Source organism: Ascaphus truei, unplaced genomic scaffold (assembly GCF_040206685.1).
Source record: "Ascaphus truei isolate aAscTru1 unplaced genomic scaffold, aAscTru1.hap1 HAP1_SCAFFOLD_1561, whole genome shotgun sequence".
Classification (NCBI taxonomy): domain Eukaryota; kingdom Metazoa; phylum Chordata; class Amphibia; order Anura; family Ascaphidae; genus Ascaphus; species Ascaphus truei.
In genome coordinates, this window is record NW_027454451.1 from 1 (window position 1) to 72089 (window position 72089).

General features: G+C 51.9%; 1 long non-coding RNA gene across 5 annotated transcripts; it reads left to right on the forward strand.

The window, feature by feature from the left end:
- Positions 1 to 425: 425 nt before the first annotated feature.
- LOC142476306 (uncharacterized) lies at positions 426 to 27966 on the forward strand. 5 transcript variants are annotated; one of them, XR_012791523.1, is made up of 6 exons: positions 426 to 1719; positions 2676 to 2964; positions 12977 to 13161; positions 13267 to 13314; positions 15892 to 16857; positions 24475 to 27966. It is a non-coding gene; the product is annotated as an uncharacterized LOC142476306 (long non-coding RNA). The 5 variants fall into 5 exon arrangements; XR_012791524.1 differs by having other exon boundaries at positions 430 to 1719; positions 16152 to 16857; XR_012791525.1 differs by lacking the exon at positions 12977 to 13161 and having other exon boundaries at positions 428 to 1719.
- The last annotated feature ends 44123 nt before the right edge of the window (positions 27967 to 72089 follow it).

The following is a 72089-nucleotide window of genomic DNA, read 5'->3' on the forward strand; positions in this document are numbered from 1 at the left end:
ACACAGAATGAGAGGGAGAGAGGGAGGGGAGAGGAGAGGAGAGAGAAAGGAGAGGGGGGAGAGAGCGAGAGAATGTGGGGGGAAGAGAGAGAGAGGGGTGAGAGAGAGGGGAGGAGAGAGAATGGGGGGAGAGAGAGAGAATGGGGGGGAGAGAGAGAGAATGAGGTGAGGGAGAGAGAATGGGGGGAGAGAGAGCGAATGAGGGGCGGGAGAGAGAGAGAGAGAGAATGGGGGTAGAGAGAGAGTGGGGGAGGGGGGCGAGAGACAGGGAAGTGTGGAATGAGAATGTAGGGGTGGGGAGAACGAGAATAGAGGAATATGGGGGGAGGGAGAGAGAAAGGGGTGTGTGTGAGAGAAGGGGGGACAGAGCGGGGTAGAGACAAAGGAGAAAGGGCGCAGTTGGTGATATCATTTGTTTTATAAAAAAAATTTATAATGTGTCCCGGTTTTTACTTTTGTAAATCTGGTCACCCTATCCTTCTACTACTGGAGTAAGCCCTGGTAAGGGCAGGCGCCAGTAGTGACCATGGGTTTTTCCCCCTCACCAAGCCCCGCCTCTGTGATAGAGGCAGGCCCCTGGCTCTGTGCAGGCCTAGACAGAGAGGAGGTCCTGCTGACATCATAGGGGGCGGGGCTGTGTCTATTTAGTGGGCTGTCCTGTGGGTGTGTGGGAGAGAGGTCTGAGTGCAGCTCGGGAAGAATACTATTTAATAAGAATAGATATGACACGGCCTTCTCCTGCCGGCTCCTCTTAGTTTTATTTCCCCTTCTGTTATCCATATTCTGTATGTCCGGCTACAGGAAGGGTCAGGAGACAGGGAGGACAGAGGCAGGAGAAACCCACCTGGCTCCGGCCTTGCTTGTCCCTACTAATACAAACATACAACCCTTCACTCAATAACATAGCCCTAATCCCATGTGACAAGGAGGGGTAGGACAGGCACTGCTATCCTTCCTCTGCCATATAGGATGGGATCCCCCCCCCCCCATGCTGTGACTCCTGTATGGGATGATACACTGGGCGAGATGCTGCAGGAGAGGAGGAAGCAATCAGAGGTCTCTCCCCCTCCCCCTGGGTATCACTGCAGCTTTCTGCCTGTCTGGGAGTCACAGCTCGCAACTATCGTCTGTGCAAGTCTGTATAGTAAAGATGGAGAGATGACCACGTGTCTGGATAATAGTTATTTTGCCCATTACTGCACTGTATGTGTTTGGTGGGGTGGGGGGAGCTGTATTGATGTAAATGTAGGCCATGTTTTTGTTTTTTTAAATACAGGATTGGTACAGCAGGCCAGCGGGGACCCACGGGGACAACCCAAGGACCCCCAGACTCCCACAGGGACCACCTGAGGACCCACGAAGGACACCTGCGGGGAAGAACTGGTGGCCCCACAGCTGTGGGGGCCCCAGGCACCCACAGGGCCACCCGAGGGCCCCCCAGACACCCGTGGGAACCACCCGAGGGCCCCTAGACACCTGTGGGAACCACCCGAGGGCCCCTAGACACCTGTGGGAACCACCTGAAAGCTCCCAGACAACCGCGTGGATGCCATTGGTGCCCACGGACACCCGCGGGGACCACCTGGAGGCCCACGGAGCCTAGCGGGGACAACCCGAAGTCCCCCAGACACCGGTGGGCACCCCCCAGAGTGAACTGTGGAACCTGCGGACACCCATCTGGACCACCGGGGACCCCTGCTGGACTGCGGTATTAATCCTGTGTGTAAAAAAAATAATGGTTTTATGAATATTGTAATGGTTTATTAGGGACCTAGGAGTGGATAGTGAGGCTGTTATGTGTATTTTTTGTTTATTGTGGGTAGTGGGGGGTGGGTGAATGGGGTATTGGCCCCAAGGAAGTGTGTTTAGGCCTACCGGGTGGGGGGGGTAGCGGGAGGGATTAACCCCTTCATTACCTTAGCGGTATTATCTGCTAAGGTAAAGAAGAGGTTAAGTCATCCCGCAACCCCCTGGCAAGGCCTAAATACCCACCCAGGGCCAAATACCACCTTCACCCACCCCCGCTACCCGCAATAAGCCTGGCACGGGTATATAACCCCCTTCATTGCCTTGGCGGTAATGAAGTTGCCTGTAAATGCATTTTTTATGCATGGGATTCATGCCGGGGGTCTCTGGTGCTGATATTAATGGATATCAGCTCTGGGACACATGCATTTTATTTTCATCGCAGCTTCACCCCACCTTCTTGCCAACTTTTGTGGTGGGACAATTTGGAGAAGAAACAGCAATTTTAAAGTGGCGATCAGCCGCAATAAGCTGATCAGGGCTTATAGAATTGAGCGTGTTTGAAAAACTGGCGATCAGTGCCGAAAAGTGGCTTATCACCGCGCGTCTGCCGATTTGTAATTTTTATTTATTTATTTCTTTTTTGGCAAAAAAACCTGTAATTTTTGCTCTTATCGCCAGCTTCTCTGGGCTTACTGAATCGCTGTAGGCTTTTTTGGCGATAAGCTGGTGATAAGTGTCTTATCGCTGCTTACTGCATGAGGGCAAAATTGAAGCGTTTCATTCCGTTAGGAACTTTATCAAAGTAAAGATAAAGTTCCTAACGGAATGAAACGCGTCAGAGAAGGTGAATCTCTGTGATGTCCAGCACCAAGATTTGAATAAATATTGATTTTAATTCATCTATGGCTGAGTTCCTTCGTTTGCAGTGACCGCCGAAGTTTTCTTCAATTTTGCTGATTCTACCCTCACGGCTGGGGCGCGCTAAGGATCCCCTGCACTACGGAGCAGACGCCACGATACCCCCTCCCCTTGCAGTCACGGGGTTAGCCGGCATTCGTGATGCGTCCTGTGTAATCTTCCCGGACTCACCAGGCTGGCGACGGCGATGACGTCATTCGGAGGCGCCGCACACGTGGAGTAATGCCGGGAGTTCAACGGAGCAAGCAGTGAAGACACCAGGCGGGTTAAGGGCAGCAGGCATCGGTTGGCTTATACGTGAGTACAGGAGAGGAGTTTCTAAACAAAGCTTCTCATCCTGTCTCCTTACGAACCCCTGCACAACGGCCCCCCCCCCCTAAGGTTTATAAGTCTGCATAATTGTTGCTTCAATTATATATTCAACGCTTCATATATTGATTGCAGTGGGATCACTTTCTTTCTTTTTTCCACCAAGTTTCAAAGTATACCAAGGTGCAGCATTTGACCCATATCTACATATACACTTTTTAGAGCACCGAACATCATGGGGTTTACTCCCCTTATTCTATATACTGCATGAGGGCCTTAGGGAGTATTTGTTCCTATAAAGCAGGGGTGGGGAACGTCCGGCCCGCGAAAATCATTTGGTCCGGCCCCCGGGAAGCAAGCCTGCAAGAATGGTTTAAACAAAAAAAACTCCCCCTCTCCTGATTGGCTGCCCGTGCTGTCACTCTGCCAAGATTTGTTTTTTGGCCCACCTATTCATACATGGAGCAAGTGTAGGGTGCAAGCCGGGCCTCCCCTTCCCTCAGCACTGCCCCCCTCCCTTCTCTCCTCCAGTAATGCCGGGCCTCCCCTTCCCTCAGCACTGCCCCCCTCCCTTCTCTCCTCCAGTAATGCCGGGCCTCCCCTTCCCTCAGCACTGCCCCCCTCCCTTCTCTCCTCCAGTATTGCCGGGCCTCCTCTTCCCTCAGCACCGCCCCCCTCCCTTCTCTCCTCCAGTAATGCCGGGCCTCCCCTTCCCTCAGCACTGCCCCCCTCCCTTATCTCCTCCAGTAATGCCGGGCCTCCCCTTCCCTCAGCACCGCCCCCCTCCCTTCTCTCCTCCAGTAATGCCGGGCCTCCCCTTCCCTCAGCACTGCACCTCTCCCTTCTCTCCTCCAGTAATGCCGGGCCTCCCCTTCCCTCAGCACTGCCCCCCTCCCTTCTCTCCTCCAGTAATGCCGGGCCTCCCCTTCCCTCAGCACTGCCCCCCTCCCTTCTCTCCTCCAGTAATGCCGGGCCTCCCCTTCCCTCAGCACTGCCCCCCTCCCTTCTCTCCTCCAGTAATGCCGGGCCCTCCCCTTCCCTCAGCACTGCCCCCTCCCTTCTCTCCTCCAGTAATGCCGGGCCTCCCCTTCCCTCGGCACTGCCCCCCTCCCTTCTCTCCCCCAGTAATGCCGGGCCTCCCCTTCCCTCAGCACTGCCCCCCTCCCTTCTCTCCTCCAGTAATGCCGGGCCCTCCCCTTCCCTCAGCACTGCCCCCTCCCTTCTCTCCTCCAGTAATGCCGGGCCTCCCCTTCCCTCGGCACTGCCCCCCCTCCCTTCTCTCCTCCAGTAATGCTGGGCCCTCCACTTCCCTCAGCACTGCCCCCCTTCCTTCTCTCCTCCAGTAATGCCGGGCCTCCCCTTCCCTCAGCACTGCCCCCCTCCCTTCTCTCCTCCAGTAATGCCGGGCCTCCCCTTCCCTCAGCACTGCCCCCCTCCCTTCTCTCCTCCAGTAATGCCGGGCCTCCCCTTCCCTCAGCACTGCCCCCCTCCCTTCTCTCCTCCAGTAATGCCGGGCCTCCCCTTCCCTCAGCACTGCCCCCCTCCCTTCTCTCCTCCAGTAATGCCGGGCCTCCCCTTCCCTCAGCACCGCCCCCCTCCCTTCTCTCCTCCAGTAATGCCGGGCCTCCCCTTCCCTCAGCACTGCCCCCCTCCCTTCTCTCCTCCAGTAATGCCGGGCCTCCCCTTCCCTCAGCACTGCCCCCCTCCCTTCTCTCCTCCAGTAATGCTGGGCCCTCCACTTCCCTCAGCACTGCCCCCCTCCCTTCTCTCCTCCAGTAATGCCGGGCCTCCCCTTCCCTCAGCACTGCCCCCCTCCCTTCTCTCCTCCAGTAATGCCGGGCCTCCCCTTCCCGCAGCACTGCCCCCCTCCCTTCTCTCCTCCAGTAATGCCGGGCCTCCCCTTCCCTCAGCACTGCCCCCCTCCCTTCTCTCCTCCAGTAATGCCGGGCTCCTTAGGCTCCGCCCCTGTGTCCCTCCCTTTAGGCTCCGCCCCTGCCAGTCTCATCTGCACTGGCTACCTATGCAGCTCCAGCAGCCCATCCACGGGCCCCAGGTAACCCACATGCCCCCTTATAGCCCCTCCCAGACACCTTACCCACCCCAAGGGGGGAAAGGCCTTATTTTTTAGTGTGTTTGCAGAGGTGGGCTTATTGTGTGTGTGTCACTGTGTGTCACTGTGTGTGTGTCACTGCGTGTGTGTGTGTGTGTCACTGTCTGTGTGTGTGTGTCTCACTGTCTCTGTGTGTCTCACTGTCTCTGTGTGTGTGTGTGTGTGTCACTGTCACTGTGTGTGTCACTGTGTGTGTGTGTCACTATCTGTGTGTGGCAGCAGCCGCCTGAGGTGATGAAGGACCTGAGTATCACCAGAGCGGCTCAGGTAAGCAGCGCTCCGGGGGGGACAGGGTATAAGAGGAGTGGGGCTTGGGGGATGGGGGGGAGGGGGTATAAGAGGCTTGGGGGATAGAAGAACGAGTCTGCGGAGGGAGAAACACCTCACTACCGTCTCTCCTCCTCCCCACACCGGGCAGCAGCTGCGGAGGAGAGCACCTGCTCCGCAGTGCCGCAGTGTAAGAGGAGAGGGAGCTATGCAGGGCCCTGACAGGGGAAGGGCAGGAGGGCCATGGGACACCACAAGGCCTGATGCCTAATCCCAGCATCATTGGTCTCCTTGACTTCAATACATGTTGTATGATTAACTTTTGCAGACACCACCCCCCCCAATGATCTGTGCCCCATAAAATGACTCAGTGTGATCTAAGCTGTCAGACCGTCCCTCATGCATCTCAAATTGCCACTTCTTGCAGCTGATTGTCATTCTTGTTTAGAGAGTGTCTGAAAGTGAGTGAGAGAGTGTGTATGAGTGAGAGGGTCTGAGAGTGTGTGATTTCCCACCCCCCCTGCTCCGATTTGTGTGTGTGAGAGAATACAGACACCAACCCACAATCAGTCATACAGTAGTCACCCACCACCCAAGTGTCAGTCAGTCACCCAAGTGTCAATCAGTCAGTCACCCAAGTGTCAGTCAGTCAGTCAGTCACCCAAGTGTCAGTCAGTCACCCAAGTGTCAGTCAATCAGTCACACAAGTGTCAGTCAGTCAGTCAGTCACACAAGTGTCAGTCAGTCAGTCACCCAAGTGTCAGTCAGTCAGTCAGTCACACAAGTGTCAGTCAGTCACCCAAGTGGCAGTCAGTCACCCAAGTGTCAGTCAGTCAGTCACACAAGTGTCAGTCAGTCAGTCAGTCACCCAAGTGTCAGTCAGTCAGTCACACAAGTGTCAGTCAGTCACACAAGTGCCAGTCAATCAGTCACCCAAGTGTCAGTCAGTCAGTCACACAAGTGTCAGTCAGTCAGTCACACAAGTGTCAGTCAGTCAGTCACTCGTGTCAGTCAGTCAGTCACCCAAGTGTCAGTCAGTCAGTCACCCAAGTGTCAGTCAGTCTGTCAGTCAGTCACACAAGTGCCAGTCAGTCACACAAGTGTCAGTCAGTCAGTCAGTCACACAAGTGTCAGTCAGTCAGTCATCCAAACCTGGAAAACCAGTTGCGAGTTGCAACATCATCAATACCAGCTAACATCACACGCCTCACCAAAGAGAAGCAGTTCCAGTTAATTGAATGTTTGACCAAATATAGCAGGCTAATTTTTAAGTTGATCATTTTGTATGGCCCGCGAATGATGTTATAAATATCCAAATGGCCCTTGGCAGAAAAAAGGTTCCCCACCCCTGCTATAAAGTACACCAAGTTTGGCATAGGATTTGGATGTCAGGGTATCAATGTGCAACCCAAATGTTAAATGGGAGTTGAACTATATGCCCAGATATTTCAAACCAGTAACAGGGGCTAGGATGGTATTAGAGTTGGTTTTTATCTGAAGCTCTGTCATTGGAAGCGTTAGCAATTTAGCTCTGGTCCCAAATACCATTGTTACAGTCTTGTCAGTGTTTAAAATCAGTTTGTTTTAGGAAATCCAGTTTCAAGTCTCAAAAAATCAGATTGAAGTATGTGTTCAAGGTCAGAGAGGCGAGGGCTGCGTGCATATAGGATAAGATCTAAGGCCTCTCACAATAACCCGTTAGGAATATTAATTCCTCATCTATCCGACATAAGTATAAAATATAGTCTACCAAGACCCCTAATACAGAGTTACCCACCTTATACGGGATCAGCTGCCAGACGAGTACAGTAAATGTATCTTATTTCTTTTGCCACTGGAGGGCAGCGTGGAGTTACACGGAGTGGCGCCCGTAAGGACGACGTGCCAGTTAGGCGGAAGGAGAAGCGCACACACTTTTATGTGAAACGGATATATTTGGGGAGGGATTTAGTAGTCTGAGTAAGAAAATTAACCATTTAAATATGCACAGATTTAATCCCACTTTTGGAAATTAGGGATGTTGCCTAAAAGTTTGAGAATGCATAGAGTGCCACCCATGGGCTTTAATGAAGCAGCATTTGTGGGCTAAAGGGAACAGCATTCTGTATAAAGGTATTTTGGACTCGATATAAATAATTGATGCCAAAAACTAATATTAAGTAAATTGAGAATGGAAAAATCTTCAACACAAACGTACAGAATGTGATATTCTGAGAGATCTGACAGATGTTATCAAATCCCACAATGAATATATAAAAAATGTCTGTATAGAACGAGTCAAACAAGAATATGCCAATAAAACGTTTAATTGGGAGATACAGGGGCCACAATTCAGGTCATTTAGCTGAAAGAAGAGAAGCCGGTCAGCCAGTAGAGCAGGTCAGCCGGTCAGCCAGAAGAGCAGGTCAGCCGTTCAGCAAGTAGAGCAGGTCAGGCGGTAGAGCAGGTCAGCCGGTCAGCTCTGAGATCAGCATTACTTATATCCCCTAAACGTTGTCCCCTGCATGTAATGCTGCAACACAGCCTACACTGCATATACTGTACCTGAGATACTTAACCCTTTCTTTTCGCTCGACTCTAATCTGAATGATTTGCTAATTGGTTTGTAATTAGAGAGATATTTGTAGCAGAATCCCATGTATGTTCTTTTTACCTTTTTAGATACCGTTTTGTGTAATAAAAGATATGAGATCAGAGGGGCTTCCTGTTTGCACTCGTGTTTTGGCAGAAGTGTATATGTGACCCTATAAATCTCCCTCACACCCGGGCTTGGCAGCGTGACACTAGTGCAGCGTCCTGGGGAAGAATCACTGAGCTGTTAGCAATAGATACAACGGATAGAAAAGACACTACACATAGGTTTGATTAAAGAGAGTATTTTATTTAAATAATTAATCTCTTTGCTGGGAGGGGCCTGCAGCACATTGCGGAGCGATATAGTAACACGCAGAGCAATGCACTGCAGGCCCCTCCGGCAGCGAAGGGGTGAAGACCAATGCAGGGTGTATAAAGATCTCACTGATAATTCATGCACAAAGGGCAGTTTGTTGCTGTGATCCAGAGGAAGGCGAAACATAACCCCTGCTGTGCAATGGGGGAAAAAAATTCCTTCCTGACCCCATTAAATGGCGATCGGATGGTCCCTGGATCACTGCGCAGTGAGATCAGATGGAGCAGCACAGATCAGCGTTGTTATACACAGGGGCACACTCAGTATATAGAGATGCGGGTGATGGGGCCCTTGTGCCCCTGTGTATAACTCACCTGCTCCCCCATCCCCCTGCATATCTATCCCATTCGCCCCTTTTCCTCCCGCATACCTCGCAGGGCCGGCCGTCCATTAGGCGGTCGCCTAGCGCGCAGAGGTCCTAGGGGCGCATTAATAATCATTATTATTTTTTCCTCTTATTATTTCTAATTTATTTATCTTTTTTTTTAAATTATTCTTTTTTTTATCCAGTATTTTGGCGCCCTTTTATTTTTATTTTGTGTCGCGCTGGGGTGCGGTCGCACCCCCTGCAGCCCCGATAGCTACGCCACTGTTTATTTTATTATTTTATTTATCTTATTATTTTTTATACAACTGGGGCACAAATTTTAAGTTTCGCCTCGGGCGCATGAAACCCGTGCTCCGGCCCTGCTCCTTGTTCTCTCTCACCCTCTCACGCCCAACATCCCTATCTCCCTCTAGTACCTGCCCCTCCCGCAGCCTTCCTGATCTTATCTGCCTCTCCTGCGGTCAAACCAACTTCTCAGGGCCCCTAGAATACCCCTGTATCTACGCCCTGGCTCCTCTGCTACCTGCTCCTGGCTTCTTCTCCGCCTAAAAAAGGTGAAGCAGCAGATCTGTCCGCACCTCTCGTATTCTCCTACCTGCTCCCGGGGTCTTCTCCGCCTAAAAAAGGTGAAGCAGCAGATCCGGCCACACCTGTCGTATGCTCCATGGTCATCGTACACCACGTCTGCGTCATCGGCCGCCTTGTAGCCCACCTCATTGTTCCACTTGACGCCCGCTTTGTCGTATGCCTCGTCGTCCGCCTCGTAGCCCGCCTCGTCGTCTGGTGGCACAAAGGGCACCACCTTCGTGCGTGTCCTGATCTGCAGGAGACATGACGTGTTTGTAACCAGGGACAGTGATACTCTGTATCGCAAGAGCTCCTGTGCCACTTATACCCCATCCCCAATACCACGTTATACCGCCCTCCACAGGGCAAATACCCGTTATACCCACCTCCCCAGGCCCAGTACCCAGTTATACAACCCTCCCAAGGCCCAGTACCCGTTATACCCACCTCACCAGGCCCAGTAGCCATTATATACCCCTCCCCAGAAGGTCATGTTTCTATTTATCAAAAATACATTGAGTTACCTCTGGTTTTCAGGCATGTCCTGGGGGAGTTATCACAGAGACACAGAAACGTCGCTGAGTTTGGTGAGTAACTCCCTTAACCTCTCAGCAGTTGAATTCCCCATTAGGCGCTTAGCACGTTAAAAACAAGCGTTGCTATTTCTCTGCATGAAGTTGCAAGTAATTGGAAGAGTTACACAGTGACGGCTATTTCATCACTCACCTTCTTCCCCCGAAACGGTCTTTTCTGTCTTATTTCCGGCTTCACATCGGATATCCATATCCATTCTTGGCCTCTGATCTGTATGCAGGACAATGCTTTAAGACAGGGTTGCACAACCTTTTCCCCCTGCTCCCCCCTCCACCTTCCCCACCTTGTCTCCGACATTCTGATGTAACGACGTCATGTGATATCACGTTGCTATGGCAATGCCATATCATGTGACGCCACGTTGCTGTCGCCAGAAGCCGCCGGAGACAAGGAAAGGGAACTTACAGAGGCCTTGCGCGCGATCTCCGGCATTTAATTTAAATGCTGTGGGGAAGAGCGAGGGGCCTCTGTAAGCGCCGAGCCCCTCCTCCCAAGAAAATGTCGTGCCCCTCGATTTGCGCACCCCTGCTTTAAGAGATATTCTGGGACCCTCCAACTCCTCCATCGGACCCTTCCTCATATTGACTGACCTTGCAGTGCTCTGCACTGACTTGCACTGACCTGCTATGGTGCCTCTCAAAATACCATGCTAACTCATTCTGAACATACATGTGTCCTTTCTACATGTTACTCAGCTTGTATGGGCCACAGACAGCTTTCCCGGGGTCCAGGACTAGTTTCCACCGGAGACACTCACCCATGGGTCGGCGACTTTGCGAGAACCCACCCCCCCCCCCCAACCTGTTTTCTCTTGCACTGCCATAGACAACAACATTTCGGCCTGCTGGTCTTTCTCAGGTAAAGTGGCTAAACCCACTAAATCCAGCAAAGAAAGGCCAGCAGCCGAAACATTGTAGTCTGTGGCACAATAAATTATCTTTTTTTATTCAAATCCGTGTGCCCTTTCCCATCAATCATATTGTATCCATTGGACGAAATGCCGGTCTTCCCTGAGACTAAGGGGCACCGGTAAAAGTATCACTACTTATTGTTTTTTTTTTGGTTTGCAGCAACTCCCCATCATTTTTGCGTTCTCTTGCTCTGCCCCAATCTGACACACCACCTTGCTCTCTCACCCCCCTCTTAGACTCCCCCGTCACCCTTTCCTTCCTCAAAGGTTGTCCTTTAATCAGATCTTACCCAAATTGTCTCCATCTCCCTTGGAAATGTTCTGTCTTTAAGCTGTGCGGCTCCTCTTGATCCGAACTTTCTTAGCTTTAGGTTTCGGCTCCGAGGGTCTAAAAAATAAGCGACTCCGAAAAGATGTGAAATATGCGCACGGGTCCTAATGGGGCACTGAGGGGGAGACTTAAATACTAGTAAATATAATCTACTGTGCTAACAAATATAATCTATTAACTAACAAATATAACTTATTAAACTAAGAAATATAATTTATTAAACTAACAAATATAACTTATTCAACTAAGAAATATAATTTATTAAACTTAGAAATATAATCTATTAAACTAAATAAATATCTATTCAACTAAATAAATATCTATTCAACTAAATAAATATAATCTATTTAAAAACAATACAATAAAAAGCTGGAGAAAAGATACGTCAACCAAGCCACAGATGTGATGCCAATGAGCGTTGAACTCCTTGCAGATCCACCGTCAGCTGGTTGTGGCAGAAAGTGGTGACACACAGTAGAACTGAGTGGTTGAGCTGTAACCACGGCAGTCAGGTCAGAAATCAACACAATATTTTTTGAAATTTAGAATGAGAATGTTCAGTATGTCACATTCTGGGCTCAGACTCTGAGCCCTGTCACATGTTAGCAGCTTGTGATAATAGAAGGTATCCATATACTGGGATGTGATAAGCTACATGAAGGTCATTTTATACTGGGTCCCATAACCTGCTTTATATGAAGTATCATTTTACACTAATTAGTAGAGATGTTACATTTTGAAAAATAGCACTTCTGGCGGCATTGTTCATTTTCTCTACAAATGATAAATGAAAAAGTTGGATAAAACGTTATATGTGTGTGTGAGTGCGCAATATATATAGAGGTATCAGTACCGTGTTAGCCGAGCTTCAATAATCAAAAAATAAATAGATGATACCGTTCTGTGGCTAACGAAATGCTTTTATTTGAGCGAGCTTTCGAGATACACTGATCTCTTCTTCCGGCGATGTTACAATGAATGAAGCAAGCAAAAGGTATACTTAAAAACAGTGTCTCTTGGAATGTTATCTGTGCTGGTCCTTCCCCCAGTGTGGATGTGTTTTATGCCTAGAGGTGTCAAAAGGTTCCTGAAAGCAAGTGATGAAAGAGTGTGTATGTGTATCAGTGTGAATGAAAATGAATGGAGAGCCCACAGTATATACAGTGCTTTACAAAAGGTGTGTGTGGAGTGGGAGTGGATATAAATGGTGTGGGTGGGTGTGGAAATGTGAGAGTTTGTAGCACAACTAAAAGTGTGTGTGGATACTTTGTGGTCCCTATTGGTGTATAGGGATGGAAAAACAGTATTTGTATGTGTAAAAGACAGCTGTGTGTGCATACATATAGCACAGTATGTTAAATTATGCCGCGGGGTCATGTGACGTCACCCTCGTCAAATGCCGCTGCAGGTCACGTGACGCCGCATCAAGGTAAGGGGGGGCGCGAGCACCAGCAGAGGGAAGGCAGGGGGGCGAGCTGCAAAATTTTGTGCTCCCCTGGTATAACCAATAAATAATATAGCTGATATAGCAATTTGGTTGTGGCTAGAGAGAGATTATAATGGCAGTGAGAATTAGTGGTCAGAATTAATAACAGTGCAATTACTAAAAAGTAGCTGTAATAAAATAATAATAAACACTATGCCTAAACACAATAAAAATCCAGAAACCTAGCTCTAATAGCTATGTTATAACTCAATCATAAAAGGATCCAATTCGGGCATCCTCTGGAGCCCTGGCAGCTCTCTTCAGGGAAACAACCACCTCCTCGATAGATATCTAAACAAAAAAAAAGAAGAGAAAGCGCCCGCTCCATGTGTAAATTCGGTTTAACAATTTCATTTCCTGGACAAGATAAAAATAGCAAACTCACAAACATCCGTTTGGTAAAAGCATTGTGTGAGACAGGCTCGTGCTCCGTGGTAATCCGGTGGTCAATCCGCAGCTCCAGAGTTTGGACGATGACCGGGAAACTCGATAGGCTGCGCCCCTCGCAGTGTGGTCCTCCGGCAATCTGTGGTATGTTGTGGTTCCACTGTAAATCCGGTGTCTCGTCTTGGTCGCGTACCAACTTCCCTTCCGGCGTCAGGACGTATAGTGTGGCAATAGCAACGAGAAGAAAGTACTGAGGTGGGTTTGGATCCCCCTCGGTTATTTCTTGTTTTATTAATAAATAATTTACTATATTTTAATCTCTGGTGCGCATTGTGTGCATTTTTCTTCTTGTCTGCACAGTGCTTCAGATGCTGCATCTGAAAAAATGCCGGTGGATCGGGATGTGAGGTAGGGAAGTGACGTCCGCGCCGGAATGTCATTGCCACGCCTCCATATATTTATTGCCACGCCCCCAATCGCACCCGCTGCATACCCTGCAAAGCCATAAAAAGCTCAGGCTTCAGCAAGTGTATTGCAGCGTGTGTGCCTTCCCTCCGTCTGAAATACTATAGACGCAGCCTTATCGACGCTTACTAAATAGGCCCGTGTCTCTCTCTCTCTCTCTCTGTGTCTCTGTCTCTCTCTGTGTCTCTGTCTCTCTCTGTGTGTCTCTGTCTCTCTCTGTGTGTCTCTGTCTCTCACTGTGTGTCTCTCTGTGTCTCTGTCTCTCTCTGTGTGTCTCTGTCTCTCTCTGTGTGTCTCTGTCTCTCTCTGTGTGTCTCTGTGTGTCTCTGTCTCTCTGTGTGTCTCTCTGTGTCTCTCTCTCTCTCTCTGTGTCTCTGTCTCTCTCTGTGTGTCTCTGTCTCTCTCTGTGTGTCTCTGTCTCTCTCTGTGTGTCTCTCTGTGTCTCTGCCTCTCTGTGTCTCTGTCTCTCTGTGTGTCTCTGTTTCTCTCTGTGTGTCTCTGTTTCTCTCTGTGTGTCTCTGTCTCTCTCTGTGTGTCTCTGTTTCTCTCTGTGTGTCTCTGTGTGTGTCTCTGTATCTCTGTCTCTCTCTGTGTCTCTGTGTGTGTCTCTGTGTCTCTCAAATCAAATCAGCTTGATTGGCATGTCAAAAGAACATTTCAGTATTGCCAAAGCGTGAGTAATAGGGGGTGTGGGACAATGATTACACGAATACTAGGGGGTACGGTATAATGGTTATACAGTATATTACTTTTGTCTCTCTCTCTCTCTCTCTCTCTCTGTGTGTCTGTCTCTCTCTCTCTGTGTCTCTCTCTCCCTATGTCCCTCTCTCTGTCTCTCTCTCATTCTCTGTCTCTCTCTCTGTGTCTCTCTCTCATTCTCTGTCTCTCTCTCTCATTCTCTGTCTCTCTCTCATTCTCTGTCTCTCTCTCATTCTCTGTCTCTCTCTCATTCTCTGTCTCTCTCTCTCATCCCTGTATGATAGGTATGTTCCAACTCAATTTTTTGCTCTTCTTTTCCGTTTGAGAGGAGGGAGTCCCTCACCTCTTCAGCCACACACCAGGAACGCTGGATTGCTTTCAGACGCTCGGAGAGGCGGATACAGTCGTGGATTGCACGATTTCTCGCCCCCTCCCTGCCTTTCACGCCCCCTCCCTGCCTTTCACGCCCCCTCCCTGCCTTTCATGCCCCCCTCCCTGCCTTTCACGCCCCCACCCCCCTCCCTGCCTTCCACGCCCCCAACCCCTTCCCTGCCTTTCACGCCCCACCTCCCTGCTTTCACGCCCCCCCCTCCCTGCCTTTCACGCCCCCCCTCCCTGCCTTTCACACCCCCCTCCCTGCCTTTCACACCCCCACCCCCCTCCCTGCCTTTCACGCCCCCACCCCCCTCCCTGCCTTTCACGCCCCTACCCCCCTCCCTGCCTTTCCACCCCCCTCCCTGCCTTTCACGCCCCTACCCCCATCCCTGCCTTTCACGCCCCTACCCCCCTCCCTGCCTTTCCACCCCCCTCCCTGCCTTTCCACCCCCACCCCCCTCCTGCCTTTCACGCCCCCTCCCTGCCTTTCCATCCCCCTCCCTGCCTTTCACGCCCCCACCCCCTCCCTGCTTTTCCACCCCCCACCCTGCCTTTCACGCCCCCCCTGCCTTTCACGCCCCCACCCCCCCTCCCTTCTTTTCACGCCCCCCGTCCCCTCCCTGCCTTTCACGCCCCCCTCCCTGCCTTTCACGCCCCCTCCCCGCCTTTCACGCCCCCCTCCCTGCCTTTCACGCCCCCGTCCCCTCCCTGCCTTTCACGCCCCCGTCCCCTCCCTGCCTTTCACGCCCCCATCCCCTCCCTGCCTTTTACGCCCCCGTCCCCTGCCTGCCTTTATCGCCCCCGTCCCCTCCCTGCCTTTAACGCCCCCCCCTCCCTGCCTTTCACGCCCCCGTCCCCTCCCTGCCTTTCACGCCCCGTCCCCTCCCTGCCTTTAACGCACCCGTCCCCCCCCCTCCCTGCCTTTCACGCCCCCACCCCCCTCCCTTTCACGCCCCCACCCCCTCCCTGCCTTTCACGCCCCCACCCCCTCCCTGGCTTTCACGCCCCCACCCCCCTCCCTGCCTTTCACGCCCCCACCCCCCTCCCTGCCTTTCACGCCCCCACCCCCCTCCTTGCCTTTCACGCCCCCCCTCCCTGCCTTTCACGCCCCCCCTCCATGCCTTTCACGCCCCGTCCCCTCCCTGCCTTTAACGCACCCGTCGTCCCCCCCCTCCCTGCCTTTCACGCCCCCACCCCCCTCCCTGCCTTTCACGCCCCCACCCCCTCCCTGCCTTTCACGCCCCCACCCCCCTCCTTGCCTTTCACGCCCCCCCTCCCTGCCTTTCACGCCCCCCCTCCATGCCTTTCACGCCCCCCCTCCCTGACTTTCACATGGAAATGTATTTTATTACACATCATTTTGCCATGGCACTGCTCCCTCGGCATTGAAGTAATCTTTGAACGAATCTCGGATACATTTTGCCATTTTCCCTGTTACATTATTAGCTTTATTTCGACGGAGAGAACAAGTAATTACATCTTCAGAATCGATAACAGAAGAATCAACAGACCCTTCTAAATCGATGACCACATTGTGAAGTACAGTGACACATTTCCCAATATGTTTGGCATTTGGCACAGATGTTTCTATAGATTTTAAGAGTATTCTCCATTTTCCTGACATGATACCGAATGCACATTCAACACAACGTTGAGCCCTAGTCTGTAGTTGTAAATTTCGGCCTCTTTTGATAACGATTTTCTAGGATACGGCTTCATGAGGTACTTCAGCAACGGGTAGGCCTCATCTGCTACGAGTACATGAGGCATCTTGTCCCGGTTACTTGATGGCAATGTTTTGTCAGCTGGAAACACAAGTTTTTTTTGTTCGATTAACTTGAGCGGTGAGGATGCTCTGAACACACCACCATCGCTTTGCTTCCCATATGCTCCGACGTCAATCGCAATAAAACGACATTTGGCATCAGCAACAGCTTGCAAAACTATCGAAAGAAAATGTTTGTACAGTAATTGTAGAACATTGACCCTGACTTTGCTGGGAGTTTTATTCGAATATGCTTGCCATCGATAAATTAGTCTGAACAGGAGTAATTTTTCCCTCTATTTTTTTAACAATATAATCAAATGTTGTTATAGACATTCACATATACTGTATTCAAAGAATTTACGTGCATGCAAGCGAAGCATGGGATATAAGGTTGCAAATTCTCCAAGTGTCTCACGCTGGACATTTATATCATGGACATTTGTTGTCCTGCCACCCAAAAGTTAACTTCTGAGATACACATTATCCAATAAAAAAAACATGCAGAGCTCTTTAGACAATGCCATTATACACTACAAGTGGACAATCTGGAATTGATGGCTTTGGACGTCACGTTGATGTAGAAGGTGGTTAAGGTCCCTCTGAGTTCGAAGATCTTCTTGGAGGGCCTGGATGGTCAACTGCAGGTACTATAACAAAGGGGGAAAATAACATATGAATGTTGTAATGAAGCTAACAATTTACAGAGTTCTGTACAAAGATGACAAAAGTTAAATGAAAGAGGAGACACCGACAAAAAGACCCAGAATGGAGGCCACCGAGGAGGCCCGATTCAGCAGCAGCGACCCACCGGCAATGAGTTCTTACCAGCCTCACCCCCCTGTCTGCCTTCCCTTTTACCTAATACCACCCTCTGCCTCTGCCTACTTCCCCATGCTGGAAAAGTGCTGGTATCCAGGAACCTTGCCCATGCTGTACCCTGGGCTGTCTCACTCTGCCTCTGCCCACTCAGGGTATTTGAGTCCAGACACACTCAGGTCTCAGCAGTTCCCCTCACCAGACGTGTCCCCCATGGACTCCTCTGCCCTGCTACAGGCCCTTAAACAGGTGCCCATGCTGGGTCCTGAGCTCAAGGACTGACTCCAGAAAGGAGAATAACAGCAGCACTTCCAACAAAGAGGGACAAGTGCCTATCTGGGTGCCCCCTACACATCCCCCCCCCTGCACCTCACATCACCCCCCCCTTGCACATCAACCCCCTGTTCCCTTGCACATCACCCCCCCTTGAACATCAACCCCCCCTTGCACATCAACCACCCCCTTCCCTTGCATATCACCCCCCTTGCACATCAACCCCCCCTTGCACATCAACCACCCCCCTTCCCTTGCATATCACCCCCCTTGCACATCAACCCCCCTTCCCTTGCACATCAACCCCCCTTCCCTTGCACATCAACCCCCCTTCCCTTGCACATCAACCCCCCTTCCCTTGCACATCATCCCCCCTTGCACATCAACCACCCCCCTTCCCTTGCACATCAACCCCTCCTTCCACATCAACCCCCCTTGCACATCAACCACCCCCCTTCCCTTGCACATCAACCCCCCCTTCCACATGAACCCCCCTTCCCTTGCACATCAACCCCCTCTTCCCTTGCACATCAACCACCCCCCTTGCACATCAACCCCCCCTTCCCTTGCACATCAACCCCCCTTGCACATCAACCCCCCCTTGCACATCAACCCCCCCCCCCCTTGCACATCACCCCCCCCCTTGCACATCACCCCCCCCCTTGCACATCAACCCCCCCTTCCCTTTCACATCAACCCCCCCTTCCCTTTCACATCAACCCCCCCTTGAACATCAACCCCCCCTTGCACATCAACCACCCCCCTTCCCTTGCATATCACCCCCCTTGCACATCAACCCCCCCTTGCACATCACCCCCCCCTTGCACATCAACCCCCCCCCTTGCACATCACCCCCCCTTGCACATCAACCCCCCTTGAACATCAACCCCCCCTTGCACATCAACCACCCCCCTTCCCTTGCATATCACCCCCCTTGCACATCACCCCCTCCTTCCACATCAACCACCCCCCTTCCCTTGCACATCAACCCCTCCTTCCACATCAACCACCCCCCTTCCCTTGCACATCAACTCCTCCTTCCACATCAACCCCCCCTTGCACATCAACCACCCCCCTTCCCTTGCACATCAACCCCCCTTCCCTTCCACATCAACCCCCCTTCCCTTGCACATCAACCCCCTCTTCCCTTGCACATCAACCGCCCCTTCCCTTGCACATCAACCCCCCCTTGCACATCACCCCCCCTTGCACATCAACCCCTCCTTCCACATCAACCCCCCCTTGCACATCAACCACCCCCCTTCCCTTGCACATCAACCCCCCCTTCCACATCAACCCCCCTTCCTTGCACATCAACCCCCTCTTCCCTTGCACATCAACCACCCCCCCCTTGCACATCAACCGCCCCTTCCATTGCACATCAACCCCCCCTTGCACATCAACCCCCCTTCCCTTGCACATCAACTACCCCCCCCCTTGCACATCAACCCCCCCTTGCACATCAACCACCCCCCTTCCCTTGCATATCACCCCCCTTGCACATCAACCCCCCTTCCCTTGCACATCAACCCCCCTTCCCTTGCACATCAACCCCCCCCCTTGCACATCAACCCCCCTTCCCTTGCACATCATCCCCCCTTGCACATCAACCACCCCCCTTCCCTTGCACATCAACCCCTCCTTCCACATCAACCCCCCTTGCACATCAACCACCCCCCTTCCCTTGCACATCAACCCCCCCTTCCACATGAACCCCCCTTCCCTTGCACATCAACCCCCTCTTCCCTTGCACATCAACCACCCCCCCTTGCACATCAACCCCCCCTTCCCTTGCACATCAACCCCCCTTGCACATCAACCCCCCCTTGCACATCAACCCCCCCCCCCTTGCACATCACCCCCCCCTTGCACATCAACCCCCCCTTCCCTTTCACATCAACCCCCCCTTCCCTTTCACATCACCCCCCCTTGCACATCAACCACCCCCCTTGCACATCACCCCCCCTTGCACATCAACCCCCCTTGAACATCAACCCCCCCTTGCACATCAACCACCCCCCTTCCCTTGCATATCACCCCCCTTGCACATCACACCCCCTTGCACATCAACCACCCCCCTTCCCTTGCACATCAACCCCTCCTTCCACATCAACCCCCCTTGCACATCAACCACCCCCCTTCCTTGCACATCAACTCCTCCTTCCACATCAACCCCCCCTTGCACATCAACCACCCCCCTTCCCTTGCACATCAACCCCCCCTTCCACATCAACCCCCCTTCCCTTGCACATCAACCCCCTCTTCCCCTTGCACATCAACCACCCCCCTTGCACATCAACCGCCCCTTCCCTTGCACATCAACCCCCCTTGCACATCAACCCCCCCCTTCCCTTGCACATCAACCCTCCTTCCACATCAACCCCCCTTGCACATCAACCACCCCCCTTCCCTTGCACATCAACCCCCCCTTCCACATCAACCCCCCTTCCCTTGCACATCAACCCCCTCTTCCCTTGCACATCAACCACCCCCCCCTTGCACATCAACCGCCCCTTCCCTTGCACATCAACCACCCCCCCCTTGCACATCAACCCCCCTTCCCTTGCACATCACCCCCCCTTGCACATCAACCACCCCCCTTCCCTTGCACATCAACCCCCCTTGCACATCAACCACCCCCTTCCCTTGCACATCAACCCCCCCTTCACATCAACCCCCCTTCCCTTGCACATCAACCCCCTCTTCCCTTGCACATCAACCACCCCCCCTTGCACATCAACCCCCCCTTTCCTTGCACATCAACCCCCCATGCACATCAACCCCCCCCTTCCTTGCACATCAACCCCCCCCCTTGCACATCAAACCCCCCCGCCGACAGTCCCAGCCCTTAGATGGGAGGCAAGTCTGAAAGTCCCGGTGGCGCAGATAGCCGTAGACCGCTCCGCCTATAGCCGCTAGCTCTTATCTTCTTTATTGGTGCCCAGCGGCCATTTTGTAGGATCGGCCGCGTGTGTTAGAGGTACTGGGAGCTCGGTGGTCCCGCAATGTCACTGCCTTTTTCGACACTCACTTTTATTCTGCTCCCGTGGTGTTTGCCTCTCTCGTCCCCCGACCCAACCCAAGGGTGTCCGGCAGGGGGGCACGAATAGCCCGCGATCGCAAGTGTAGCCAGGTCCCCTGTCAGGGCTCAGAGCCCCTTCGGGTACTCACAGGGCAGTCAGCCCCCAGGGTGCACAGGGACAGAGTCACAGGACCCAAAGGAGCCAATAGGGCGGCAGCATGTCCCTGCAGGGAGATTGATACATTTCGCGGGCTGGCAGTTGGTGACAGTTGGTGACCGGAGCAGCTAAGGGAAGGAGGACTAGGCCAGCATCCCCCCAGGCCCCAGATAGCCCTGAGTCACCAGTAGCTGAGTGCTATAGGGACAGGCCCTAGGTTAGGGACCCTGCCCCATTAGCTGTTTGATAGTTGGGGACACAGCGGACGCTGCGTTTCCTGCGGAGAGACTTGGGTTCAAGTCTCCGCCATTAAAGAGAGCTGGACTATCTTCAGGTGGGATCGCCCCTGACGGATCACCACGCGGGTGGATCCTGGATGTCATGTGGGAGCTTCGTCTGATCCTTTGTGAAGCCATTGCAGGCCCGAGCACTGAGCGCTCGGCAGGTAACCAGTAACAACAAGTGCACCAACAGAGTACTCACACGGGACTAGTGGCTGCGCAGTCACACACATCCATATCATTTAAAGGACATATTGTGTGGGGTCCACTGGACACGGGGTGGGATCACCGGTGGGAGAGCCCGAGCAAATAATTATTTTTATTTTGTCCGAATTTGGGCTGGTATTACTCAGTCAAATGTATATCTTAGGGAGCTTCAGACAAACCCGATATCCCTGTCAGGCTCCAAACCGCGCCCCTGCACTCTTTCTTAAATCTGTCTCAGCGTCTCCCCTCCTGAAACCCCTCTCCTGGCTTCCTGTCACATCCCGCATCTCACACTCAATTCCCCTCCTCACTTTTAAAGCTTTACACTCCTCTGCCCCTCCTCACATCTCAGCCTATTTTCTTCCTATGCACCATCCCGACTCTTGCGTTGTACCCCCTTTGTATGTAAAGCCCTCTCCCGCCTTAACCCTTTCTCACTGACTGCCCCACACTCTGGGATGACCTTTAAGAGCCACCTTAAGGCGCACCGGCTTAAAGAAGCATATGAGTAGCCCCGTGGCTAATACTATACACACGATACATGAAGCTTGGCCCCCTGCAGACGCACTTACCAGAACGCCCTCTACTGTCTCTGTACATTCTTCCTAACAATTAGATTGTAAGCTCTTCGGAGCAGGGACTCTTCCGAAATGTAACTTTTTGTCTGAAGCACTTATTCCCATGATCTGTTATTTGTATGTAGCCCCCTGTAAGCAGAACGGGCTACTTATCCTTCTATAGGGTGACCAGGTGTCCCGGTTTAGCTGGGACAGTCCCGTTTTTTTAACCCCTGTCCCGGTTTTTTAACCTCTGTCCCGGTTTTTTAGTCTCTGCCCGGCTGCCCTGCATGCTGTAAAATGTTCCAGTTTTTGTGGTTGTTCCGCTGTTGACCATCAGAGCAGGGGGGGCAGCAGAGAGCAGACAACGCATGGAGGAGAGCAGGGGCCGGGACTAAACTGCGGAGCCTAGCAGTGAGACCCGAAGTGTCAGTGAGAACTTCCGGTGTCTGCTGCCAGGGGCTCAATATGCTTCCCCCACCCATGCAGGTATGGTCCAGAATGGGGGACACAAACACACTCACACAATGGGGGGGGGGGAGAGAGACAGAGAGGCACAGCATGTGGAGAGAGACAGAGAGAGAGAGACACAGGCACAGCATGGAGAGAGACAGAGAGAGGCACAGCATGGGGAGAGGCAGAGAGAGAGAGAGACACACAGGCACAGCATGGAGAGAGACAGAGAGAGTGCACAAGCACAGCATGGAGAGAGACAGAGAGAGGCACAGGCACAGGATGGGGAGAGACAGTGTGGGGAGAGAAGCACAGCATCGGGAGAGGGGCACAGCATGGGAAGAGGGGCACAGAGTGGGGGGTGGAGAGAGAGACACAAAGAATGGGGGGAGAGAGACAGAGAAAGGAGGGGAGAGAGAGAGACAGAGAATAGGGAGAGAGAGACAAAGAATGGGGGAGAGAGAGACAGACAGAGAATGGAGGGGAGAGAGAGACAAGAATAGGAGGTGGAGGGAGAGAGACAGAATGGGGGGGGGAGAGCATGGAGGGTAGAAAGAGAATGGGGGAGGAGAGAGAGAGAATGGGGGGACAGAGAGCCGAGAATGGGGGGGGGAGAGAGAGACGAGAATGGGGGGGGGAGAGCTCGAGAATGGGGGGAGAGGGGGGGGAAGAGAGAGAGAGAGAATGGGGGGGGAGAGAGAATGGGAGAGAGATGGAATGGGGGGAAGGGAGGGGGACAGAATGGGAAGAGAGCATGGGGGGAGGAGAGAGAGAATGGGGGAGGGGAGAGAGACAGAGAATGGGGGGGAGAGAGGGAGACAGAGAATGGGGGGGAGAGAGAGAGAGACAGACAGAGAATGGGGGGAGAGAGAGAGACAGACAGAGAATGGGGGGAGGAGAGGGAGGGGAGAGGGGAGGGGAGAGGAATGGGGGAGAGGGAGAGAAAGCGAGAGAATGGGGGGAGACACAGAGAATGGGGGAAGACACAGAGAATGGAGGGGAGAGAGAGACAGACAGAGAATGGGAGGGGAGAGAGAGACAGAGAATGGGGGGGGGAAAGGCACAGAGAATGGGGTAGAGAGAGAGACACAGAGAATGGGGGGGAGAGAGACAGAAAATGGGGGGGGTGGAGAGAGAGAGACAGAAAATGGATGAGAGGGAGGGGAGAGGGGAGGAGAGAGAAAGGAGAGGGGGGAGAGAGCGAGAGAATGTGGGGGGAAGAGAGAGAGGGGTGAGAGAGAATGGGGGGAGAGAGAGAGAATGGGGGGAGAGAGAGAGAGAATGGGGGGGGAGAGAGAGAGAATGAGGGGAGGGGAGAGAATGGGGGAGAGAGAGAGAGTGGGGGGGAGAGAGAGAGAATGGGGGGAGAGAGAGAGTGGGGGGGGGAGAAGAGAGAGAATGGGGGGGAGGAGAGAGAGAATGAGGGGCAGGGAGAGAGAGAGAATTGGGGGGTAGAGAGAGAGTGGGGGGAGGGGGGGAGAGAGACAGGGAAGGGTGGAATGAGAATGTAGGGGTGGGGAGAACGAGAATAGAGGAATATGGGGGGAGGGAGAGAGAAAGGGGTGTGTGTGTGAGAGAAGGGGGGACAGAGCGGGGTAGAGACCAAGGAGAAGGGGCGCAGTTGGTGACATCATTTGTTTTATAATTTTTTTTTTTAATGTGTCCCGGTTTTTACTTTTGTAAATCTGGTCACCCTATCCTTCTACTACTGGAGTAAGCCCTGGTAAGGGCAGGCGCCAGTAGTGACCATGGGTTTTTCCCCCTCACCAAGCCCCGCCTCTGTGATAGAGGCAGGCCCCTGGCTCTGTGCAGGCCTAGACAGAGAGGAGGTCCTGCTGACATCATAGGGGGCGGGGCTGTGTCTATTTAGTGGGCTGTCCTGTGGGTGTGTGGGAGAGAGGTCTGAGTGCAGCTCGGGAAGAATACTATTTAATAAGAATAGATATGACACGGCCTTCTCCTGCCGGCTCCTCTTAGTTTTATTTCCCCTTCTGTTATCCATATTCTGTATGTCCGGCTACAGGAAGGGTCAGGAGACAGGGAGGACAGAGGCAGGAGAAACCCACCTGGCTCCGGCCTTGCTTGTCCCTACTAATACAAACATACAACCCCTCACTCAATAACATAGCCCTAATCCCATGTGACAAGGAGGGGTAGGACAGGCACTGCTATCCTTCCTCTGCCATATAGGATGGGATCCCCCCCCCATGCTGTGACTCCTGTATGGGATGATACACTGGGCGAGATGCTGCAGGAGAGGAGGAAGCAATCAGAGGTCTCTCCCCCTCCCCCTGGGTATCACTGCAGCTTTCTGCCTGTCTGGGAGTCACAGCTCGCAACTATCGTCTGTGCAAGTCTGTATAGTAAAGATGGAGAGATGACCACGTGTCTGGATAATAGTTATTTTGCCCATTACTGCACTGTATGTGTTTGGTGGGGTGGGGGGAGCTGTATTGATGTAAATGTAGGCCATGTTTTTGTTTTTTTAAATACAGGATTGGTACAGCAGGCCAGCGGGGACCCACGGGGACAACCCAAGGACCCCCAGACTCCCACAGGGACCACCTGAGGACCCACGAAGGACACCTGCGGGGAAGAACTGGTGGCCCCACAGCTGTGGGGGCCCCAGGCACCCACAGGGCCACCCGAGGGCCCCCCAGACACCCGTGGGAACCACCCGAGGGCCCCTAGACACCTGTGGGAACCACCCGAGGGCCCCTAGACACCTGTGGGAACCACCTGAAAGCTCCCAGACAACCGCGTGGACGCCATTGGTGCCCACGGATACCCGCGGGGACTACCTGGAGGCCCACGGAGCCTAGCGGGGACAACCCAAAGTCCCCCAGACACCGGTGGGCACCCCCCAGAGTGAACTGTGGAAACTGCGGACACCCATCTGGACCACCGGGGACCCCTGCTGGACTGCGGTATTAATCCTGTGTGTAAAAAAAATAATGGTTTTATGAATATTGTAATGGTTTATTAGGGACCTAGGAGTGGATAGTGAGGCTGTTATGTGTATTTTTGTTTATTGTGGGTAGTGGGGGTGGGTGAATGGGGTATTGGCCCCAAGGAAGTGTGTTTAGGCCTACCGGGTGGGGGGGTAGCGGGAGGGATTAACCCCTTCATTACCTTAGCGGTATTATCTGCTAAGGTAAAGAAGAGGTCAAGTCATCCCGCAACCCCCTGGCAAGGCCTAAATACCCACCCAGGGCCAAATACCACCTTCACCCACCCCCGCTACCCGCAATAAGCCTGGCACGGGTATATAACCCCTTCATTGCCTTGGCGGTAATGAAGTTGCCTGTAAATGCATTTTTTATGCATGGGATTCATGCCGGGGGTCTCTGGTGCTGATATTAATGGATATCAGCTCTGGGACACATGCATTTTATTTTCATCGCAGCTTCACCCCACCTTCTTGCCAACTTTTGTGGTGGGACAATTTGGAGAAGAAACAGCAATTTTAAAGTGGCGATCAGCCGCAATAAGCTGATCAGGGCTTATAGAATTGAGCGTGTTTGAAAAACTGGCGATCAGTGCCGAAAAGTGGCTTATCACCGCGCGTCTGCCGATTTGTAATTTTTATTTATTTATTTCTTTTTTGGCAAAAAAACCTGTAATTTTTGCTCTTATCGCCAGCTTCTCTGGGCTTACTGAATCGCTGTAGGCTTTTTTGGCGATAAGCTGGTGATAAGTGTCTTATCGCTGCTTACTGCATGAGGGCAAAATTGAAGCGTTTCATTCCGTTAGGAACTTTATCAAAGTAAAGATAAAGTTCCTAACGGAATGAAACGCGTCAGAGAAGGTGAATCTCTGTGATGTCCAGCACCAAGATTTGAATAAATATTGATTTTAATTCATCTATGGCTGAGTTCCTTCGTTTGCAGTGACCGCCGAAGTTTTCTTCAATTTTGCTGATTCTACCCTCACGGCTGGGGCGCGCTAAGGATCCCCTGCACTACGGAGCAGACGCCACGATACCCCCTCCCCTTGCAGTCACGGGGTTAGCCGGCATTCGTGATGCGTCCTGTGTAATCTTCCCGGACTCACCAGGCTGGCGACGGCGATGACGTCATTCGGAGGCGCCGCACACGTGGAGTAATGCCGGGAGTTCAACGGAGCAAGCAGTGAAGACACCAGGCGGGATAAGGGCAGCAGGCATCGGTTGGCTTATACGTGAGTACAGGAGAGGAGTTTCTAAACAAAGCTTCTCATCCTGTCTCCTTACGAACCCCTGCACAACGGCCCCCCCCCCTAAGGTTTATAAGTCTGCATAATTGTTGCTTCAATTATATATTCAACGCTTCATATATTGATTGCAGTGGGATCACTTTCTTTCTTTTTTCCACCAAGTTTCAAAGTATACCAAGGTGCAGCATTTGACCCATATCTACATATACACTTTTTAGAGCACCGAACATCATGGGGTTTACTCCCCTTATTCTATATACTGCATGAGGGCCTTAGGGAGTATTTGTTCCTATAAAGCAGGGGTGGGGAACGTCCGGCCCGCGAAAATCATTTGGTCCGGCCCCCGGGAAGCAAGCCTGCAAGAATGGTTTAAACAAAAAAAACTCCCCCTCTCCTGATTGGCTGCCCGTGCTGTCACTCTGCCAAGATTTGTTTTTTGGCCCACCTATTCATACATGGAGCAAGTGTAGGGTGCAAGCCGGGCCTCCCCTTCCCTCAGCACTGCCCCCCTCCCTTCTCTCCTCCAGTAATGCCGGGCCTCCCCTTCCCTCAGCACTGCCCCCCTCCCTTCTCTCCTCCAGTATTGCCGGGCCTCCTCTTCCCTCAGCACCGCCCCCCTCCCTTCTCTCCTCCAGTAATGCCGGGCCTCCCCTTCCCTCAGCACTGCCCCCCTCCCTTCTCTCCTCCAGTATTGCCGGGCCTCCTCTTCCCTCAGCACCGCCCCCCTCCCTTCTCTCCTCCAGTAATGCCGGGCCTCCCCTTCCCTCAGCACTGCCCCCCTCCCTTCTCTCCTCCAGTAATGCCGGGCCTCCCCTTCCCTCAGCACTGCCCCCCTCCCTTCTCTCCTCCAGACTGCGGTATTAATCCTGTGTGTAAAAAAAATAATGGTTTTATGAATATTGTAATGGTTTATTAGGGACCTAGGAGTGGATAGTGAGGCTGTTATGTGTATTTTTGTTTATTGTGGGTAGTGGGGGTGGGTGAATGGGGTATTGGCCCCAAGGAAGTGTGTTTAGGCCTACCGGGTGGGGGGGTAGCGGGAGGGATTAACCCCTTCATTACCTTAGCGGTATTATCTGCTAAGGTAAAGAAGAGGTCAAGTCATCCCGCAACCCCCTGGCAAGGCCTAAATACCCACCCAGGGCCAAATACCACCTTCACCCACCCCCGCTACCCGCAATAAGCCTGGCACGGGTATATAACCCCTTCATTGCCTTGGCGGTAATGAAGTTGCCTGTAAATGCATTTTTTATGCATGGGATTCATGCCGGGGGTCTCTGGTGCTGATATTAATGGATATCAGCTCTGGGACACATGCATTTTATTTTCATCGCAGCTTCACCCCACCTTCTTGCCAACTTTTGTGGTGGGACAATTTGGAGAAGAAACAGCAATTTTAAAGTGGCGATCAGCCGCAATAAGCTGATCAGGGCTTATAGAATTGAGCGTGTTTGAAAAACTGGCGATCAGTGCCGAAAAGTGGCTTATCACCGCGCGTCTGCCGATTTGTAATTTTTATTTATTTATTTCTTTTTTGGCAAAAAAACCTGTAATTTTTGCTCTTATCGCCAGCTTCTCTGGGCTTACTGAATCGCTGTAGGCTTTTTTGGCGATAAGCTGGTGATAAGTGTCTTATCGCTGCTTACTGCATGAGGGCAAAATTGAAGCGTTTCATTCCGTTAGGAACTTTATCAAAGTAAAGATAAAGTTCCTAACGGAATGAAACGCGTCAGAGAAGGTGAATCTCTGTGATGTCCAGCACCAAGATTTGAATAAATATTGATTTTAATTCATCTATGGCTGAGTTCCTTCGTTTGCAGTGACCGCCGAAGTTTTCTTCAATTTTGCTGATTCTACCCTCACGGCTGGGGCGCGCTAAGGATCCCCTGCACTACGGAGCAGACGCCACGATACCCCCTCCCCTTGCAGTCACGGGGTTAGCCGGCATTCGTGATGCGTCCTGTGTAATCTTCCCGGACTCACCAGGCTGGCGACGGCGATGACGTCATTCGGAGGCGCCGCACACGTGGAGTAATGCCGGGAGTTCAACGGAGCAAGCAGTGAAGACACCAGGCGGGATAAGGGCAGCAGGCATCGGTTGGCTTATACGTGAGTACAGGAGAGGAGTTTCTAAACAAAGCTTCTCATCCTGTCTCCTTACGAACCCCTGCACAACGGCCCCCCCCCCCTAAGGTTTATAAGTCTGCATAATTGTTGCTTCAATTATATATTCAACGCTTCATATATTGATTGCAGTGGGATCACTTTCTTTCTTTTTTCCACCAAGTTTCAAAGTATACCAAGGTGCAGCATTTGACCCATATCTACATATACACTTTTTAGAGCACCGAACATCATGGGGTTTACTCCCCTTATTCTATATACTGCATGAGGGCCTTAGGGAGTATTTGTTCCTATAAAGCAGGGGTGGGGAACGTCCGGCCCGCGAAAATCATTTGGTCCGGCCCCCGGGAAGCAAGCCTGCAAGAATGGTTTAAACAAAAAAAACTCCCCCTCTCCTGATTGGCTGCCCGTGCTGTCACTCTGCCAAGATTTGTTTTTTGGCCCACCTATTCATACATGGAGCAAGTGTAGGGTGCAAGCCGGGCCTCCCCTTCCCTCAGCACTGCCCCCCTCCCTTCTCTCCTCCAGTAATGCCGGGCCTCCCCTTCCCTCAGCACTGCCCCCCTCCCTTCTCTCCTCCAGTAATGCCGGGCCTCCCCTTCCCTCAGCACTGCCCCCCTCCCTTCTCTCCTCCAGTAATGCCGGGCCTCCCCTTCCCTCAGCACTGCCCCCCTCCCTTCTCTCCTCCAGTAATGCCGGGCCTCCCCTTCCCTCAGCACTGCCCCCCTCCCTTCTCTCCTCCAGTATTGCCGGGCCTCCTCTTCCCTCAGCACCGCCCCCCTCCCTTCTCTCCTCCAGTAATGCCGGGCCTCCCCTTCCCTCAGCACTGCCCCCCTCCCTTCTCTCCTCCAGTAATGCCGGGCCTCCCCTTCCCTCAGCACTGCCCCCCTCCCTTCTCTCCTCCAGTAATGCCGGGCCTCCCCTTCCCTCAGCACTGCACCTCTCCCTTCTCTCCTCCAGTAATGCCGGGCCTCCCCTTCCCTCAGCACTGCCCCCCTCCAGTAATGCCGGGCCTCCCCTTCCCTCAGCACTGCCCCCCTCCCTTCTCTCCCCCAGTAATGCCGGGCCTCCCCTTCCCTCAGCACTGCCCCCCTCCCTTCTCTCCTCCAGTAATGCCGGGCCCTCCCCTTCCCTCAGCACTGCCCCCTCCCTTCTCTCCTCCAGTAATGCTGGGCCTCCCCTTCCCTCGGCACTGCCCCCCTCCCTTCTCTCCTCCAGTAATGCTGGGCCCTCCACTTCCCTCAGCACTGCCCCCCTCCCTTCTCTCCTCCAGTAATGCCGGGCCTCCCCTTCCCTCAGCACTGCCCCCCTCCCTTCTCTCCTCCAGTCATGCCGGGCCTCCCCTTCCCTCAGCACTGCCCCCCTCCCTTCTCTCCTCCAGTAATGCCGGGCCTCCCCTTCCCTCAGCACTGCCCCCCTCCCTTCTCTCCTCCAGTAATGCCGGGCTCCTTAGGCTCCGCCCCTGTGTCCCTCCCTTTAGGCTCCGCCCCTGCCAGTCTCATCTGCACTGGCTACCTATGCAGCTCCAGCAGCCCATCCACGGGCCCCAGGTAACCCACATGCCCCCTTATAGCCCCTCCCAGACACCTTACCCACCCCAAGGGGGGAAAGGCCTTATTTTTGAGTGTGTTTGCAGAGGTGGGCTTATTGTGTGTGTGTCACTGTGTGTCACTGTGTGTGTGTCACTGCGTGTGTGTGTGTGTGTCACTGTCTGTGTGTGTGTGTCTCACTGTCTCTGTGTGTCTCACTGTCTCTGTGTGTGTGTGTGTGTCACTGTCACTGTGTGTGTTACTGTGTGTGTGTGTCACTATCTGTGTGTGGCAGCAGCCGCCTGAGGTGATGAAGGACCTGAGTATCACCAGAGCGGCTCAGGTAAGCAGCGCTCCGGGGGGGACAGGGTATAAGAGGAGTGGGGCTTGGGGGATGGGGGGGAGGGGGTATAAGAGGCTTGGGGGATAGAAGAACGAGTCTGCGGAGGGAGAAACACCTCACTACCGTCTCTCCTCCTCCCCACACCGGGCAGCAGCTACGGAGGAGAGCACCTGCTCCGCAGTGCCGCAGTGTAAGAGGAGAGGGAGCTATGCAGGGCCCTGACAGGGGAAGGGCAGGAGGGCCATGGGACACCACCAGGCCTGATGCCTAATCCCAGCATCATTGGTCTCCTTGACTTCAATACATGTTGTATGATTAACTTTTGCAGACACCACCCCCCCCCAATGATCTGTGCCCCATAAAATGACTCAGTGTGATCTAAGCTGTCAGACCGTCCCTCATGCATCTCAAATTGCCACTTCTTGCAGCTGATTGTCATTCTTGTTTAGAGAGTGTCTGAAAGTGAGTGAGAGAGTGTGTATGAGTGAGAGGGTCTGAGAGTGTGTGATTTCCCACCCCCCCTGCTCCGATTTGTGTGTGTGAGAGAATACAGACACCAACCCACAATCAGTCATACAGTAGTCACCCACCACCCAAGTGTCAGTCAGTCACCCAAGTGTCAATCAGTCAGTCACCCAAGTGTCAGTCAGTCAGTCAGTCACACAAGGGTCAGTCAGTCACCCAAGTGTCAGTCAGTCACCCAAGTGTCAGTCAATCAGTCACACAAGTGTCAGTCAGTCAGTCAGTCAGTCACACAAGTGTCAGTCAGTCAGTCACCCAAGTGTCAGTCAGTCAGTCAGTCACACAAGTGTCAGTCAGTCACCCAAGTGGCAGTCAGTCACCCAAGTGTCAGTCAGTCAGTCACACAAGTGTCAGTCAGTCAGTCACCCAAGTGTCAGTCAGTCAGTCACACAAGTGTCAGTCAGTCACACAAGTGCCAGTCAATCAGTCACTCAAGTGTCAGTCAGTCAGTCACACAAGTGTCAGTCAGTCAGTCACACAAGTGTCAGTCAGTCAGTCACTCGTGTCAGTCAGTCAGTCACCCAAGTGTCAGTCAGTCAGTCACCCAAGTGTCAGTCAGTCTGTCAGTCAGTCAGTCACACAAGTGCCAGTCAGTCACACAAGTGTCAGTCAGTCAGTCAGTCACACAAGTGTCAGTCAGTCAGTCATCCAAACCTGGAAAACCAGTTGCGAGTTGCAACATCATCAATACCAGCTAACATCACACGCCTCACCAAAGAGAAGCAGTTCCAGTTAATTGAATGTTTGACCAAATATAGCAGGCTAATTTTTAAGTTGATCATTTTGTATGGCCCGCGAATGATGTTATAAATATCCAAATGGCCCTTGGCAGAAAAAAGGTTCCCCACCCCTGCTATAAAGTACACCAAGTTTGGCATAGGATTTGGATGTCAGGGTATCAATGTGCAACCCAAATGTTAAATGGGAGTTGAACTATATGCCCAGATATTTCAAACCAGTAACAGGGGCTAGGATGGTATTAGAGTTGGTTTTTATCTGAAGCTCTGTCATTGGAAGCGTTAGCAATTTAGCTCTGGTCCCAAATACCATTGTTACAGTCTTGTCAGTGTTTAAAATCAGTTTGTTTTAGGAAATCCAGTTTCAAGTCTCAAAAAATCAGATTGAAGTATGTGTTCAAGGTCAGAGAGGCGAGGGCTGCGTGCATATAGGATAAGATCTAAGGCCTCTCACAATAACCCGTTAGGAATATTAATTCCTCATCTATCCGACATAAGTATAAAATATAGTCTACCAAGACCCCTAATACAGAGTTACCCACCTTATATGGGATCAGCTGCCAGACGAGTACAGTAAATGTATCTTATTTCTTTTGCCACTGGAGGGCAGCGTGGAGTTACACGGAGTGGCGCCCGTAAGGACGACGTGCCAGTTAGGCGGAAGGAGAAGCGCACACACTTTTATGTGAAACGGATATATTTGGGGAGGGATTTAGTAGTCTGAGTAAGAAAATTAACCATTTAAATATGCACAGATTTAATCCCACTTTTGGAAATTAGGGATGTTGCCTAAAAGTTTGAGAATGCATAGAGTGCCACCCATGGGCTTTAATGAAGCAGCATTTGTGGGCTAAAGGGAACAGCATTCTGTATAAAGGTATTTTGGACTCGATATAAATAATTGATGCCAAAAACTAATATTAAGTAAATTGAGAATGGAAAAATCTTCAACACAAACGTACAGAATGTGATATTCTGAGAGATCTGACAGATGTTATCAAATCCCACAATGAATATATAAAAAATGTCTGTATAGAACGAGTCAAACAAGAATATGCCAATAAAACGTTTAATTGGGAGATACAGGGGCCACAATTCAGGTCATTTAGCTGAAAGAAGAGAAGCCGGTCAGCCAGTAGAGCAGGTCAGCCGGTCAGCCAGAAGAGCAGGTCAGCCGTTCAGCCAGTAGAGCAGGTCAGCCGGTCAGCTCTGAGATCAGCATTACTTATATCCCCTAAACGTTGTCCCCTGCATGTAATGCTGCAACACAGCCTACACTGCATATACTGTACCTGAGATACTTAACCCTTTCTTTTCGCTCGACTCTAATCTGAATGATTTGCTAATTGGTTTGTAATTAGAGAGATATTTGTAGCAGAATCCCATGTATGTTCTTTTTACCTTTTTAGATACCGTTTTGTGTAATAAAAGATATGAGATCAGAGGGGCTTCCTGTTTGCACTCGTGTTTTGGCAGAAGTGTATATGTGACCCTATAAATCTCCCTCACACCCGGGCTTGGCAGCGTGACACTAGTGCAGCGTCCTGGGGAAGAATCACTGAGCTGTTAGCAATAGATACAACGGATAGAAAAGACACTACACATAGGTTTGATTAAAGAGAGTATTTTATTTAAATAATTAATCTCTTTGCTGGGAGGGGCCTGCAGCACATTGCGGAGCGATATAGTAACACGCAGAGCAATGCACTGCAGGCCCCTCCGGCAGCGAAGGGGTGAAGACCAATGCAGGGTGTATAAAGATCTCACTGATAATTCATGCACAAAGGGCAGTTTGTTGCTGTGATCCAGAGGAAGGCGAAACATAACCCCTGCTGTGCAATGGGGGAAAAAAATTCCTTCCTGACCCCATTAAATGGCGATCGGATGGTCCCTGGATCACTGCGCAGTGAGATCAGATGGAGCAGCACAGATCAGCGTTGTTATACACAGGGGCACACTCAGTATATAGAGATGCGGGTGATGGGGCCCTTGTGCCCCTGTGTATAACTCACCTGCTCCCCCATCCCCCTGCATATCTATCCCATTCGCCCCTTTTCCTCCCGCATACCTCGCAGGGCCGGCCGTCCATTAGGCGGTCGCCTAGCGCGCAGAGGTCCTAGGGGCGCATTAATAATCATTATTATTTTTTCCTCTTATTATTTCTAATTTATTTATCTTTTTTTTTAAATTATTCTTTTTTTTATCCAGTATTTTGGCGCCCTTTTATTTTTATTTTGTGTCGCGCTGGGGTGCGGTCGCACCCCCTGCAGCCCCGATAGCTACGCCACTGTTTATTTTATTATTTTATTTATCTTATTATTTTTTATACAACTGGGGCACAAATTTTAAGTTTCGCCTCGGGCGCATGAAACCCGTGCTCCGGCCCTGCTCCTTGTTCTCTCTCTCCCTCTCACGCCCAATATCCCTATCTCCCTCTACTACCTGCCCCTCCCGCAGCCTTCCTGATCTTATCTGCCTCTCCTGCGGTCAAACCAACTTCTCAGGGCCCCTAGAAAACCCCTGTATCTACGCCCTGGCTCCTCTGCTACCTGCTCCTGGCTTCTTCTCCGCCTAAAAAAGGTGAAGCAGCAGATCTGTCCGCACCTCTCGTATTCTCCTACCTGCTCCCGGGGTCTTCTCCGCCTAAAAAAGGTGAAGCAGCAGATCCGGCCACACCTGTCGTATGCTCCATGGTCATCGTACACCACGTCTGCGTCATCGGCCGCCTTGTAGCCCACCTCATTGTTCCACTTGACGCCCGCTTTGTCGTATGCCTCGTCGTCCGCCTCGTAGCCCGCCTCGTCGTCTGGTGGCACAAAGGGCACCACCTTCGTGCGTGTCCTGATCTGCAGGAGACATGACGTGTTTGTAACCAGGGACAGTGATACTCTGTATCGCAAGAGCTCCTGTGCCACTTATACCCCATCCCCAATACCACGTTATACCGCCCTCCACAGGGCAAATACCCGTTATACCCACCTCCCCAGGCCCAGTACCCAGTTATACAACCCTCCCAAGGCCCAGTACCCGTTATACCCACCTCACCAGGCCCAGTACCCATTATATACCCCTCCCCAGAAGGTCATGTTTCTATTTATCAAAAATACATTGAGTTACCTCTGGTTTCCAGGCATGTCCTGGGGGAGTTATCACAGAGACACAGAAACGTCGCTGAGTTTGGTGAGTAACTCCCTTAACCTCTCAGCAGTTGAATTCCCCATTAGGCGCTTAGCACGTTAAAAACAAGCGTTGCTATTTCTCTGCATGAAGTTGCAGGTAATTGGAAGAGTTACACAGTGACGGCTATTTCATCACTCACCTTCTTCCCCCGAAACGGTCTTTTCTGTCTTATTTCCGGCTTCACATCGGATATCCATATCCATTCTTGGCCTCTGATCTGTATGCAGGACAATGCTTTAAGACAGGGTTGCACAACCTTTTCCCCCTGCTCCCCCCTCCACCTTCCCCACCTTGTCTCCGACGTTCTGATGTAACGACGTCATGTGATATCACGTTGCTATGGCAATGCCATATCATGTGACGCCACGTTGCTGTCGCCAGAAGCCGCCGGAGACAAGGAAAGGGAACTTACAGAGGCCTTGCGCGCGATCTCCGGCATTTAATTTAAATGCTGTGGGGAAGAGCGAGGGGCCTCTGTAAGCGCCGAGCCCCTCCTCCCAAGAAAATGTCGTGCCCCTCGATTTGCGCACCCCTGCTTTAAGAGATATTCTGGGACCCTCCAACTCCTCCATCGGACCCTTCCTCATATTGACTGACCTTGCAGTGCTCTGCACTGACATGCACTGACCTGCTATGATGCCTCTCAAAATACCATGCTAACTCATTCTGAACATACATGTGTCCTTTCTACATGTTACTCAGCTTGTATGGGCCACAGACAGCTTTCCCGGGGTCCAGGACTAGTTTCCACCGGAGACACTCACCCATGGGTCGGCGACTTTGCGAGAACCCACCCCCCCCAACCTGTTTTCTCTTGCACTGCCATAGACAACAACATTTCGGCCTGCTGGTCTTTCTCAGGTAAAGTGGCTAAACCCACTAAATCCAGCAAAGAAAGGCCAGCAGCCGAAACATTGTAGTCTGTGGCACAATAAATTATCTTTTTTTATTCAAATCCGTGTGCCCTTTCTCATCAATCATATTGTATCCAATGGACGAAATGCCGGTCTTCCCTGAGACTAAGGGGCACCGGTAAAAGTATCACTACTTATTGTTTTTTTTTTGGTGTGCAGCAAATCCCCATCATTTTTGCGTTCTCTTGCTCTGCCCCAATCTGACACACCACCTTGCTCTCTCACCCCGCTCTTAGACTCCCCCGTCACCCTTTCCTTCCTCAAAGGTTGTCCTTTAATCAGATCTTACCCAAATTGTCTCCATCTCACTTGGAAATGTTCTGTCTTTAAGCTGTGCGGCTCCTCTTGATCTGAACTTTCTTAGCTGACCCCTTTAGGTTTCGGCTCCGAGGGTCTAAAAAATAAGCGACTCCGAAAAGATGTGAAATATGCGCACGGGTCCTAATGGGACACTGAGGGGGAGACTTAAATACTAGTAAATATAATCTACTGTGCTAACAAATATAATCTATTAACTAACAAATATAATTTATTAAACTAAGAAATATAATTTATTAAACTAACAAATATAACTTATTAAACTAAGAAATATAATTTATTAAACTAAGAAATATAATTTATTAAACTAAGAAATATAACTTATTAAACTAAGAAATATAATTTATTAAACTAAGAAATATAACTTATTAAACTAAGAAATATAACTTATTAAACTTAGAAATATAATCTATTAAACTAAATAAATATCTATTAAACTAAATAAATATCTATTCAACTAAATAAATATAATCTATTTAAAAACAATACAATAAAAAGCTGGAGAAATTATACATCAACCAAGCCACAGATGTGATGCCAATGAGCATCCTTGCAGATCCACTCCTTGCAGATCCACCGTCAGCTGGTTGTGGCAGAAAGTGGTGACATACAGTAGAACAGAGTGGTTGAGCTGTAACCACGGCAGTCAGGTCAGAAATCAACACAATATTTTTTGAAATTTAGAATGAGAATGTTCAGTATGTCACATTCTGGGCTCAGACTCTGAGCCCTGTCACATGTTAGCAGCATGTGATAATAGAAAGTATCCATATACTGGGATGTGATAAGAAACACGAAGGTCATTTTATACTGGGTCCCATAACCTGCTTTATATGAAGTATCATTTTACACTAATTAGTAGAGATGTTACATTTTGAAAAATAGCACTTCTGGCAACATTGTTCATTTTCTCTACAAATGATAAATGAAAAAGTTGGATAAAACGTTATATGTGTGTGCGCGCGCGCAATATATATATATATATAGAGGTATTAGTACCGTGTTAGCCGAGCTTCAATAATCAAAAAATAAATACAGAGGCGGCACATTTTATTTGAGTGCGGCTAGCTCCGCAAGCCTGGGGATGCCCTCGGCGATGACGCGCGGTCACGCGTCATCGGGAGCCTGCGCCCCCTGCACGCGCGTCCAGGGCTCCCCGAGGGAGCCCTGGTGTCCCGCGATGTGGGGGACGGCGGCAGGGGGTTCCGGGGGACCCGGCGAGCGGAGGGAGAAAGCCCCGATCGGAGGGCGCTCCTCCGTGGCTTCGGCGCGCGCCAGGCACATCCCGGCGTTCGCCTGGTTACTGCTGCGGCCGAGACCGGGCAAATGCTCAAATAAACTCGGCCGCAGCAGTAGATGATACCGTTCTGTGGCTAACGAAATGCTTTTATTTGTGCGAGCTTTCGAGATACACTGATCTCTTCTTCCGGCGATATTACAATGAATGAAGCAAGCAAAAGGTATACTTAAAAACAGTGTCTCTTCTGCAGGCCCGGAGCGAAATCAGGGTTTCCCAAAATTGGGGTCATCAAGGAGTGTTGTCTCATCAAGACGTGCTTATATTTGCTTTTGTCCCAGACTGCTAAAGAGCTGACTACCGCGGGGAGCGGGTTTGTGAAGTCCTTGCGGACCTTGTTTGGAAGCCATATCAGGTCCTGCAATGCCACCGGGGCACAGCAGGCCGCCTCCAGCGCTACCCATCGCCTCTGGACAGGGTGGGTATGCCACTGGATGATTTGGGTTAATTGGGCCGCTCTATAGTACGACAACAGGCAAGGTACCGCTAGTCCTCCTTTCGTAGTGGGTCGAATTAGTATGCTAGTTTTGATACGGGGGGTTTTATTACCCCAGATAAATTTCACCATTGCGGACTGTAACCGAAGGATCTCGTCCCTATTTATTGGGACCGGAAGAGTCTGAAATAGGTATAGTATCCTGGGTAGGAGATTCATTTTCAGTGATTGGATCTTCCCGATGCAGGATATGAGATTATTACATGGACACAGAAGGGTTATACTCGCCTTCGACACCTGGAGGGTAGAATATCGATTAAATCGTTTGAACAAATTAAGTCTGAAATGTCAATTCCAAATTCAGAATTCTTTAGATACCTCCAGCTAAGAGCTTTCTATGACAAATTTCCCACCCTCGCTAAACGCACTAATTTTGAGCAGCTCTGTTCCGTTGGATCAGGAACCAAGGGACTTATCTCTACAATGTATAAAGCGGTGGTCTGTCCGACTCCTGACGCTGACGTGACATTAAAATATAGAAACAGGTGGGAAAGAGACCTAGGAGACACATTAGAGGACAAAGACTGGGATCAAATGAGCTTGGCGGCAGCTAAAAGCTCGATTTGCACGACATTAAAGGAGAACGCGTATAAAGTCCTAATGAGGTGGTATCTGACTCCGACACGATTATCAAAGTTTGTCAGAGGTTACCCCCCATTGTGCCCCAAACAATGTGGGGAGCAGGCAGACTTGCTACACATGCTGTGGGGCTGCACCAAGGTACTCCCAATCTGGGAGGAGATCAGAAATTGGCTTCAGAGAATTCTCGACCGCACGATCCCTTTGGACCCCTGGTTGTTTCTGCTGGCCAGACGCACTCAGGGTCTAAACAGGTTGGAGCACAAATTAATTGCACATTTTGCAACCGCCCTGAGGTGCGAACTCGCAGCATTGTGGAAGCAACCGGACATACCAAACATCCCAAAAATCAGAAATCGAATTTGGCACGTTTGCCGGATGGAACAGTTAACAAGTCTGGTTAACGACACCGGCACAAATTTTCTCAAAGTCTGTTCACCATGGCTAGCTCGGAACGATATCCCTGGGGTCAACGCCTCCAATATACTGCTTTAATAGTTGTAGACGCGTTCTCCTTGGATGAAGTGTAGAAGACAGGGAGACATAGACGCTTATCAAAACAAAGAGATAAATAAAAGGGGCAGAGAAAAGGATAGATAAGGGCCAAGATACTCCAGAAGAGTTCAGCAACCAACGCTACGACAGCAGTCACTATGAGATCTTGCGGATCAGCTGTCCTATAAGCTCAAGAAGTCCGGGAAGCAGCGAGAACCACAACCCCTAGGTGGAGCCCAGCTGAACTGGAATCGTTCGATGGCAACCCCCTCCCCGCCCCCCCCCCTTCCTACCTCCCCCCCCCCCCCTGGTGTAGTATGTCGGTACGTCTTGTTGGTCTGTTCGTATCCCCAGTATGTCTTTTGTGAGTATAATTATAATATGAGTTGTTGTGGATACATTTGTATAAGACAATGGGTTGGAAGAAAATGTGATTATTGTACCATGCACTCAACAAAAATAAAAAAACTTTTGGTTGAAAAAAAAAAAAAAACAGTGTCTCTTGGAATGTTATCTGTGCTGGTCCTTCCTGGATGTGTTTTATGCCTAGAGGTGTCAAAAGGTTCCTGAAAGCAAGTGATGAAAGAGTGTGTATGTGTATCAGTGTGAATGAAAATGAATGGAGAGCCCACAGTATATACAGTGCTTTACAAAAGGTGTGTGTGGAGTGGGAGTGGATATAAATGGTGTGAGTGGGTGTGGAAATGTGAGAGTTTGTAGCACAACTAAAAGTGTGTGTGGATACTTTGTGGTCCTTTTTTGTGTATATGGATGGAAAAACAGTATTTGTATGTGTAAGAGACAGCTGTGTGTGCATACATATAGCACAGTATGTTAAATTACGCCGCGGGGTCATGTGACGTCACCCTCGTCAAATGCCGCTGCAGGTCACGTGACGCCGCATCAAGGTAAGGGGGGTGGCGCGAGCACCAGCAGAGGGAAGGCAGGGGGGCGAGCTGCAAAAGTTTATGCTCCCCTGGTATAACCAATAAATAATAAAGCTGATATAGCAATTTGGTTGTGGCTAGAGAGAGATTATAATGGCAGTGAGAATTAGTGGTCAGAATTAATAACAGTGCAATTACTAAAAAGTAGCTGTAATAAAATAATAATAAACACTATGCCTAAACACAATAAAAGTCCAGAAACCTAGCTCTAATAGCTATGTTATAACTCAATCATAAAAGGATCCAATTCGGGCGTCCTCTGGAGCCCTGGCAGCTCTCTTCAGGAAAACAACCACCTCCTCGACAGATATCTAAACAAAAAAAAGAAGAGAAAGCGCCCGCTCCATGTGTAAATTCGGTTTAACAATTTCATTTCCTGGACAAGATAAAAATAGCAAACTCACAAACATCCGTTTGGTAAAAGCTTTGTGTGAGACAAGCTCGGGCTCCGTGGTAATCCGGTGGTCAATCCGCAGCTCCAGACTTTGGACGATGACCGGGAAACTCGATAAACTGCGCCCCTCGCAGTCTGGTCCTCCGGCAATCTGTGGTATGTTGTGGTTCCACTGTAATTCCGGCGTCTCGTCTTGGTCGCGTACCAACTTCCCTTCCGGCGTCAGGACGTATAGTGTGGCAATAGCAACGAGAAGAAAGTACTGAGGTGGGGTTGGATCCCCCTCGGTTATTTCTTGTTTTATTAATAAATAATTTACTATATTTTAATCTCTGGTGCGCATTGTGTGCATTTTTCTTCTTGTCTGCAGCTTCAGATGCTGCATCTGAAAAAATGCCGGTGGATCCGGATGTGAGGTAGGGAAGTGACGTCCGCCGCCGGAACGTTATTGCCACGCCTCCAAATATGTATTGCCACGCCCCAATCGCACCCGCTGCATACCCTGCAAAGCCATAAAAAAGCTCAGGCTTCAGCAAGTGTATTGCAGCGTGTGTGCCTTCCCTCCTTCTGAAATACTATAGACCAGTGGTTCCCAAACTTTTTCGGTTCAAGGCTCCCCAAGGCAATCAGAATTTTTTCAAGGCTCCCCAAGGCGATCAGGATTTTTACCGCGGCCACCAAGTAAAAACAAAGGTGTATATACATACCTAACAGTTGCAGTGCGCAGTTGGTGTCTCTCTCAGACACTCACACACTCTCACTCTCAGACCTCTGTCTCTCTCTTTCTCTTGACCTCTCTCTCTCTTTCTCTGACCTCACTCTCTCTCTTTCTCTGACCTCACTCTCTCTCTTTCTCTGACCTCACTCTCTCTCTGACCTCACTCTCTCTCTCTCTGACCTCACTCTCTCTCTCTCTGACCTCACTCTCTCTCAGACATCTCTCTCTCTCTCTGACCTCACTCTCTCTCTGACCTCACTCTCTCTCTGACCTCCCTCTCTCTCCTGACCTCACTCTCTCTCTGACCTCACTCTCTCTCAGACCTCACTCTCTCTCTGACCTCCCTCTCTCTCTGACCTCACTCTCTCTCTGACCTCACTCTCTCTCAGACCTCACTCTCTCTCAGACCTCACACTCTCTCTCTCTCTGACCTCACTCTCTCTCTTTCTCTGACCTCACTCTCTCTCTGACCTCACTCTCTCTCTCTCTGACCTCACTCTCTCTCTCTCTCTCTCTGACCTCACTCTCTCTCTCTCTGACCTCACTCTCTCTCAGACATCTCTCTCTCTCTGACCTCACTCTCTCTCTCTCTGACCTCACTCTCTCTGACCTCACTCTCTCTGACCTCACTCTCTCTGACCTCACTCTCTCAGACCTCACTCTCTCTCTCTCTCTCTCTCTCTGACCTCACTCTCTCTCTCTCTCTATGACCTCACTCTCTCTCTCTCTCTCTCTGACCTCTCTCTCTCTCTCTCTCTCTCTCTCTCCTCTCTCTGACTCACTCTCTCTCTCTGTCTCTCTCTGACCTCTCTCTCTCTGACCTCACTCTCTCTCTCTGACCTCACTCTCTCTGACCTCACTCTCTCTGACCTCACTCTCTGCTCTCTCTCTGACCTCACTCTCTCTCTCTGACCTCACTCTCTCTCTCTCTGACCTCACTCTCTCTCTCTGACCTCACTCTCTCTCTCTGACCTCACTCTCTCTCTCTGACCTCACTCTCTCTCTCTGACCTCACTCTTCTTCTTCTCTCTGACCTCACTCTCTCTCTCTCTCTGACCTCACTCTCTCTCTCTCTCTGACCTCACTCTCTCTCTCTCTTGACCTCACTCTCTCTCTCTCTGACCTCACTCTCTCTCTCTCTGACCTCACTCTCTCTCTCTCTGACCTCACTCTCTCTCTCTCTGACCTCACTCTCTCTCTCTTACCTCACTCTCTCTCTCTGACCTCACTCTCTCTCTCTGACCTCACTCTCTCTCTCTGACCTCACTCTCTCTCTCTCTCTGACCTCACTCTCTCTCTCTGACCTCACTCTCTCTCTCTCTGACCTCACTCTCTCTCTCTCTGACCTCACTCTCTCTCTCTCTGACCTCACTCTCTCTCTCTCTCTGACCTCACTCTCTCTCTCACTCTGACCTCACTCTCTCCTCTGACCTCACTCTCTCTCTCTCTCTGACCTCACTCTCTCTCTCTCTCTCTGACCTCACTCTCTCTCTCTGACCTCACTCTCTCTCTCTGACCTCACTCTCTCTCTCTGACCTCACTCTCTCTCTCTGACCTCACTCTCTCTCTCTCTCTGACCTCACTCTCTCTCTCTCTGACCTCACTCTCTCTCTCTGACCTCACTCTCTCTCTCTCTGACCTCACTCTCTCTCCCTGACCTCTCTCTCTCTGTTTCTCTCTCTGGCCTCACTCTCTCTCTCTCTCTCTGACCTCACTCTCTCTCTCTCTGACCTCTCTCTCTCTCTCTCTGACCTCTCTCTCTCTCTCTCTCTGACCTCACTCTCTCTCTGACCTCTCTCTCTCTCTCTCTGACCTCTCCTCACTGTCTCTCTCTCTCTCTGACCTCACTGTCTCTCTCTCTCTCTCTCTCTCACAGACAGACGGACACTCTCTCTCACAGACACTCTCACTCTCTCAGACAGACACTCTACCTCTCTCAGACAGATACTCTCTCTCTCACTCTCTCAGAGACACTCTCTCTCTCACACACTCTCTCTCAGGGAGGGAGGAAAGGCATGAGATCCGTGCAGGCAGCTCCCTGCACACAGACACACACACACACACTAAATACACACACACACACATAAATACACACACACACACACACACAAATAAATACACACACACAATAAATACACACACACAAATAAATACACACACACACAAATAAATACACACACACACACATAAATACACACACACACACACACACACAGATACACACACACACACACAAATAAATACACACAGATACGGGGGGTGGAGGAGGGTATGGCTGAACGGCCCGGTCTCTGCACGGGGGAGGTCAGTGCTGCGGGGGCCTGTGCCACGTGGGGGAGGTCCGGTGTGCTGCGGGGAGGGAGGGCCGGTGTGCTGCGGGGAGGGAGGGGGAGGGTGTGAGGCTGCAGTGCTGCTGGGAGACATCTGTCTCCCGGTGCTGCTCCTCCAGCATGCGCGCCGGGCCTCCCTCTCTCAGCGTCGCTGAGCCGCGCTGCACAGATGCACAAAGCCCCTGCATCTGTAATCAGCGCGGCTATAGTTCCTCTGGCCTGGGACATAGTAAGCGCTTAGGTGCTGCTGCTCGCTTTTGCTTGCTGCCGCTCGCTCTACCAGGAGCTTTTTGCTGGCAGAGGAGACAGCAAGCGCGCTTGGGAGGCGGGTATCACTGTGTGGGGGGGGCACTTGGTAGCTGTCAGTGTGTGTGTGTGTGTGTGTGTGTGTGTGTGTGTGTGTGTGTGTGTGTGTGTGTGTGTGTGTGTGTGTGTGTGTGTGTGTGTGTGTGTGTGTGTCTGTGTGTGTGTGTGTGTGTCTGTGTGTGTGTGTGTGTGTGTGTGTGTGTGTGTGTGTGTGTGTGTGTGTGTATATTATATAATATTTTAAAAATTAAAAAAAAAAAGACATGTGAGAATAAATTATTTATTAACATTGTGCAACTTTGATAAATATATTCACACGCACACACCCATATACACCACACATACATATATACACACCACACATATATATATATATATATATACACACACACACACACACACACACACATATACACACCACACATATATACACACACCCCCTGCAGCCTGTTTTTCTCTCACACACACACCCTGCAGCCCGTTTTTCTCACACACACACACACACACACACACACACACACACACACACACACCCTGCAGCCCGTTTTACACACACACACACACACACACACACACACACACACACACACACACACACACACACACACACACCCTGCAGCCCGTTTTTCTCACACACACACACACACACACACACACACACCCTGCAGCCCGTTTTTCACACACACACACACACACACACACTGCAGCCCGTTTTTCACACACACACACACACACACACACACACACACACACACACACACACACACACACACACACACACACACCCTGCAGCCCGTTTTTCTCACACACACACACACACACACACACACACACACACACACACACACACCCTGCAGCCCGTTTTTCACACACACACACACACACACACACACACACCACACACACACACACACACACACACACACACACACACACACACCCTGCAGCCCGTTTTGCACACACACACACACACACACACACACACATACCCTGCAGCCCGTTTTTCACACACACACACACACACACACACACACACACACACACACACACACATACCCTGCAGCCCGTTTTACACACACACACACACACACACACACACACACACACACACACACACACACACACACACACACACACACACACACACACACACCCTGCAGCCCGTTTTTCACACACCACACACACACACACACACACACACACACACACACACACACACACACACACACACTGCAGCCCGTTTTTTCTCACACACACACACACACACACACACACATACCCTGCAGCCCGTTTTACACACACACACACACACACACACACACACACACACACACACACACACACACACACACATACCCTGCAGCCCGTTTTACACACACACACACACACACACACACACACACACACACACACACACACACACACACACACACACACACACACACACACACACCTACCTCTTGGACCTTGGTGCTGCCTCTGTCTGGTGGCTCTGTAGTTGCAATGCCGGGCAGGCTGCAGTCCCATTGGATGGGATCGGTCACGTGACCGCTCCTCTGCTTCTCCTCGGAGGTTTTTTTTTTTTTTTAAGTTAACTACTGTACTGCCCTTGTTTCCCGCTGCTGGCGGCCCTGATCGCGGCGCCCCTCTAGCCAAGCCGCGGCGCACAGTTTGGGAAACACTGCTATAGACGCAGCCTTATCGACGCATACTAAATAGGCCCCTGTGTCTCTCTCTCTGTGTCTCTCTCTCTCTGTGTCTGTCTCTCTCTGTGTGTCTCTGTCTCTCTCTGTGTGTCTCTCTGTGTCTCTGTCTCTCTCTGTGTGTCTCTGTCTCTCTCTGTTTCTCTGTCTCTCTCTGTGTGTCTCTGTTTCTCTGTGTGTGTCTCTGTTTCTCTGTGTGTGTCTCTGTATCTCTGTCTCTCTGTTTCTCTGTGTGTGTCTCTGTATCTCTGTCTCTCTGTGTGTCTCTGTCTCTCTCTCTGTGTCTCTGTCTCTCTCTGTGTGTCTCTGTTTCTCTCTGTGTCTCTGTCTCTCTCTGTGTGTCTCTGTTTCTCTCTGTGTGTGTCTCTGTATCTCTATCTCTCTCTGTGTCTCTGTGTGTGTCTCTGTATCTCTGTCTCTCTCTGTGTGTCTCTGTGTGTGTCTCTGTATCTCTGTCTCTCTCTGTGTGTCTCTGTGTGTGTCTCTGTATCTCTCTCTCTCTGTGTGTCTCTGTGTGTGTCTCTGTTTCTCTCTGTGTGTCTCTGACTCTCTCTGTGTGTCTGTTTCTCTCTGTGTGTCTCTGTATCTCTGTCTCTGTGTGTCTCTGTGTGTGTCTCTGTTTCTCTCTGTGTGTCTCTGTGTGTGTCTCTGTCTCTCTCTCTGTGTCTGTGTCTCTCTCTGTGTGTCTCTGTGTGTGTCTCTGTATCTCTGTCTCTCTCTGTGTCTCTGTGTGTATCTCTGTCTCTCTGTGTCTCTCAAATCAAATCAGCTTGATTGGCATGTCAAAAGAACATTTCAGTATTGCCAAAGCGTGAGTAATAGGGGGTGTGGGACAATGATTACACGAATACTAGGGGGTACGGTATAATGGTTATACAGTACATTACTTTTGTCTCTCTCTCTCTCTCTCTCTCTGTGTCTCTCTCTCCCTATGTCCCTCTCTCTGTCTCTCTCTCATTCTCTGTCTCTCTCTCTCTGTGTCTCTCTCTCATTCTCTGTATCTCTCTCATTCTCTGTCTCTCTCTCTCATCCCTGTATGATAGGTATGTTCTAACTCTATTGTTTGCTCTTCTTTTCCGTTTGAGAGGAGGGAGTCCCTCACCTCTTCAGCCACACACCAGGAACGCTGGATTGCTTTCAGGACGTTCGGAGAGGCGGATACAGTCGTGGATTGCAGGCACTGATTTATCTGGTAAGTACCGCAAACATGCTTGAACAAGGGCCGTAGACATTTTATTTGACGGTTTAGATTATCATTGTCTGTGGTTGTTAGTTATTGGTATTACAGTTTTTTTGATGTTGTTACGAATCAAATACATTTTGAAGTAGTAATCCCCTCCGAACTGGGCATTCCTGGCCAATAATGCCCTGGCTGTAAGAGTTGAAGGGCCCAAGCAAAGCCCCCACCTCTATACACACTAACACTGCAGGGGCATCAGAGTGTCTTGTTGTTATGGCAACGGGGGGTGTCACGTGATGTAATTTGTTTAATAAATTATTTTTTAAGGTGTCCCTGTTTTTAATTTTTTAAATCTGGTCACCCTATCCTCATGGAGTATTTAAGTGAAGTGGATTTATCGCAGCACCTGAAAGAGAAGAGACTACTTAAGATCAGCAGCGCAACGCAAGTGAAAAGGGGGGAGAAGGGAATATAGAGAAAGGACACACACACACACTGCAGCCCGTTTTTCTCACACACACACACACACACACACACACACACACACACACACACACACACACACACACACACACACACACACACACCCTGCAGCCCGTTTTTCACACACACACACACACACACACACACACACACACACACACACACACACACACACACACACACACACACACACACACACACACACACACACACACACACACACCCTGCAGCCCGTTTTTCACACACACACACACACACACACACACACACACACACACACACACACACACATACCCTGCAGCAGGTTTTACACACACACACACACACACACACACACACACACACACACACACACACACACACACACACACATACCCTGCAGCCCGTTTTACACACACACACACACACACACACACACACACACACACACACACACACATACCCTGCAGCCCGTTTTACACACACACACACACACACACACACACACACACACACACACACACACACACACACACCCTGCAGCCCGTTTTACACACACACACACACACACACACACACACACACACACACACACACACACACACACACACACACACACACACACACACACACACACACACACCTACCTCTTGGACCTTGGTGCTGCCTCTGTCTGGTGGCTCTGTAGTTGCAATGCCGGGCAGGCTGCAGTCCCATTGGATGGGAGCGGTCACGTGACCGCTCCTCTGCTTCTCCTCGGAGGTTTTTTTTTTTTTTTTTAAGTTAACTACTGTACTGCCCTTGTTTCCCGCTGCTGGCGGCCCTGATCGCGGCGCCCCTCTAGCCAAGCCGCGGCGCACAGTTTGGGAAACACTGCTATAGACGCAGCCTTATCGACGCATACTAAATAGGCCCCTGTGTCTCTCTCTCTCTGTGTCTGTCTCTCTCTGTGTGTCTCTGTCTCTCTCTGTGTGTCTCTGTCTCTCTCTGTGTGTCTCTGTGTGTCTCTCTCTCTCTCTCTGTGTCTCTGTCTCTCTCTGTGTGTCTCTGTGTGTGTCTCTGTCTCTCTCTCTCTCTCTGTGTGTCTCTGTTTCTCTGTGTGTGTCTCTGTTTCTCTGTGTGTGTCTCTGTATCTCTGTCTCTCTGTGTGTGTCTCTGTATCTCTGTCTCTCTGTGTGTCTCTGTCTCTCTCTCTGTGTCTCTGTCTCTCTCTGTTTCTCTCTGTGTCTCTGTTTCTCTCTGTGTGTGTCTCTGTATCTCTGTCTCTCTCTGTGTCTCTGTGTGTGTCTCTGTATCTCTGTCTCTCTCTGTGTGTCTCTGTGTGTGTCTCTGTCTCTCTCTGTGTATCTCTGTGTGTATGTCTGTGTGTGTCTCTGTTTCTCTCTGTGTGTCTCTGTCTCTCTCTGTGTGTCTCTGTTTCTCTCTGTGTGTCTCTGTATCTCTGTCTCTGTGTGTCTCTGTGTGTCTCTGTGTGTGTCTCTGTTTCTCTCTGTGTGTCTCTGTGTGTGTCTCTGTCTCTCTCTCTGTGTCTGTGTCTCTCTCTGTGTGTCTCTGTATCTCTGTCTCTCTCTGTGTCTCTGTGTGTATCTCTGTCTCTCTGTGTCTCTCAAATCAAATCAGCTTGATTGGCATGTCAAAAGAACATTTCAGTATTGCCAAAGCGTGAGTAATAGGGGGTGTGGGACAATGATTACACGAATACTAGGGGGTACGGTATAATGGTTATACAGTACATTACTTTTGTCTCTCTCTCTCTCTCTCTCTCTCTCTCTCTCTCTCTGTGTCTGTCTCTCTCTCTCTCTGTGTCTCTCTCTCCCTATGTCCCTCTCTCTGTCTCTCTCTCATTCTCTGTCTCTCTCTCATTCTCTGTCTCTCTCTCTCTGTGTCTCTCTCTCATTCTCTGTATCTCTCTCATTCTCTGTCTCTCTCTCTCATTCCTGTATGAAGGGTATGTTCTAACTCTATTTTTTGCTCTTCTTTTCCGTTTGAGAGGAGGGAGTCCCTCACCTCTTCAGCCACACACCAGGAACGCTGGATTGCTTTCAGACGTTCGGAGAGGCGGATACAGTCGTGGATTGCAGGCACTGATTTATCTGGTAAGTACCGCAAACATGCTTGAACAAGGGCCGTAGACATTTTATTTGACGGTTTAGATTATCATTGTCTGTGGTTGTTAGTTATTGGTATTACAGTTTTTTGATGTTGTTACGAATCAAATACATTTTGAAGTAGTAATCCCCTCCGAACTGGGCATTCCTGGCCAATAATGCCCTGGCTGTAAGAGTTGAAGGGCCCAAGCAAAGCCCCCACCTCTATACACACTAACACTGCAGGGGCATCAGAGTGTCTTGTTGTTATGGCAACGGGGGGTGTCACGTGAGGTAATTTGTTTAATAAATTATTTTTTAAGGTGTCCCTGTTTTTAATTTTTTAAATCTGGTCACCCTATCCTCATGGAGTATTTAAGTGAAGTGGATTTATCGCAGCACCTGAAAGAGAAGAGACTACTTAAGATCAGCAGCGCAACGCAAGTGAAAAGGGGGGAGAAGGGAATATAGAGAAAGGACACACACACACACTGCAGCCCGTTTTTCTCACACACACACACACACACACACACACACACACACACACACACACACACACACACACACACCCTGCAGCCTGTTTTTCACACACACACACACACACACACACACACACACACACACACACACACACACACACACCCTGCAGCCCGTTTTTCACACACACACACACACACACACACACACACACACCCTGCAGCCCGTTTTTCACACACACACACACACACACACACACACACACACACACCCTGCAGCCCGTTTTGCACACACACACACACACACACACACACACACATACCCTGCAGCCCGTTTTTCACACACACACACACACACACACACACACACACACACACACACACACACACACACACACACACATACACATACCCTGCAGCCCGTTTTACACACACACACACACACACACACACACACACACACACACACACACACCCTGCAGCCCGTTTTTCACACACACACACACACACACACACACACACACACACACACACTGCAGCCCGTTTTTCTCACACACACACACACACACACACATACCCTGCAGCCCGTTTTTCACACACACACACACACACACACACACACACACACACACACACACACATACACATACCCTGCAGCCCGTTTTACACACACACACACACACACACACACACACACACACACACACACACACACCCTGCAGCCCGTTTTTCACACACACACACACACACACACACACACACACACACACACACACACACTGCAGCCCGTTTTTCTCACACACACACACACACACACACATACCCTGCAGCCCGTTTTACACACACACACACACACACACACACACACACACACACACACACACACACACACACATACCCTGCAGCCCGTTTTACACACACACACACACACACACACACACACACACACACACACACACACACACACACACACACACACACACACACACACACACACACACACACACCTACCTCTTGGACCTTGGTGCTGCCTCTGTCTGGTGGCTCTGTAGTTGCAATGCCGGGCAGGCTGCAGTCCCATTGGATGGGAGCGGTCACGTGACCGCTCCTCTGCTTCTCCTCGGAGGTTTTTTTTTTTTTTAAGTTAACTACTGTACTGCCCTTGTTTCCCGCTGCTGGCGGCCCTGATCGCGGCGCCCCTCTAGCCAAGCCGCGGCGCACAGTTTGGGAAACACTGCTATAGACGCAGCCTTATCGACGCATACTAAATAGGCCCCTGTGTCTCTCTCTCTCTGTGTCTGTCTCTCTCTGTGTGTCTCTGTCTCTCTCTGTGTGTCTCTCTGTGTCTCTGTCTCTCTCTGTGTGTCTCTGTCTCTCTCTCTGTTTCTCTGTCTCTCTCTGTGTGTCTCTGTTTCTCTGTGTGTGTCTCTGTTTCTCTGTGTGTGTCTCTGTATCTCTGTCTCTCTGTTTCTCTGTGTGTGTCTCTGTATCTCTGTCTCTCTGTGTGTCTCTGTCTCTCTCTCTGTGTCTCTGTCTCTCTCTGTGTGTCTCTGTTTCTCTCTGTGTCTCTGTTTCTCTCTGTGTGTCTCTGACTCTCTCTGTGTGTCTGTTTCTCTCTGTGTGTCTCTGTATCTCTGTCTCTGTGTGTCTCTGTGTGTGTCTCTGTTTCTCTCTGTGTGTCTCTGTGTGTGTCTCTGTCTCTCTCTCTGTGTCTGTGTCTCTCTCTGTGTGTCTCTGTGTGTGTCTCTGTATCTCTGTCTCTCTCTGTGTCTCTGTGTGTATCTCTGTCTCTCTGTGTCTCTCAAATCAAATCAGCTTGATTGGCATGTCAAAAGAACATTTCAGTATTGCCAAAGCGTGAGTAATAGGGGGTGTGGGACAATGATTACACGAATACTAGGGGGTACGGTATAATGGTTATACAGTACATTACTTTTGTCTCTCTCTCTCTCTCTCTCTCTCTGTGTCTGTCTCTCTCTCTCTCTGTGTCTCTCTCTCCCTATGTCCCTCTCTCTGTCTCTCTCTCATTCTCTGTCTCTCTCTCATTCTCTGTCTCTCTCTCTCTGTGTCTCTCTCTCATTCTCTGTATCTCTCTCATTCTCTGTCTCTCTCTCTCATTCCTGTATGAAGGGTATGTTCTAACTCTATTGTTTGCTCTTCTTTTCCGTTTGAGAGGAGGGAGTCCCTCACCTCTTCAGCCACACACCAGGAACGCTGGATTGCTTTCAGACGTTCGGAGAGGCGGATACAGTCGTGGATTGCAGGCACTGATTTATCTGGTAAGTACCGCAAACATGCTTGAACAAGGGCCGTAGACATTTTATTTGACGGTTTAGATTATCATTGTCTGTGGTTGTTAGTTATTGGTATTACAGTTTTTTGATGTTGTTACGAATCAAATACATTTTGAAGTAGTAATCCCCTCCGAACTGGGCATTCCTGGCCAATAATGCCCTGGCTGTAAGAGTTGAAGGGCCCAAGCAAAGCCCCCACCTCTATACACACTAACACTGCAGGGGCATCAGAGTGTCTTGTTGTTATGGCAACGGGGGGTGTCACGTGATGTAATTTGTTTAATAAATTATTTTTTAAGGTGTCCCTGTTTTTAATTTTTTAAATCTGGTCACCCTATCCTCATGGAGTATTTAAGTGAAGTGGATTTATCGCAGCACCTGAAAGAGAAGAGACTACTTAAGATCAGCAGCGCAACGCAAGTGAAAAGGGGGGAGAAGGGAATATAGAGAAAGGACACACACACACACTGCAGCCCGTTTTTCTCACACACACACACACACACACACACACACCCTGCAGCCCGTTTTTCTCACACACACACACACACACACACACACACACACACACACACACACACACACACACACACACACCCTGCAGCCCGTTTTTCACACACACACACACACACACACACACACACACACACACACCCTGCAGCCCGTTTTTCACACACACACACACACACACACACACACACACACACACACACACACACCCTGCAGCCCGTTTTACACACACACACACACACACACACACACACACACACACACACACATACCCTGCAGCCCGTTTTACACACACACACACACACACACAAACACACTGCAGCCCGTTTTACACACACACACACACACACACACACACACACACACACACACACACACACACACACACACACACACACACACACACACACCTACCTCTTGGACCTTGGTGCTGCCTCTGTCTGGTGGCTCTGTAGTTGCAATGCCGGGCAGGCTGCAGTCCCATTGGATGGGAGCGGTCACGTGACCGCTCCTCTGCTTCTCCTCGGAGGTTTTTTTTTTTTTTTTTAAGTTAACTACTGTACTGCCCTTGTTTCCCGCTGCTGGCGGCCCTGATCGCGGCGCCCCTCTAGCCAAGCCGCGGCGCACAGTTTGGGAAACACTGCTATAGACGCAGCCTTATCGACGCATACTAAATAGGCCCCTGTGTCTCTCTCTCTCTGTGTCTGTCTCTCTCTGTGTGTCTCTGTCTCTCTCTGTGTGTCTCTGTCTCTCTGTGTGTCTCTCTCTCTCTCTCTGTGTCTCTGTCTCTCTCTGTGTGTCTCTGTGTGTGTCTCTGTCTCTCTCTCTCTCTCTGTGTGTCTCTGTTTCTCTGTGTGTCTCTGTTTCTCTGTGTGTGTCTCTGTATCTCTGTCTCTCTGTGTGTGTCTCTGTATCTCTGTCTCTCTGTGTGTCTCTGTCTCTCTGTGTCTCTGTCTCTCTCTGTTTCTCTCTGTGTCTCTGTGTGTCTCTGTTTCTCTCTGTGTGTGTCTCTGTATCTCTGTCTCTCTCTGTGTCTCTGTGTGTGTCTCTGTATCTCTGTCTCTCTCTGTGTGTCTCTGTGTGTGTCTCTGTCTCTCTCTGTGTGTCTCTGTGTATCTCTGTGTGTGTCTCTGTTTCTCTCTGTGTGTCTCTGTCTCTCTCTGTGTGTCTCTGTTTCTCTCTGTGTGTCTCTGTGTGTGTCTCTGTATCTCTGTCTCTGTGTGTCTCTGTGTGTGTCTCTGTTTCTCTCTGTGTGTCTCTGTGTGTGTCTCTGTCTCTCTCTCTGTGTCTGTGTCTCTCTCTGTGTGTCTCTGTATCTCTGTCTCTCTCTGTGTCTCTGTGTGTATCTCTGTCTCTCTGTGTCTCTCAAATCAAATCAGCTTGATTGGCATGTCAAAAGAACATTTCAGTATTGCCAAAGCGTGAGTAATAGGGGGTGTGGGACAATGATTACACGAATACTAGGGGGTACGGTATAATGGTTATACAGTACATTACTTTTGTCTCTCTCTCTCTCTCTCTCTCTCTCTCTCTCTCTCTCTCTCTCTGTGTCTGTCTCTCTCTCTCTCTGTGTCTCTCTCTCCCTATGTCCCTCTCTCTGTCTCTCTCTCATTCTCTGTCTCTCTCTCATTCTCTGTCTCTCTCTCTCTGTGTCTCTCTCTCATTCTCTGTACTGTATCTCTCTCATTCTCTGTCTCTCTCTCTCATTCCTGTATGAAGGGTATGTTCTAACTCTATTTTTTGCTCTTCTTTTCCGTTTGAGAGGAGGGAGTCCCTCACCTCTTCAGCCACACACCAGGAACGCTGGATTGCTTTCAGACGTTCGGAGAGGCGGATACAGTCGTGGATTGCAGGCACTGATTTATCTGGTAAGTACCGCAAACATGCTTGAACAAGGGCCGTAGACATTTTATTTGACGGTTTAGATTATCATTGTCTGTGGTTGTTAGTTATTGGTATTACAGTTTTTTGATGTTGTTACGAATCAAATACATTTTGAAGTAGTAATCCCCTCCGAACTGGGCATTCCTGGCCAATAATGCCCTGGCTGTAAGAGTTGAAGGGCCCAAGCAAAGCCCCCACCTCTATACACACTAACACTGCAGGGGCATCAGAGTGTCTTGTTGTTATGGCAACGGGGGGTGTCACGTGATGTAATTTGTTTAATAAATTATTTTTTAAGGTGTCCCTGTTTTTAATTTTTTAAATCTGGTCACCCTATCCTCATGGAGTATTTAAGTGAAGTGGATTTATCGCAGCACCTGAAAGAGAAGAGACTACTTAAGATCAGCAGCGCAACGCAAGTGAAAAGGGGGGAGAAGGGAATATAGAGAAAGGACACACACACACACTGCAGCCCGTTTTTCTCACATACACACACACACACACACACACACACACACACACACACACACACACACACACCCTGCAGCCCGTTTTTCACACACACACACACACACACACACACACACACACACACACACACACACACACACACACACACACCCTGCAGCCCGTTTTTCACACACACACACACACACACACACACACACACACACACACACACACACACACACACACACACACACACACACACACACCCTGCAGCCCGTTTTTCACACACACACACACACACACACACACACACACACACACACACACACACACCCTGCAGCCCGTTTTTCACACACACACACACACACACACACACACACACACACACACACACACACACACACACACACACACACCTGCAGCCCGTTTTACACACACACACACACACACACACACACACACACACACACACACACACACACACACACACACCCTGCAGCCCGTTTTACACACACACACACACACACACACACACACACACACACACACACACACACATACCCTGCAGCCCGTTTTACACACACACACACACACACACACACACACACACACACACACACACACACACACACACACACACACACATACCCTGCAGCCCGTTTTACACACACACACACACACACACACACACACACACACACACACACACACACACACACACACCTACCTCTTGGACCTTGGTGCTGCCTCTGTCTGGTGGCTCTGTAGTTGCAATGCCGGGCAGGCTGCAGTCCCATTGGATGGGAGCGGTCACGTGACCGCTCCTCTGCTTCTCCTCGGAGGTTTTTTTTTTTTTTTTTAAGTTAACTACTGTACTGCCCTTGTTTCCCGCTGCTGGCGGCCCTGATCGCGGCGCCCCTCTAGCCAAGCCGCGGCGCACAGTTTGGGAAACACTGCTATAGACGCAGCCTTATCGACGCATACTAAATAGGCCCCTGTGTCTCTCTCTCTCTGTGTCTCTCTCTCTCTGTGTCTGTCTCTCTCTGTGTGTCTCTGTCTCTCTCTGTGTGTCTCTGTCTCTCTCTGTGTGTCTCTCTGTGTCTCTCTCTCTCTCTCTCTCTCTCTGTGTCTCTGTCTCTCTCTCTGTGTCTCTGTCTCTCTCTGTGTGTCTCTGTTTCTCTGTGTGTGTCTCTGTATCTCTGTCTCTCTCTGTGTGTCTCTGTTTCTCTGTGTGTGTCTCTGTATCTCTGTCTCTCTCTGTGTGTCTCTGTCTCTCTCTGTGTGTCTCTCTATGTGTCTCTGTCTCTCTCTCTGTGTCTCTGTCTCTCTCTGTGTGTCTCTGTTTCTCTCTGTGTCTCTGTCTCTCTCTGTGTGTCTCTGTTTCTCTCTGTGTGTGTCTCTGTATCTCTGTCTCTCTCTGTGTCTCTGTGTGTGTCTCTGTATCTCTGTCTCTCTCTGTGTGTCTCTGTGTGTCTCTGTGTGTGTCTCTGTATCTCTGTCTCTCTCTGTGTGTCTCTGTGTGTGTCTCTGTATCTCTGTCTCTCTCTGTGTGTCTCTGTTTCTCTCTGTGTGTCTCTGTGTGTGTCTCTGTTTCTCTCTGTGTGTCTCTGTCTCTCTCTGTGTGTCTCTGTTTCTCTCTGTGTGTCTCTGTGTGTGTCTCTGTATCTCTGTCTCTCTCTGTGTGTCTCTGTGTGTGTCTCTGTTTCTCTGTGTGTGTCTCTGTATCTCTGTCTCTCTCTGTGTGTCTCTGTTTCTCTGTGTGTGTCTCTGTTTCTCTGTGTGTGTCTCTGTATCTCTGTCTCTCTGTGTGTGTCTCTGTATCTCTGTCTCTCTGTGTGTCTCTGTCTCTCTCTCTGTGTCTCTGTCTCTCTCTGTTTCTCTCTGTGTCTCTGTGTGTCTCTGTTTCTCTCTGTGTGTGTCTCTGTATCTCTGTCTCTCTCTGTGTCTCTGTGTGTGTCTCTGTATCTCTGTCTCTCTCTGTGTGTCTCTGTGTGTGTCTCTGTCTCTCTCTGTGTGTCTCTGTGTATCTCTGTGTGTGTCTCTGTTTCTCTCTGTGTGTCTCTGTCTCTCTCTGTGTGTCTCTGTTTCTCTCTGTGTGTCTCTGTGTGTGTCTCTGTATCTCTGTCTCTGTGTGTCTCTGTGTGTGTCTCTGTTTCTCTCTGTGTGTCTCTGTGTGTGTCTCTGTCTCTCTCTCTGTGTCTGTGTCTCTCTCTGTGTGTCTCTGTGTGTGTCTCTGTATCTCTGTCTCTCTCTGTGTCTCTGTGTCTCTCAAATCAAATCAGCTTGATTGGCATGTCAAAAGAACATTTCAGTATTGCCAAAGCGTGAGTAATAGGGGGTGTGGGACAATGATTACACGAATACTAGGGGGTACGGTATAATGGTTATACAGTACATTACTTTTGTCTCTCTCTCTCTCTCTCTCTGTGTGTCTGTCTCTCTCTGTGTCTCTCTCTCCCTATGTCCCTCTCTCTGTCTCTCTCTCATTCTCTCTCTCTCTCTCTCTGTGTCTCTCTCTCATTCTCTGTATCTCTCTCATTCTCTGTCTCTCTCTCTCATTCCTGTATGAAGGGTATGTTCTAACTCTATTTTTTGCTCTTCTTTTCCGTTTGAGAGGAGGGAGTCCCTCACCTCTTCAGCCACACACCAGGAACGCTGGATTGCTTTCAGACGTTCGGAGAGGCGGATACAGTCGTGGATTGCAGGCACTGATTTATCTGGTAAGTACCGCAAACATGCTTGAACAAGGGCCGTAGACATTTTATTTGACGGTTTAGATTATCATTGTCTGTGGTTGTTAGTTATTGGTATTACAGTTTTTTGATGTTGTTACGAATCAAATACATTTTGAAGTAGTAATCCCCTCCGAACTGGGCATTCCTGGCCAATAATGCCCTGGCTGTAAGAGTTGAAGGGCCCAAGCAAAGCCCCCACCTCTATACACACTAACACTGCAGGGGCATCAGAGTGTCTTGTTGTTATGGCAACGGGGGGCGTCACGTGATGTCATTTGTTTAATAAATTATTTTTTAAGGTGTCCCTGTTTTTAATTTTTTAAATCTGGTCACCCTATCCTCATGGAGTATTTAAGTGAAGTGGATTTATCGCAGCACCTGAAAGAGAAGAGACTACTTAAGATCAGCAGCGCAACGCAAGTGAAAAGGGGGGAGAAGGGAATATAGAGAAAGGAGGGTGAGAGTGGGGTGAGAGAAATTAGAGAGGGGGTTTGGGGAGGGGATATGATAAATATGCATTATATATATATGCATGCGAGTGACGTCATCTGGATGCGACGTGACCAGCGGGTCTGCGATCGAGACAACAGCTAGCGTGACTGCGGCGTCTGAGCCCTGAAAGTACACTGTGGAGTCCCCAGATTGGGATCCAGCACGGAGGGAGAGACAAAGTTTCTATCAGCGCTGTTTGTTGGCCGCCCTGTCGTGAGTAGGATTCCAATTTTTACATCACCGGGTGGGATCTCCACAGTTCATGTTCCTCATGTCTATTTAGACAATTGTTTTATCTTTTATAGGTTTTTATTCTTAGTATTAAATAGCACCAGTTTTTTCAGTCAGTCTGTGTTATGTGAGTGTGTGTTTGTAAGTTGTTGTGGTCCTTTTTAGTTTGATTGTTTATACCAGTGTTGCACTATGATTTTTTACTTTGTTTATTTCCACGTTATGAGACATCAATCAAGAATCATCTGATATTGATTGGGCACTAAGGACTGGTCTGATATTTGATCTGTGATCACCTTAGGTGGTGTATGGTAAATCTAGGCGCCAGTTATTTTGTGTTTTCTATGTGTTTATGTTGACCTGTATCGGTCATAGTTTCTAGGCAGCCTAGACCTTTAATATAGAGGCTTGTTTGTGTAATCACTTTAGTATTCATTTTTACTATATTGTTTTAAGCATTAGCGCTGTAAGCACTTATTTTCTTTATATTAACTAAGAGTTTGGGTTTTTATAGAATGCAAGTTAAAACCAAAGTATTACTTACCTTTAAAAAAATAATTAAAAAAAGTATAATATGTTTAAGATGCTCAAGTTAACTCGATGTTTTTATATAGTAGTCGCAGGATAAGGACATTTTCTTCAGGATGTAAGACGTACAACGTAAATGGCACATGCTGGAAATGTAGTGACAAGATCGTGCGATGTACAGACAAATGATCTCAGGTACCACAGTGCACCCCGAGCATATACACTATTAGACTCTGCATACCACAATTACCCAACAAGCAGAGTCAACGGCCAAAGATATACATGGGCTTCAACCCAACCCAAGATAAAACCCTTCTTTTTTCTCTTTATTATTTTCATTTTTACCCGTCCACCCATTCCCACTGTTCTAAACCCAGTGAGCGAGGCGACACTAACTTTTTTCACTCGCCAAGCTGCGGGAGACCAACAAGACTAACGAGATAAAAACACGAGCCTTATGTAGCCAGGTCCCCCCTGCCTGTCAGCACCCCCCTCACCTTGCTGGCGATCGTGGGTGCCGCCGAGTCCAATGGCGGCCCCGCCAGCCGATCGCAAGGGTGAGGGCGGTCAGGCTCCTGCTCGGGGGTTGCCGGGGACGCGTGCGGCCGGTTACCAAGGCCGCGATCGCGTTGCAGGGCTCCCGGCGCTCCCGAAGCCGGGTGGCGAGGGCGCCGCCATCTTCTTGTGGTTCGCGCATGCGCAGAGTAGACCTAGGTGCGGTGGCCAGCAGGAGAGCTCGCGCATGCGCAGGGATGAGCCCGCGAAACCCTAGCCTACCAGGGAAGGCTCTAGGCAGGGACTACGAGTCCCATGAGCCTCTGCGCACCCCACGTGATGCCAGGGAGCCAATAGGGCTTAGGATCTCCCTAGAGGGGGAGAATAAATACATTTCGCGCGCGGCAGAACGTCAGTTGGAGCTGGGAGCTAGGAGGGAGCAGGAAGGGTGTAGGGAGCAAGTGAAGCTCCTGCACCAGGTAGGTCCCCCATATCCCAGGTAGGCCCCAACTCACCACCAGGCTAGTGGGTAATTGATAAGGGATGGCCCTAGGTTAGGGACGCTGCCCATAGGTTCTTGAGGTGCCTTATTGTCCGGTCACAGCTGTCAGTGCTGTGAGGGCGGACAAGAGGGCATAGTGTCAGGTTGCAGTGCGTTGCTGCCAGGATTAGGAGAGGTTAGGTAGGAGTGAGTCAGAGGGGACCTGGGTGGGTATGGGAGAGGTAGTGTGGGTGCAGGGGGTCAGGGACCCACCTGCATAGGATAGGCGACCCCGTAGGCCCCCAGGAGTTTTCCCCAAAAGCCATTCAAGGTTGCTGTGCTGTAGGGACGGCCTATAGTACAGCGAGTGTCACCGTAGTTCGTAAGAGTCAGTTAGGGACTCAGCGGACGCTGCGCATTCGTGCAGCGAGTTGGGCGGAGGTTTTCGTTGAGCCTGCAGCAATCATCCGGGTGGGATCGTCCTGGAGGTGGTTCCGGTGTTCTTCGGTCGCCGGATCCTTTGGGAAGCCTGTTGCAGATCCAAGCACGGGAGTGCTCGGCAGGTACTTTAGATCTACAAGTTCACCAACGGGCCCATTACTGCACCGACACACTTTATTCGAGCAAATACCCGGTATGTACCTGGCAGATACCTGGAATGCGCTGCTCCTCACCTCTGACAAGCCCCGTTGCATTTGCCTTCCCAGCCTGGGTTCATGCCTGGCTGATGGGCGGCTGATCTGTTAAATGATAATGATTAGGATTTAATAGGCTGCAATGCTTCGCGTGTCTACCAGATGGCATAAATTCATGAATTGTAATGCAGTATATATATATATATACTGTGCAGTATTGCAGCCAGCGGGAATAAAATGCTTCAATCCCTGCTGAAAAATACCTCAATGCACTCGGGCAGAAAACAGTCACAAACCTCAATACACCCGGGTATACCCGAATTCGTGGGACTAGCCGAGCTCGAATAAAGTGTGTCGCCAGTGTAGTTTCCTTAGTGACTGCACAGTCACCCATATCCTCTCTCTGCAAGAGTGCGGGACATTGGGTGGGGAATTATTGGACACGGGGTGGGATCACCCGGTGTTGGGGGAAGCGTCCGGTGCGACGCCTTGGTTAGTGTCTCCTCTAGACACCTGTTATTCTGTTGATGGTATATGTGTCGTATGTTCTCAAGTAAAAGGTATTGGTTATCATACACACGGTGTGCGAGTATTTGTATGTGTCCTGCGAGGAACAATTCCTGCTCTGCTGGGAACCATCGCAGGTGGAGGCACTGCACCGAGTACAGGGTTACTCTTAATATAATTGCACCGCACCAAGTACAGGATTACTCTTAATATAATTGCCCCAGGTTCCCCGTGGCGGAAGCTCAGCCCTCCTGTGAGCTTAACAGGTAAAGCACCACACCTGGTTACACTGTATGTTCTCCGCACCCACACTATATCTGCGATTGGGTGGGGGAATACCCGTTACATCTGGAGGCGCTGCTGAGATAAGACCTGGGGTGCCCTGTTCCATTTTTTTTTTGGCAAATTTCCCACCATGTTTGTGAAGTCCGGACGCGAGGGCTTTGAGGCAAGATTTTAGCCACCGCCGTGTGGTGGCCGTAGGAGGCCTTCCCGCAAATATATCAGATGTGGAGGTCTGTAATCATATGCGTAAAATCCCCGGGTGGCCGGAGTGCCACGGCGTAATTGAATGAGTAACCATTATATTGGTATACCCTTAGACACTTGTTTGCTACAATCATAACAAATTTAATACATAGCTGTAGTATTTCAAGGGATAAATGATTTTGGGACACCTATTCCACAAACATAAAACCTTACATGAAACCCATTTGTATTTATCTGGGCCCAAAAGAGATTTGGGCATCAAACTGGCTGCCAAACTGAGAATGGGTGCCAATATTTACTCATTTGAATAAGTAGCTGCAGTGTTTCCATGGGTTAATCGCTTTGAGTCACCTATTTCACAGTGGTTATGCACAAAGGGAGATCCCCTATGTAACCCCTATCTTGCCTGGCCCCAAAAAAAGAGTATTGGCATCAATAACAGTTGTTAAATTGGACACAGGTGCCTATTTTTATTTTTTTTTAAACAATTTGAATAAGTAATTGTATTTTTCCAAGGGTTAAATGACTTTGGACCACCTATTGTACAGTGGCTATCGAAAGAAGGGGATCCCTTACATAAAACCTGTATTTAGCCGGGCCCAAAAAGGGTATTGGCATCAAAACATGTGCCGAACTGGTCACGTGTATCCGAGTTTCATACAGTAGCTCTAACTACACGTATATTAATATAACTAGTAAGCAATGCACATTTAATACAGAACAGATATGAATGATACTTTTAGTAAGCAAAGAGAGTACGAAGTACTGTAAAAATAATCATTTCTTGAAAGCCTTTAAAACACGTAGGTGAACCATAAATTGATGCAGTATTATGCTTTGACTTTACAGACATCTTATAAATTAAAACAGCAAAATGCATAAGTTCCTTTTAAAGTTTTCATAAATTCAAATAATTACACATAGGTACCCTGTGTTGATATAAACTGGGGGAAAAACATAACTGCCTGACCCAGTACATTTGTGGATACACAGTAGAATGTAAAATACTATACATGGGCAAAAGTGACTTGGAAACCTGCAGATAATTACAGCCATCTGTTCTGATGGCCAAATCATTTTGGAGCCAGGCAAAATTGATGGTGGGCTTTAAATAGAGGACCAATTTCTACACTATAAAGAACCCTTGTGAAATATGTAGGCAAAAGTCATTTCATCCTTGAAATACTACAGCTGCTTCTTGAAATTATTTAAAATTGGCATCTGAGACTAGTTTGCCACCTGTTTTGGTCCCCAAACCTTTTTTGGTTAAATACAAGCTTTATGCAAAGGCTCCAACTCTGTCAATATCTACTGTGATATAGGTGGCCCAAAAGCTTTTATCCCTTCAAATACTGAAACTACTTTATTCAAATTGTACCTGTTTTGATGCACAAATATTGTTTGGGCTGGGTTAGTGCAACTAGGTGTGACACAGGAATTCATCTTCTGTTGATAAACACAGTGGGATGTGACCCACATTCATTTAACCTTTAAAATACTGCAACTACTTATTCAAATGGATAAATATTGGTACCCGTACCCAGGGTGGCACCTGTTTTGATGCCCAAATTCCTTTTGGGGCAGACGATATGCAAATGGGTTTTATGTAACACACACACACACACACACACTCTCACTCACTGTCACCCCTGTGTACACACACACACACACACTCACACTGACCCCTGTGTACACACACACAGTCACTGTCATCCCACACACTCACACTGACCCCTGTCTACACACACACCCTGTCTACACACACACAGTCACTGTCACCCCACAACTCAGAGTCATGCTGTCACCCCTGTGTACACACACACACTCCACAGTCCCTGTCATCCCATAGTTGACACTCATGCTTACTCCCCTGTAGGCACAACTCCGTGCTTCTTCATCAAAATGTCCGCCTTCTGACACAAAATTTTCCATTCACCTACTGTAAATTTCCTTCTTCAAAAATGTTCACCCTTCACAAAATGTCCGCCTTCCCGCACCATTAACACTCCCTTCCCGCCTTCACCTACTCAAAATGTCCGCATTAAAAACATGTCACCATCAACACTCCCAAATCACCTCATGTCCGTCTGCACTCCGCACGCCCGAAACTCATCTCCATATGCGCTCCGCACTGCAAATTTCAAACTTCCCCTCAGCATGCCTGCACTCGCATTACAATGGCTGCCTTCACACACACAACTCATCTCCGCCTCTCCCTGCAGCCAGAGGGGAGGGCGATGCGTGGCCGGGGAGGGAGATGCGTGGCCGGGGGGTGACATGAGTAAGCCTGCTCCCCGGCACTCTCCCACTTCCCCCCACCCCCCAGAGCATGCTCTCTACGGCTCACCCCCCACCCCCAGATGCCGCTACCCCGGCTCAACAACCCCGAGGAGCAGGAGGAGGGCGGCAGGGAGTGGCGGCCACGCAATAGCTCCTGTGTGCCACCGGGAGTCGGCGGAGGCCACGAGGGGGGAGAGAACCAGTGGCAGCCAGAGGAGCGCGGCATGCTGCCAGGTGAGGAAATGCAGGGGGAAGAATCCATGCCTTTTACGCCCCCCTCTGCCTTTGACGCCCCACCCCCCTGCCTTTGCCACCCCTCCCCCGTGCCTTTGACGCCCCCCCTGCCTTTGACGCCCCAACTGCCTTTGACGCCCTCCCCCTGCCTTTGACGCCCTCCCCCTGCCTTTGACGCCCTCCCCCTGCCTTTAACGCCCCCCCTGCCTTTCATGCCCCCTGTACCTTTCACGCCCTCCCTGCCTTTCACGCCCCCCCCCTGCCTTTCACGCCCCCCCTGCCTTTCACGCCCCCCCTGCCTTTCACGCCCCCCTTGCCCCCTCCTGCCTTTCACGTCCCCGACTCCGATCCTGTGCCAATCTTCACTTCATCAGCATCACTCTACGCGTTTCTCCGTGTTGCGGTTTCATCAGGAGTGTAATCTGATGAGTGCTAAGAGGCTATTTATACGCTACGCTAGAGTCCCATAGGCTATACATTAAGTATGGTAATCAGATAGCGTGATATAGGAGACTTGAATTGTTAACAGCAGTTAAGACTCACATCAAACATATATGAATTAAAATTATTTGTCATTTTGGAAGACTCATATATGTTTGATGTGAGTCTTAACTGATGTTAACCATTCAAGTCTCCTATATCACGCTATCTGATTACCATACTTAATGTATAGCCTATGGGACTCTAGCGTAGCGTATAAATAGCCTCTTAGCACTCATCAGATTACACTCCTGATGAAACCGCAACACGGAGAAACGCGTAGAGTGATGCTGATGAAGTGAAGATTGCCACAGGATCGGAGTCCCCCAGAGCAGATGACGTCACTTCCGGTTTCCGGTTTGGGTGAGACGCACCAGTGACACGCACGCCGAGGCGGAGGGGAGACTGAGACAGTGTTACACTGAGATCCGATCTGTGTGATCTAAACGCTTGTATTCTTTTAACACATTGTGAGTGCATTGTATTATCACTTACCTTTTAATAGAATTTTATACAGTCTGCACTATGTCCGTTTCTGTGTTATTTACCTAAGGTCCTCAGCACTTTACAATTCACTCAGACCCACCTGTACTACGATCAGACGGGCTGTCCCTCAAAGATACCTTTATGGGAATATCACTCACCATACACTTGTGAGTACCTAGCACACTGCACCTTGAATATTTATTCACAAGTATATCACAGTACTGCACCATCAGGAATTTTTTCTGTTTTACATGGTTTTGCGCTTCCCGATGATCTTCACCCCTTCCACGTCCACGGGATCGAGAGAACGACCCCCCACTGTTTTAAGCAGCATCCATACTGTATGTGTTTGTATTAGTATCACTTTATTTTTATACACTTGTTTATACATAGATATAATTTTTGAGCGCCACTTTTGATAATTAATTTTTCCACTTTCATGCCCCCCCTGCCTTTCACTCCCCCTCCATGTCTTTCACGCCCCCTCCCTGCATTTCACACCCCTGTCCCCTCCCTGCCTCTCACGCCCCCCCATCCCCTCCCTGCCTTTCACGCCCCCGTCCCCTCCCTGCCTTTCACGCCCCCTCCCTTCCTTTCACGCCCCACCCCGCCTTTCACGCCCCCACCTTTCACGCCTTTCATGCCCCCACCCCGCCTTTCACGCCCACACCCCCGTCCCTGCCTTTCCACCCCCCTCCCTGCCTTTCACGACCCCCCTCCCTACCTTTCATGCCCCTCTCACTGCCTTTCACGCCCCCACCCCCTCCCTGCTTTTCACGCCCCCACTCCCCTCCCTGCCTTTCACGCCCCCACCCCCCTCCCTGCCTTTCACGCCCCCGCCCCCTCCCTGCCTTTCACGCCCCCTCCCTGCCTTTCACACCCCTACCCCCCCTCCCTGCCTTTCACGCCCCCCCTCCCTGCCTTTCACGCCCCCCCTCCCTGCCTTTCACGCCCCCCCTCCCTGCCTTTCACGCCCCCCTCCCCGCTTTTCACGCTCCCCCTCCCCGCCTTTCACGCCCCCCCTCCCCGCCTTTCACGCCCCCCCTCTCCGCCTTTCACGCCCCCCCTCCCCGCCTTTCACGCCCCCCCTCCCCGCCTTTCCTGCCCCCCCTCCCCGCCTTTCACGCACCCCCTCCCTGCCTTTCACGCCCCCTCCCTGCCTTTCACGCCCCCTCCCTGCCTTTCACGCCCCCCTCCCTGCCTTTCACGCCCCCCTCCCTGCCTTTCACGCCCCCTCCCTGCATTTCACGCCCCCCTCCCTGCCTTTCACGCCCCCCTCCCTGCCTTTCACGCCCCCCTCCCTGCCTTTCACGCCCCACTCCCTGCATTTCACGCCCCCCCTCCCTGCCTTTCACGCCCCCCCTCCCTGCCTTTCACGCCCCCCCTCCCTGCCTTTCACGTCCCCCTCCCTGCCTTTCACGCCCCCAACCCCCTCCCTGCTTTTCACGCCCCAACCCCCTCCCTGCCTTTCACGCCTCCACCCTGCCTTTCACGCCCCCACCCTGCCTTTCACGCCCCTGTCCCCTCCCTGCCTTTCATGCCCCCACCCCCTCCCTGTCTTTCACGCCCCCATCCCCCTCCCTGCCTTTCACGCCCCCACCCCCCTCCCACCCTTTCACGCCACCACCCCCCTCCCTGCCTTTCCACCCCCCTCCCTGCCTTTCACGCTTCCCCCCCTCCCTGCCTTTCCACCCCCCTCCCTGCCTTTCACGCCCCCCCTGCCTTTCATGCCCCCCCTGCCTTTCACGCCCCCCCCTGCCTTTCACGCCCCCCCTGCCTTTCACTCCCCCTGCCTTTCATGCCCCCCTGCCTTTCACGCCCCCCCTGCCTTTCACGCCCCCTCCCTGCCTTTCACGCCCCCCCCTCCCTCCCTGCCTTTCACGTACCCCCCTCCCTCCCTGCCTTTCACGTACACCATCGCCTCCCTGCCTTTCCCGCCCCACCCTGCCTTTCACGCCCCCACCCTGCCTTTCACGCCCGTCCCCTCCCTGCCTTTCACGCCCCTGTCCCCTCCCTGTCTTTCACGCCCCCACCCCCCTCCCTGCCTTTCACTCCCCCACCCCCCTCCCTGCCTTTCACGCCCCCACCCCCTCCCTGCCTTTCATGCCCCCACCCCATCCCTGCCTTTCCACCCCCCTCCCTGCCTTTCACGCTTCCCCCCCTCCCTGCCTTTCCACCCCTACCCCCCTCCCTGCCTTTCACGCCTCCACCCCCCTCCCTGCCTATCCACCCCCCTCCCTGCCTTTCACGTCCCCTCCCTGCCTTTCACGCCCCCTCCCTTCCTTTCACGCCCCCTCCTTGCCTTTCACGCCCCCCTCCCTTCCTTTCACGCCCCCACCCACCTCCCTGCCTTTCACGCCCACCTCCCTGCCTTTCACGCCCCCTCCCTGCCTTTCACGCGCCCTCCCTGCCTTTCACGCCCCCTCCCTACGTTTCACGCCCCCCTCCCTGCATTTCACGCCCCCACCCACCTCCCTGCCTTTCACGCCCCCTCCCTGCCTTTCACGTCCCCCTCCCTGCCTTTCACGCCCCACCCCCCATCTTGTCTTTCCACCCCCCTCCCTGCCTTTAACGCCCCCCTCCCTGCCTTTCACGCCCCCCTCCCTGCCTTTCACGCCCCCCTCCCTGCCTTTTCATGCCCCCCTCCGTGCCTTTCACGCCCCCACCCCCCTCCCTGCCTTTCACACCCCCCTCCCTGCCTTTCACACCCCCCTCCCTGCCTTTCACGCCCCCCCTGCCTTTCACGCCCCCCCCTGCCTTTCACGCCCCCCTTCCCTCCCTGCCTTTCACGTCCCCCATCGCCTCCCTGCCTTTCACGCCTCCACCCTGCCTTTCACGCCCCCACCCTGCCTTTCACGCCCCTGTCCCCTCCCTGCCTTTCATGCCCCCACCCCCTCCCTGTCTTTCACGCCCCCATCCCCCTCCCTGCCTTTCACGCCCCCACCCCCCTCCCACCCTTTCACGCCACCACCCCCCTCCCTGCCTTTCCACCCCCCTCCCTGCCTTTCACGCTTCCCCCCCTCCCTGCCTTTCCACCCCCCTCCCTGCCTTTCACGCCCCCCCTGCCTTTCATGCTCCCCCTGCCTTTCACGCCCCCCCCTGCCTTTCACGCCCCCCCTGCCTTTCACTCCCCCTGCCTTTCATGCCCCCCTGCCTTTCACGCCCCCCCTGCCTTTCACGCCCCCTCCCTGCCTTTCACGCCCACCCCTCCCTCCCTGCCTTTCACGTACCCCATCGCCTCCCTGCCTTTCCCGCCCCACCCTGCCTTTCACGCCCCCACCCTGCCTTTCACGCCCGTCCCCTCCCTGCCTTTCACGCCCCTGTCCCCTCCCTGTCTTTCACGCCCCCACCCCCCTCCCTGCCTTTCACTCCCCCACCCCCCTCCCTGCCTTTCACGCCCCCACCCCCTCCCTGCCTTTCATGCCCCCACCCCATCCCTGCCTTTCCACCCCCCTCCCTGCCTTTCACGCTTCCCCCCCTCCCTGCCTTTCCACCCCTACCCCCCTCCCTGCCTTTCACGCCTCCACCCCCCTCCCTGCCTATCCACCCCCCTCCCTGCCTTTCACGTCCCCTCCCTGCCTTTCACGCCCCCTCCCTTCCTTTCACGCCCCCTCCTTGCCTTTCACGCCCCCCTCCCTTCCTTTCACGCCCCCACCCACCTCCCTGCCTTTCACGCCCACCTCCCTGCCTTTCACGCCCCCTCCCTGCCTTTCACGCGCCCTCCCTGCCTTTCACGCCCCCTCCCTACGTTTCACGCCCCCCTCCCTGCATTTCACGCCCCCACCCACCTCCCTGCCTTTCACGCCCCCTCCCTGCCTTTCACGTCCCCCTCCCTGCCTTTCACGCCCCACCCCCCCATCTTGTCTTTCCACCCCCCTCCCTGCCTTTAACGCCCCCCTCCCTGCCTTTCACGCCCCCCTCCCTGCCTTTTCATGCCCCCCTCCCTGCCTTTCACGCCCCCACCCCCCCTCCCTGCCTTTCACACCCCCCTCCCTGCCTTTCACACCCCCCTCCCTGCCTTTCACGCCCCCCCTGCCTTTCACGCCCCCCCCTGCCTTTCACGCCCCCCTTCCCTCCCTGCCTTTCACGTCCCCCATCGCCTCCCTGCCTTTCACGCCTCCACCCTGCCTTTCACGCCCCCACCCTGCCTTTCACGCCCCTGTCCCCTCCCTGCCTTTCATGCCCCCACCCCCTCCCTGTCTTTCACGCCCCCATCCCCCTCCCTGCCTTTCACGCCCCCACCCCCCTCCCACTCTTTCACGCCACCACCCCCCTCCCTGCCTTTCCACCCCCCTCCCTGCCTTTCACGCTTCCCCCCCTCCCTGCCTTTCCACCCCCCTCCCTGCCTTTCACACCCCCCCTGCCTTTCATGCCCCCCCCTGCCTTTCACGCCCCCCCTGCCTTTCACGCCCCCTCCCTGCCTTTCACGCCCCCCCCTCCCTCCCTGCCTTTCACGTACCCCCCTCCCTCCCTGCCTTTCACGTACACCATCGCCTCCCTGCCTTTCCCGCCCCACCCTGCCTTTCACGCCCCCACCCTGCCTTTCACGCCCGTCCCCTCCCTGCCTTTCACGCCCCTGTCCCCTCCCTGTCTTTCACGCCCCCACCCCCCTCCCTGCCTTTCACTCCCCCACCCCCCTCCCTGCCTTTCACGCCCCCACCCCCTCCCTGCCTTTCATGCCCCCACCCCATCCCTGCCTTTCCACCCCCCTCCCTGCCTTTCACGCTTCCCCCCCTCCCTGCCTTTCCACCCCTACCCCCCTCCCTGCCTTTCACGCCTCCACCCCCCTCCCTGCCTATCCACCCCCCTCCCTGCCTTTCACGTCCCCTCCCTGCCTTTCACGCCCCCTCCCTTCCTTTCACGCCCCCTCCTTGCCTTTCACGCCCCCCTCCCTTCCTTTCACGCCCCCACCCACCTCCCTGCCTTTCACGCCCACCTCCCTGCCTTTCACGCCCCCTCCCTGCCTTTCACGCGCCCTCCCTGCCTTTCACGCCCCCTCCCTACGTTTCACGCCCCCCTCCCTGCATTTCACGCCCCCACCCACCTCCCTGCCTTTCACGCCCCCTCCCTGCCTTTCACGTCCCCCTCCCTGCCTTTCACGCCCCACCCCCCATCTTGTCTTTCCACCCCCCTCCCTGCCTTTAACGCCCCCCTCCCTGCCTTTCACGCCCCCCTCCCTGCCTTTCACGCCCCCCTCCCTGCCTTTTCATGCCCCCCTCCGTGCCTTTCACGCCCCCACCCCCCTCCCTGCCTTTCACACCCCCCTCCCTGCCTTTCACACCCCCCTCCCTGCCTTTCACGCCCCCCCTGCCTTTCACGCCCCCCCCTGCCTTTCACGCCCCCCTTCCCTCCCTGCCTTTCACGTCCCCCATCGCCTCCCTGCCTTTCACGCCTCCACCCTGCCTTTCACGCCCCCACCCTGCCTTTCACGCCCCTGTCCCCTCCCTGCCTTTCATGCCCCCACCCCCTCCCTGTCTTTCACGCCCCCATCCCCCTCCCTGCCTTTCACGCCCCCACCCCCCTCCCACCCTTTCACGCCACCACCCCCCTCCCTGCCTTTCCACCCCCCTCCCTGCCTTTCACGCTTCCCCCCCTCCCTGCCTTTCCACCCCCCTCCCTGCCTTTCACGCCCCCCCTGCCTTTCATGCTCCCCCTGCCTTTCACGCCCCCCCCTGCCTTTCACGCCCCCCCTGCCTTTCACTCCCCCTGCCTTTCATGCCCCCCTGCCTTTCACGCCCCCCCTGCCTTTCACGCCCCCTCCCTGCCTTTCACGCCCACCCCTCCCTCCCTGCCTTTCACGTACCCCATCGCCTCCCTGCCTTTCCCGCCCCACCCTGCCTTTCACGCCCCCACCCTGCCTTTCACGCCCGTCCCCTCCCTGCCTTTCACGCCCCTGTCCCCTCCCTGTCTTTCACGCCCCCACCCCCCTCCCTGCCTTTCACTCCCCCACCCCCCTCCCTGCCTTTCACGCCCCCACCCCCTCCCTGCCTTTCATGCCCCCACCCCATCCCTGCCTTTCCACCCCCCTCCCTGCCTTTCACGCTTCCCCCCCTCCCTGCCTTTCCACCCCTACCCCCCTCCCTGCCTTTCACGCCTCCACCCCCCTCCCTGCCTATCCACCCCCCTCCCTGCCTTTCACGTCCCCTCCCTGCCTTTCACGCCCCCTCCCTTCCTTTCACGCCCCCTCCTTGCCTTTCACGCCCCCCTCCCTTCCTTTCACGCCCCCACCCACCTCCCTGCCTTTCACGCCCACCTCCCTGCCTTTCACGCCCCCTCCCTGCCTTTCACGCGCCCTCCCTGCCTTTCACGCCCCCTCCCTACGTTTCACGCCCCCCTCCCTGCATTTCACGCCCCCACCCACCTCCCTGCCTTTCACGCCCCCTCCCTGCCTTTCACGTCCCCCTCCCTGCCTTTCACGCCCCACCCCCCATCTTGTCTTTCCACCCCCCTCCCTGCCTTTAACGCCCCCCTCCCTGCCTTTCACGCCCCCCTCCCTGCCTTTTCATGCCCCCCTCCCTGCCTTTCACGCCCCCACCCCCCTCCCTGCCTTTCACACCCCCCTCCCTGCCTTTCACACCCCCCTCCCTGCCTTTCACGCCCCCCCTGCCTTTCACGCCCCCCCCTGCCTTTCACGCCCCCCTTCCCTCCCTGCCTTTCACGTCCCCCATCGCCTCCCTGCCTTTCACGCCTCCACCCTGCCTTTCACGCCCCCACCCTGCCTTTCACGCCCCTGTCCCCTCCCTGCCTTTCATGCCCCCACCCCCTCCCTGTCTTTCACGCCCCCATCCCCCTCCCTGCCTTTCACGCCCCCACCCCCCTCCCACTCTTTCACGCCACCACCCCCCTCCCTGCCTTTCCACCCCCCTCCCTGCCTTTCACGCTTCCCCCCCTCCCTGCCTTTCCACCCCCCTCCCTGCCTTTCACACCCCCCCTGCCTTTCATGCCCCCCCCTGCCTTTCACGCCCCCCCTGCCTTTCACGCCCCCCCTGCCTTTCACTCCCCCTGCCTTTCATGCCCCCCTGCCTTTCACGCCCCCCCTGCCTTTCACGCCCCCTCCCTGCCTTTCACGCCCCCCCCCTCCCTCCCTGCCTTTCACGTACCCCATCGCCTCCCTGCCTTTCCCGCCCCACCCTGCCTTTCACGCCCCCACCCTGCCTTTCACGCCCGTCCCCTCCCTGCCTTTCACGCCCCTGTCCCCTCCCTGTCTTTCACGCCCCCACCCCCCTCCCTGCCTTTCACTCCCCCACCCCCCTCCCTGCCTTTCACGCCCCCACCCCCTCCCTGCCTTTCATGCCCCCACCCCATCCCTGCCTTTCCACCCCCCTCCCTGCCTTTCACGCTTCCCCCCCTCCCTGCCTTTCCACCCCTACCCCCCTCCCTGCCTTTCACGCCTCCACCCCCCTCCCTGCCTATCCACCCCCCTCCCTGCCTTTCACGTCCCCTCCCTGCCTTTCACGCCCCCTCCCTTCCTTTCACGCCCCCTCCTTGCCTTTCACGCCCCCCTCCCTTCCTTTCACGCCCCCACCCACCTCCCTGCCTTTCACGCCCACCTCCCTGCCTTTCACGCCCCC